The 72,089-nt window shown below is 32.0% G+C and overlaps 3 protein-coding genes across 3 annotated transcripts; 2 read left to right on the top strand and 1 right to left on the bottom strand.

Moving 5' to 3' along the window:
* Positions 1-9,839: 9,839 nt before the first annotated feature.
* Positions 9,840-11,564, top strand: LOC141702918 (uncharacterized). The gene is made up of 4 exons (XM_074506505.1): positions 9,840-10,015; positions 10,076-10,592; positions 10,753-11,041; positions 11,191-11,564. Exons 1-4 carry the CDS (start codon positions 9,840-9,842, stop codon positions 11,562-11,564), a joined length of 1,356 nt encoding a protein of 451 aa, XP_074362606.1.
* Positions 11,565-13,840: 2,276 nt separating this feature from the next.
* LOC141702917 (uncharacterized) lies at positions 13,841-32,392 on the top strand. Its single transcript, XM_074506504.1, has 9 exons — positions 13,841-13,891; positions 15,023-15,132; positions 28,937-29,904; positions 30,083-30,339; positions 30,483-31,288; positions 31,386-31,485; positions 31,594-31,738; positions 31,833-32,091; positions 32,260-32,392. Exons 1-9 carry the CDS (start codon positions 13,841-13,843, stop codon positions 32,390-32,392), a joined length of 2,829 nt encoding a protein of 942 aa, XP_074362605.1.
* Positions 32,393-57,603: 25,211 nt separating this feature from the next.
* LOC141702916 (cytochrome P450 714C2-like) lies at positions 57,604-71,679 on the bottom strand. Its single transcript, XM_074506503.1, has 3 exons — positions 71,655-71,679; positions 57,873-58,048; positions 57,604-57,786 (listed from the first exon to the last, which is right to left on the bottom strand). Exons 1-3 carry the CDS (start codon positions 71,677-71,679, stop codon positions 57,604-57,606), a joined length of 384 nt encoding a protein of 127 aa, XP_074362604.1.
* Between the last annotated feature and the right edge of the window lie 410 nt (positions 71,680-72,089).

The raw sequence follows: 72,089 nt of genomic DNA, 5'->3' as shown, positions 1-72,089 counted from the left end.
TCGGCGGCTGTTCCGGCCAAAAATCCGGCAACTCAATTCTCCTCAGCCTTTCACCGTTTCGATCCTTCCTTCCACGATACCCCATCAACGGAACCTCCTATTTCCCGTCGCTGCAACCGTAACCACGCCCAACTGCTGCTCCATCTTCTCCGGCCAATCGACGGCCCGCCGGTGACGTTTTCCCGGCCAAACGACGATTTACCACAATCTTACACCAAACTTCAATATCAATATACCAAAACGAAGCTCATAACCTGGAAAATCTAACCCCTATCGTCTAATAACCCAACAATCAATCCACGTACCACAACAATTAGCAGAAAATTCGTAAAAACCTTGTTATTCGAATTACACTATACGAGTATCATTCGATGCTAATTCCAGTTGTAATCGACTATAACAATCTTCACGAAACTATATCAAGTATCAAATTCAAGCAACAATCACCCGAATCAAAATACCTAAATTCGGGTATAAACCCTAATTTACAAATCGAAAATCATTGCTATAAAACACAAAATTGATGGTATGAATAGCAAGTAGAGATCAAAAGGATCGTTTTGGTTACTCACATGATCAAATCGGATGACAGAATCACCTTCAAATCAAGGATTTAATTCTGCAGTTGTTCTTCACCAACAAACCTTAATTCTTGATTTTCTGAATTTTTAATAATAATTAACTAATTAATTAATAATAAAACAGCTATTTATAGTACTGAAAATAATACCCCTAAATAAAATTAAGGGGCTAATTACACTCCTAATAAAAATATTTGGCCCTAATTTTTATAATTTTTGGGTATTGATATTGAATTTTTAAATATCCAATAAATACAAAATAAATACTAAAAATTCCCAAAAATTGTGAAAAATACAAAAATACAAAGAAAAATGATATATAATAATTTCATGATCATATAAAAATAAAAATGTGATTTTTGTGGGGTTTTTGGTACCCGAAGGGGTCCGGAAAAGTCATTTTTCGCGAAAAAGGTCAATTTGTAAAACATCTAGGGGTTCAGAATAGCGATACGGTATAGGGCATTTTTGGCAAAATAGGGCCAATGATTTTGTTTGAAATACGGCTTTTAAAACATAGTTTTGAGCTGTACAGGTTTTGATATAGTATATATAACTGACGATAGAACGCTCAATAAATATCCAAAACACGTTTGGATCAAAACAACCAACACATAACACATAGCAGTTAGGGTTCAACGACTTAACACATTTAATCACATAATAATAAATATAATTTATTATTATTATAATATAATACAAGCGTAATTCCTCGGTCGTTACAATAGTTGTGTAATGTTCTTTTATGGTATATACACTTGCTGGGCTATGAAAGCCTTTCAACCATTTCTTTCAGTTGTTAGTGTGTGAATACACAGGTTGCTCAATTTTTAGTATTACAATGGATTTTACTATGAAATAATGATTTTCCATTTCTTTCATATGAAAATATATTACAAGCATCTGTTGTTTTTATCTATTAGCTTTTATGTTCTTCTCGGACAGGTTATATATGAAGTTGTATGATTCTTCTACCAAATTAGACGATGAAGCACTAATGTCTATGACGGTTAAGATGCCTCCCTCTAAAAAGAAGATGCAAGAAAAAACTGCTAATAGAGACTCGAATACTAAAAACTTGGTGGATACAACGGCTAGAAAATGGGATAATTCCCAGGCAAAGGTGGCTGAGTTTTCCATTCCTTAATCTAAGTTATCTTGTACTTAGGCCAACAATTTAACATCCTAGTGATTTTTAATCTAATAGCTTTTGTAGAGTCATATTATCTTATCTTATCTTTTGCTTTTGATATTAAAAATAATATACTTTTTGATAGGTATGGTTTCTTGGCAGATTGGATAGCTTGGTTTTAGAAGAATATGTCTGTACTGCATTGGCATCTCCAATAAGGTCCTTTTCTATTTTACCCCCTTATATTGATACACTATTATTATATGCTTTGTTTCACAAGTTCTATACTAAATAATTGTATTATTTTTCTGCAGCACTCTACGTGAAAAATCGTTAATCAAATTGATTGAGGATTTTCTTGTGCGAAACAAAGGTCGATTTGTTACTTTTTGCATCATATTGCCGCTGCCCTTCTTCTAAATTATTAGAGACTGATGATACTTTCTTTTTGAAGGTTCCACTGTCCATGTGGTTGCAGCAGCAGAAATGTTGTTCAATCTAAAACCACATAGAAAGTCTCCAATTGTGAAGTGTATCAAAGAAATAATGTATGACTTCTACCTACTCTTATGGATCATTTATTCTGCAATAAGCAGTTTTGATGTATGTATAATTGCATTTCCATTTTGAAAGAGACTTAGGTGTGTCTTCGTGTTTTTTTTATTACTGATTCAGCCCAACATATGAAGTTGTATATAACTTCCCTAGATAAAGTTATTGATCACATTTAATATACTAAGGTAAGCTGCTATTTGTGTAGATTGTGCATGGGGATGTGAAATCAGAAAACTTTCTGCTAGTTCCACATGGAACACCAGGACAAAAGATCTCCTCATAATTTGATATTATGCTCAAGACCTACTAAATGAAATAGCTCAAGCACAAACATTCTTGCCGCAATGGGACTTTGTAGATGGGAGGAAATTATTTACAGAAAAATGTATTCTTTTATTTAAGAAAATCACTGTAAACTCTATATAGTTCCGTATATATTTTTATATAAAACATTTCATATATTTGTATGAAATATTTAGTAAAGTATTGTCAAAGAGATGTATATTTTACAAGTGTATAATTATTGTCAAACCATTGTGTGTAAAAAAAAACAATGATTTTAACTTACCAAACCATTGTTTAATGTCAACAAATAAGATATATTAATAGAAGGAAACTGTCTCTTACTTGAATAACTACAAACCTAACAACGGTCTATTTCAAGTAAATCGTTGTATATACCCATATTCCAACAACATTTTCTTATGTGCTCGCCGTTGTTTGTTCTGATTGTAAAAGAACGGTGGTTATCATTTGTATTATTTGTTAACGTGAAGGACAATATATATATCAGAATAAGGATTGTGTGTTATGTTCTATTCTTAAACTGTTAGTGACCATATACACAATGTTTTATTAACACATGTCTAATTATTCTTCTTACAACAGAATGTATGGAAAGATGTTGTTTTTCCTGGTGGTAATACAACGGGGGTTGATGGCTGATCGTTGTCTGAGATGACTCACACAACTATTTTTTCTCGTTGTTTGATCCATGTAAGAGACGGCGGCTCAATAGACAACGAAAATTTAAGGTATCAGATAACGGGTTGAAACACTTGTCTGAGCCAGTTTTCCTTGCAGTGCAATCTTCACCAAAATCAACTGCGAGGAGAGGTGGTATCTTTAGAAAGCAGGACATTGACAGTCTCTTCATGGAAGTGAGCCAGGTGACACTATGGGCATTTGTTTATTTTTTATTATATCTTGGTTTGATTTCACTTTATATTAAGAGATCCAGTTCTTTGTTTTTCTTATAATGCAGGAAGGAAAAGAATATTAACTTAAGAGTGGTTGTCGATTTATTTTGAAGATTGTTTGTTTTCTCCAGATTGGGAAATTGCCTATCACATGCTGTAATGATATTGCAAGGACAACATAGCTCTTGCGGAAGACGTGAAGAGAAGCTGAAAAGGCCAAGTGAGCTCTGAGTAGCCAACATCAAATCCTTGTAGACTCTATATTTTCTTTAATTTGTAGTAGAAATCTTAGACTCATGAAAGGAGTGATATCAATATGCTTTTAGCTTTTGTATAACTATGTTGTTGTGATTTTCGATCACGGATTAACTTTAGAACTTTTGTTTAGATTTGCAAAGTTAATTTGATTTGATTACTTGTTATATTTTGTGTAAGATAACGCTTTTAAGAACCAAGCTTCATTAAAATATCATGTCTTTAATACTAAAACAATGCTTTCGAACACAAAACTTTGGTGCAAAATTAAGTCTCACAACACTAGTAAACCATTGTCTATATAATATTAAGATATTGTATCAAAGGTATTCATGCAATACATTTGGACAAATAAACAGTTATATGTATCTGATCATACCATACATTAAAATCCAAAACTGTTGTGTGTAGAAATTTATTACAAGAGTTCTACGAGCTCAATTTCATTTTTGTTGTCTATCTGAATACACAACAACGTTTATACAACAATGAGTGTTGTAGGATTGGTTTTAATGTTATACCTTACACAACGGTTTTCTGAGTTTGTGAGAACACTTGAGTAATGTCGCTTGTTACGACGAAAATAAGCAAAAAACGTTGTCTTTTCTGGATGTAATACAACGGGCTTAATCCATAATCATTGTCTGTATAATCTCAGACAATGTTTTTTAGCCGTTGTCTGATCCAACTAACAGATGGCGGCTCAATAGTCAACGGAAAAATAGGGTATCAGACAACGGACATAAACCGTTGTTGAAGCTTGTTTTCCTTGTAGTGAGTTCATTAACATGTAGAAAAGTTGGTTTGATCTTCGAGTTTGAATGTTCTTGGTGTTCTTGAAAAAATTAATCGGAAAATTCATGTTTTGGCCGGATTTTTAAACCCGTTAAATCTGGGCATGTTTGCAGACTGTAGAGATGTAGATCGTCTCACCAGCAATCAAACCATGCTAAAATTTTGTCTATTGGATGTCGACTGAAAGTCGTCAGAAAATCTGACATCACCGGCGACGTGAATTCCAGTCGGTTTTCCGGCCGACTCGGGTATCGTTTACGACCTAAGAAACCACGATGATGTTCCTGCTCTACGCTGCTTTTAATCTGCATCTTTTGAGGGAATTCTGGACAGATTTTCGAGCTTGAGGTCGGCCGGCAATGGCTGCCGCCGGCGACCGAGGAAGAAGGTGGCAAATTTTTATAAACCCTGTTTTAAAAACTTATAAAAAATGGATTTTTATTTATAAAAATTATAAAAATGATATTATGTCTATATTTATTTTCAGAAAATTGTTTTTAATAATTTAAAAATTCCAAAAATCATTATTTTAATTACGAAAATTATTTTTAATTCAAAAAAAAAATTTAAATTAATTAAATAATTAATTTTAGTGGATAATTAATTATTTAATTGATCAATTAATTCAAAAATTAATTGATTAATTGATCTATTTAATTAATATTTAATTTTAATTGATTTTTAATTAGATTTATTTATTAATTTTGATTTAAAAATTTTGAAAAATAGTTTTGAGTTTTAAAATATTATTTTAAATTATTTTCAAGGCACGATAACTATTATTAAATTATTTTAAAGTCAGATTCGGGTATTTGAACGCTGTTATTTAATTATAAAATGACTAAGCTACCAATCCACTTTGAACACGTTCATTTAATACAAATAGAAACATCTACACACTACATATGTCCAATTCCCTGCTCACAATTCAAATTATTATACATGTAAATGGCGACATACCATTATTACATATTTGTAAATTCTTAAATGAAATCCATCAATTTCTTATTCTTTTTTATTATTAAATTTCATATCCAAACTCACTAGAAAATGTAGACATAATTCAAAGCAGAAAGGAACATAAGAAAAAACAAAAAGGAATACACAGGATGTTGTTAAACAAAGTGAAGAATCTATAAACATAATATTATACAATTTATGCAGTCGGTCACATATATGTGCTTTTTTGATGTTCCAACACCATAAGTATAAATTGATCTTGGTCGCTTCCATGGATTACACTGAAGGCTAGAGCAAGAGTGAACGTGTGTAGTTTATGTAGACTGCTTCTATATTAGTTCCATCACAACACTTGTAAATCAATCACAGTTTTCCTTTGAGTTACCTCCTCTATTCATTGTATCATTATTTATTTTACTAAGAGAGGACTATCAAAAGAATTGAATTAAACTGAATTTGTAAATTATAAGGGATTATATTTATCCGGTTTACTTAGAGGCATATCACCATCATGAAGTAGAAACTTGAATCCCCTGCAGCTGCTAGTGTTATTTAGTATCAAACACCCGAGTTCATTCTAATATTTTGAAGCTTGGATAATTGATTTGGGAAATTCTCATTTGAAATGTAGTCATAATAAACTAGCATTTTCAAATAGTAGTTTGTAACACTCCTATACCTCATTTGAATGTTGTCAAGCTATATTTTTTAGTATCATAAGTAAAACTCATTGTGAGGTAGTCCACCATTACATGTCAAATGAAAATTTATAAAACTCATTACACACACATTAGCGGATTAGAATGAAATTACGGGTGTGAGATTCCAGATGACATAGAGTCAACAAGGAGATTAGATGATTTTCCAAAGACCTCTTCATCAAATGAAAAATTGATTGTGACCAAAGTACTTAATAGCCACATTAACAAAATTAGCTAATTATTTTTCTCCCATTGATGCATATTGATATTAGAAACTAAAGTATGATAAATTATCAATTAAATATTTAAATTTTGATATACTCATGTATCACCGGTACCCCACTATTATATTCACCTATGAATATAAACATACATGATTAAAATTGATAAACAGAAAATTAAAAATTATGGCAAAAAGACTTTGCAATCCGATCTCCCATATGGTTAAGGATCATATTAGATCAAGTTTCCAAATTATTGAAACAACTCATTGCATTCACAAATCCTGGATAATATAACTAACCAGTAATATAAAAATAATTATATCACTAATTTTCTTCAATTAATATGCATTTCTATTTCTATGAATACAACTGTTAACAAACGAAATCTATATAATCTAAGGATTGTTCATGAAACATCATCATCTTAAAAAATTAATTTCAATATAATGATGTACCATGAACATCCTCAAATTATATGGATTTGATAAACTATAACAAATTTTTGTTTACAAATTTCAATATTTTTACATTATCATTATATGAGAGGTCCTTTTACTATCATTCTATACAGAATGTATAAACAAGGACACTCTTTGATTTGTAATTTGTATATGAGGAACATAGATTATGCAGGTATTTATAGTAGAATACAGGGATATGAAAAAATAAGTCAATAATATTACCAATGATTTCAAAGTATAACGTATGTTTACAGCTGGATGACATCCACCAAATACAAATTTCATAAATACTCATTTAATTTATGATATCTGTATACAGCTGGAAAAGTACAATTTTTTACATATATTTATATATAATATAGTTGGACTTTTTTGTTGGGCTTTAATCTGAGTTTGTGGGCTTCGCTATTTGTTTGTCCTTGTTGGTTGGGTTGATCTGCAAATGTGGAGTCTATGTGTTGGACATAGTCAATGTATTCCTGGAGTCTTTTTAGGTGTTTATCAGGTGTTTATCAGTTACATTTGAATAATGAGTTGTAATAGGAAGTTAGTTGCCATGTTCTTCTAGTTTGTATGTAGCTAAGTCATTTGTTTCTGTTTATGCTTTTCATATATATGTACTTAGCACTCATATAATAAAAGTTAACACTTAGCATACATTGTGTATTTTCCCAGTTATTTCATTAAACTCTAACAAGTTTGATTGAACTGTATTCACTTATTCACAACAATTTTTGTTATGACCATAATATGAAAGACACATTTTTTATTAAAAATATGCAATTTTAATTGATGAGAGGTATTTACATATTTAAAAAAAAATTATTTGAATACAATGCACAATGCACAATATAATTTTTTTAATGTTATGTACAATGTAGCTTAACTACAATATAAACCAAACATTTTTAAATATTATGTAATTTTGGATAGTAAGAGATAGTATATCCAAAAATCAATTATTTTAGGAGTAAGGGGCACATTTTTTTTACAAAAAGGATAAGGACAAATATTAAATAAGTAGTAATATATGAATATGTATATTTATCCATAATATATTTTTAAAGTGAAATAATGATTTTTAGATTATTAACATATATGCATACCCATGATTTGTTGGTGGTTCACCAAAAGGACACATGAGTTATTTTGAAAGTGGACTATACAAGTGTCCCTAATGAAAGGGTAATTGACTAATTGTTAATTGGCACAATAAAATATTATTTTAATCTCTTTAGAAATAAATTGAATAGTCCTTCAAGTTTGCAAAGTTATTTAATTAAAACTTGAATATCTTTTAATTCTCAATAAATTAAGATTTGAATGTTATTTAATCTTATATTTATGAGCGTGAGCCACAAAATTTAACTGCATCAACTCACCAATGCCAAATTTTTTACAGAAGGTGTAGACACATGCCTTGAATAAATGGATGATCTCTAACATTTTGAAGGCCGATCAATTAATGATATTATAAATATTTACTTGTCAAGCTTCTTTAGCTTTTTTACGAGCTATATTAAGGTTTGATCAATCAATGATATTATAACTATTTACTTGTCAAGCTTCTTTGGCTTCTTTACGAGCTAGATTTTAGTAGTCATTGCCAATTTGCTATTATTTACTTTAAAGATTACCCTGATAAAGCCTTTCATTATTTCTTCTATTAGCTTTTTTATAAAACTTAACACATAATTAATATAACATATATTTTACTAATTAGAAAATCAAATAAATATATCTGAGTATTAAAGTGTGGCCATGTTTTTTAATGGTCATATATATAGGGAAATAGTGATAACTTATGTAAGATTTTATGATGGCATTGTTGTTAAATCACATAAACTTTCTTGTGATTGTCCACAGAATACAAAAATCTATAATGATATACGTGTAGTCTTCAAAATATCAGTACAAGAGAATTAGGGTATTTTCAACCAATTAAATTTGATTGCACGTAAATTCTACTATATTCGGTCGAATTTAGTAGGTGCGGCTAAATTCGACCAACATTTGGTCAAATTTAGCGGCAGTCGAAATAACCCGATCGAATTTACGGTTATTTTCGACTAACTTCTCTTTTCGGTCGAATTTAGCACGACTGAATTTGGTCGAATTTAATAAGTGGGATCGGCGGGAAAAATTGCCTCCCTTTAATTTAAAATTTTCAGTGGGCAGGGAATTTCCCTCTAAAAAAAATTTGAATAATTTCTGCTATTTTCGACCAACAACAGTCGAAATAATATAAATTCAACTGACCTTGGTGGAACAGAGATAAATTCGACCGTAGGCGGTTGAATATTATATTTTCGACCTAAGGTAGTTGAATTTATATAAATTCAACTGACCTTGGTAGAACGGAGATAAATTCGACCGTAGGCGGTTGAATATTCCTAAATTCGACTATAGTGGGAAGCATTTATTGACATACTAAATTCAACCGTGTCTGGTGGAATTAAATCTTACTATATTCGACCAGCTGCGGTTGAATGTAAATAAATACAACTATAACTAGTAGCATAAATATAAATTCGACTGCTTTTAGGGCGTTACTAAATTCGACCGCTTCTGGTGGAATTGACCCGTACTAAATTCGACTATTTCTGGTTGAATTAACCAGTGCTCATTTCGGAAACCCTACCCCTTTCTCCATTCCAGTAGCCATTTTCTCCATTGTTTCTCCCTCCATACTTTCTCCCCATTTCACTACTTTTTTTGGTTTTCTACTAAAAATTACTTCTTCATGTGAGCATCTCAAATCTCAAATCATCAAGTAAGTGTAATTCTTTTACAGATTTTTGTTTTAAATAGTTTAATTGTGATAATCTTTATAAATTTGAGTAGATTAAATTTTTTTTCAAGAATAATGTGATTATTATTTGTTTATTTTTTGGTGACTAATATGGTATTTAATAATGAGATAATCTTAGTTTCCATAATTAAATTGGTAATTTATTTTTATTGATCATTTTGTAGATGACATCCGATCGTAGTTGGATTGGTCGTCATCGATTTAACGAGGCAAAATATTTAACGGAAGATTACAAAAATGGTGTGGATAATTTCATTAAATTTACTATTGAAAATCTTGATCCCGAAGACAACGGTCTTATAAGATGTCGGTGCAAAAATTGTGGTAATGAGTACTACAAGTATCCTAGTACCGTGAAAGTTGATTTGTATCGACATTGTATTATGTAATGGTATACTAGATGGGATTGTCATGGGGAAAAAGATGTGTTGCGCAATGATGTTGGAACGAGTTTTGGCAATACTAGCTACAAAGATAATGATATGTATGATGCACATGATGATGATTTTGAGGATTGTGAAGATTTTGATGAAGAACCGAATGCAAAAGCAAAAGAATTTAACGAGATGGTAAATACCGCTTCCGAACCAATATATCCAAATAATGCCAATTTTACAACATTGGAGTTTGTAATGGAGTTGCTTCGTTGGAAAAATAGGCATAATTGTAGTAATAATGGTTTTGATGACTTGCTACACCTCATTGGATTAGTATTCCCTAATGATCATAAGTTGCCTGAGAAGTACTACACTGTACGAAAGATGATTAGAGGATTGAACATGGAGTATGAAAAGATTGATGCTTGTGAGAATGATTGCATGTTATTCTACAAAGAACACAGTGAGAAGAACAAGTGTGATATATGCAAAAGAGACCGTTACAAAGTGCAAAAGGATCCTAAAAACAGAAGATCTCGCGTAAGATCTTGCGTTATTTTCCTATTACCACGAGATTGTAGCGTTTATTCATGGCTGAGAAAACTGCAAAATGTATGAGATGGCATCATGATAGAGTTGTTGTTGAAGGTCAATTAAGTCACCCAACAGATGGAGATGAATGGAAACAATTTGATCGTAGATTTACACGATTTTCAAAGAGATTAGAAATATTAGACTCGGACTATGTACTAATGGATTTGATCCCTTTCACGATGCTCATGCCAAGGAGTATACTGTATGGCCTGTGGTAATTGTTGTGTATAATCTTCCCCCCTCTATGTGTACTAAGGCTCCATACATGTTCATGCCTCTTCTTATTCCCGGACCAATGGATCCTACAAAAGACTTACATGTTTATCTTAGACCGCTAATTGATGAGTTGAAATTATTGTGGCATACCGGGGTGGAAACATATGACATATATTCACGTACAAATTTATGATGAAGGCTGCACTTTTATAGACAATTAGTGACTTTCCTGCACTTACCATGCTGAGTGGGTGGTCCACTAAGGGTACGTGTTTTATTTTATAAACACACATATGTTTATTTATTGAGTTTTTTACATATGTTTTAGGTAAATTGGCATATCCGGTTTGCATGGGAGAGGTAAAAGCTAAACAACTCAAACATGGTGGTAAATCTACTTTTTATGGCACTGCTCGGTATTTTTTGGAAGCAGATGATCCCCTGAGAAGGAGTACAAGGTTTAGAATTATTGAGACCCGAACATTCTGCGCTAAACATTCAGGATCTTTTGCAAAGACCATGTGCGAGCAGATACAATTCCCCCCTCCAGGAATGTCAACAAAGAGAAAACCAAGGGATTATGGTGTGACACATAATTGGACTCACAGTTCTCCATTTTTTGAGCTTCCATATTGGGAGACACTTAGCCTTCGTCACAACATTGACATTATGCACACTAAAAAAATATCTTTGACAACATAATCTACACAATTCTTGATGATGGAAAGAAGTCCAAAGAATACACAAAAGCGAAGAAAGATTGTAAAGAATTAAGTGTGCATCGTGATTTGTGGATTCAAGATGATGGTACGGAACCACATGCGTTATACGCTCTTTCCAAAGAACAAATTCATAAGCTGTTCAAGTGGATTGAAGAATTACAACCTCCAGATGGGTATGCCTCAAATATATCAAGGTGCGTAAATTGGAAAAAAAATTGCATTCGTGGGATGAAAGCACATGACTGTCACGTCTTCATGCAAAAGTTGTTGCCTATCATTTGTCGTGACTTACTTCCGAAATATGTAGCTGATCCTATTATTGAGTTGTGCAACTTCTTTCAAGATTTATGCTCGTCAAATACTCAAATACTCAAATATAGTGAGAATAATGTCAAAACTTGAAACTGTCTTCATTCCAGGGTTTTTTGATCCGATGGAGCACTTGCCACTCCATTTAGCTACCGAGTGTAAGTTGGGGGGTCCGGCTAATGGGCGTTGGATGTATTTTGTGGAGAGATACTTGCATAACCTGAAATTGAAAGTTGAAAACAAAGCTCGAGCAGAAGGTTCCATGGTACAACGCTATATTGAGGAGGAAAGTGTACACTTTTGCTCAGTATTTTTTAATTCAAAAGTTGTGTATGGTCAGTTACGTCGGAATGAGGCACCTCGAAAGTTTCATGATGTCGAATTGTTAGAAGTTTATACATATATGACACATCCTAGTCTACAAAGTAGAGATAGAATCTTGAATGGTGATGAACATGAACTTGTGGCATACTATGTTCTTATTAATTCACCGGAAGTTGGAAAGTACTTGCAGTAAGATTTTTCTAAACCCTCTTTACTTCAAAAATTAAGAATTTAGTTTACAACTTATTTTTTCTTATTTTTGAACAAAAAAATGTAGTGGATTCCAGAAGTTAGTGCAACAACATTACCCCCTTCTCAATGACACCGAAAAAGAACAATACCAAAAAGAAAATTTTAAAGATTGGTTTGAAAGAAGGGTATGTGTTTTGATTTATATATAAACACCTATACACATATTATATATATTTCTCATGCAATCTTTAAATTTATTCTTCTATTTATGTATCATGTCACACATGTTTTAGGTACAAGATGATGAAGAGCTCAAAAAGAAATTTATAGACCTAATAAGAGGTCCGATGTTTAAAGTGGAGTCTTATAAAGCGTGCAAATGCAATGGTTACAAATTTAGTTGCCCAAATGATAAGGAGCTCACTTCAACAAATTCCGGTATAGTTGTCATCGGTGAGACTTTTACTCATAATATTTGAAACATACTTTTTCTTTATCTTTTAATCAAAATTTTAAACAATTATAATTGTAGGGACTTCTTACAATGAAACTTATAGAAACTATTACAGAAGGCTGGAAGAAATTTTAAAACTCTTCTATCATAATGGACATCAAGTGATTGTCTTCAAGTGTCATTGGTTTGATCATACGACACATGTCAAAGTTGATAGACATCGGATGACTACCGTGGATGTCAAATCAAAACTAAATGTCGATGACGTGTTTGTGTTGGCTAGCCAAGCTCATCAAGTGTACTATGCACCAAATATTTAAAATGCAAAATCATCATGGTACACGGTTCTAACAACAAAGAGTCGATAAGTTGATGAAAGTGTGTCAATCAAGGAAGATATCAAAATCATCGATGATGCTTTACAAAATGAAGTGTCAAATGCTTCATCTTCCCATGTCGAAAGTGTTACTATTCGTGATCCTTCAAATTTTTTTGTTGATTTAAGGATGTTTGAAAATGACTACTCGATACATCATGATGATGAAGAAGAAAATAAAAATGATAAGGAAGCCGAAGATGAAGACGAAAAAAATGGAACGGAAAATGATGAATTTAGTGATGATGATGACTTGGTGTAATTCATTATTATTAATAAAATTTGTATCAAAACAATTGCTACTTTATTTATAATTTTTAAATTTGAAATTTAATTAAATTTTTGTAAATTTTTGTAAAGTGGATGATAGTGTTTGTATTTTGGTTGATAACAGGAGGTTTTATACAGAAGCTTAACTGGGAGAACACTCTGATTCATTTTTTTCAACCAAACAAGGTCTTATTGCATGACACGGCTAAATTCAACTATTATTAGCCGACTTAGTTTTTAGGTATATACTTTATTTACCCCCAAAATTTCAATTACATCGTTTCCCCTCTTTCTCTTCTTTCTTTCACGGCGCAGCTAGGGTTTACAAACGATGGCTGAAACCTCAAATCAGAGGCTGAAACTGGCGAGGCTAAGTACACAGGTGTTCTTTCTCTCTCTTTCTCTCTCTCTTACTCTCTCTCTGACTGTTTGTGTGTCTCTCGGACTGTATATATGTGTCACTTTGTTAATGTTCTCTTTGAAAGTGCCCCAAATTAGTATTTGTGTATAGTCAACATATACAGAACATCTGTGTAAAGTCAAAGCTGTGGTGGTTGACTCTATTTTGGCTGCTCAAAAGGCCTTTATTTGTTTTGTTAATTGTTGATTTTGGTTTAGTTGTTGTGGTTTTCGAATCTTTCGTGTGGTTTTAATTGTGAATTCTTTTATGGCCATGTGTGATTTAGTGATTTTGGGTGTTTGTTTAAAGTGATTCTGTTAGCAGATATGTAACTGGTTTAGGGCAGACTAAAAATTTGTCAACAACTTTCGGAGTAACTTGTGATTGTTAGTCTGAATTACTGTTATTAGTCTGAAAGAACAAGTATGGAGTTCCTCACCTGTAGAAAGGACGACCATTGAGTATGGTTGGTGAACCAGAGGCTTGTTTAAGAGCTCTACATTTAAAAACAAGCCTGTGTTTATAGGATAGTTTTCCCCAAACATGATAGTAGAAAACACATGGCATGTGAAATCCCTCGCATAATCATCCCCTTTTATCTCTGCAATTTTCCCACTATCCCCAACCACATTCTCCAAAGATTTGATTAGTTTGCTCCCGGAAACTAACACTATGCTTAGCATGTCCTGCGACCAATTATTACATAAGGTATATAATCTCAACTAGTCAATCAATAGATAATATAGAACTAAAGCTTATGAATAAGGAGTACGTTGACTTTGTCTACAAAAAGATTATGAGCAATGTTTTTTCTCTGGTGATACCAAACTTCCTGATTTGTTGTAATCAGACCTTTGCGTAGTAGAGGCCCCCTATCCTTCTGCAAGTAAGCAGGCTTTCCCAAGTCTAATGTTTTGCTTATATTAATTTCTCTCACCAAGACGGGATCTGCAATATACAGAATTTGTACCTTACCAAGTACAAAGGTGAAAGTTTTGCCTGCATTGTTGATTTACTAATATGAGTCTTTGACAAAGGTGTTAGCTTGTGATTCTTTTTATGCTATAAGACGAGTTAACATGATATCCTTGTTCCATTGTTATTTTTTTATAGGTGACATGGTCGAGCCCGAATTCGAAGAAGGGTAATGGAGATAAGGGTAAGGGAAACAAGAGGGTCAGGACCAATGAATACATCAAGAGATATGCTCATTATTATGAAAGGTTGGTTGTAAATGAAAAGTCAAGACAGAAAGCATTAGTAGATCTAAGCGAGATATAAAATAAGAAACTTCAGAAACTCGAGAAAAAATATTGTCAGCGAGAACACCCAAGCTTCTTTATGGAAGCTTGGGAGCAGATTTTTGAATGAAGGCGAGTGTTAAAATGGACTTATATTTATGGATATTCTATGCCACCAGAAGCATATACGAAAAAAAAACAAATTGATTAACCACAAGGTGAGTCTGAGGTGGCTTTGGAAAGGCTCCATGACTACGAAGAGAATAAGCTGCAAAAATACTTTAGGGATGAGGCTAGCTCAGAAGAATTTAATAAAAAAAATCGTAACGAGCTTATAAATTTAACAAAGGTAACTGGAAGATATTTTTCAAACTTTCTCAAAAGATTAGAAAATGGGCTATCTGAAGTTGATGTTACTCTAGTGAAAGAAAAACATGTCCAATTGACAGATGCCTGGCAATGTCAATATTGTAATATCTTAAATGATTGTGACCATAACATGTGCTAAGGGTGCTTGGTGCGTAAAGGGGGTTAAAACAGAGACACCAATCAAAACCTTTGAGGTAAGAGTTTCTTTAAGGTAGCGAGATAAAAAACAATTCTTATTTTTCAAGTCAGCTTAATTTAAGGGATTTAGTAAGTAGTTGTTATTGCTTTGTTTTCAAGTGAACTGGTTTTGTTTTTACCTTAAATTTTCATATTACTTAGATTTTGCTGTACTTATGTTAGACAATTCCTATATTTTGATGTTTGTTTGATTGGAATATTACTGTAGTAGAATTTCTTTGAAGTAATTTTAATTCTGCTACATCTCATATGAAAGTGGAAAACTACTTATAGGCTTATAACATTATGTGATAAGCTGGGCAGTAAAAAAAATTAAAATAGTCATGAAAATAGGGAATTCTGAGAATTGAACTCGGAATATCTCACTCCCTAAGCGAGAATCATACAACTAGACCAAATGCCATCATGGGTGCAAACCAAAAAATAGTTTAGAACATCTCTATCACCCCCAAAAGCAGAACAAGTAACACAAAAAGATTTGAAGCATCCCATTGTCTGGTATTTATCTTTAATGGAAAGGGTGTATGTCAGAGAGCATTATTTTGTAGCAAACAACATTAATTTGGCAGCAATTATTTTTCTAGCTAGCTTTCCTTTTTAGACGATTATTGGACAAACTATTTTGAAGTATTCATTATGGTTTCTCTTGTAATTAAATAGAACTGTACTTACATCATACCACTTTGTTTCTAACCGTTGGCTGTGGCCCGGGGGTCAAGCGTATTAGGATCTAAAATATTATTGTAAATTACAATTGAATATAGACATTAAGAAATTAATTTTTGACGAGGAGGCGAAGAGCTGCAAACGTCCATCAAATCTCCAACCACAAATGGATTAAGGTACCAATCCACTTCGAACACGTTCATTTATACAAACAGAAACATTGTCACACTACAGATGTCCAATTCCCTTCTCACAAATCAAATTATTATACATGTAAATGATGACATACCATTATTACATATTTGTAAAGTCTTAAATGAAACACATCAATTTCGTATTTATTTTTATTATTAAATTTCATATCCAGACTCGTTAGAAAATGCAGAGATAATTCAAAGCAGGAAGGAACATAGGAAAAACAAAAAGGAATATACGCGAGGGTGTTAAACAAAGTGAAGAATCTATAAACATAATGTTATACAATTTATGCATTTCGTCACATATATGTGCTTCTTTGATGTTTCAACCAATGTTTTAAGAGAATATTGTACACAAACCATAAGTATAAATTGATGTTGGTCGCTTCCACCGATTACACTAAAGGTTAGAGTAAGAGTGAACCCATGTAGTTTATGCAGGCTGCTTCTCCATTAGTTCCATCACAACACTTGAAAATCAATCCCAATTTCCCCTTGAGTTACCTCATGTATTCATCGTATCATTATTCATTTTACTAAGAGAGGACCGTCAAATAAATTTAATTAAACTGAATTTCTAAATTACAAGTCATTATATTTATCGAGTTTACTTACAATATCACCATCATGAAATAGAAATTTCAATCCCCTGCAGCTCCCAGTGTTATTTAGTATTAGACACCCGAGTTCATTCTAATATGTTAGACAAGTGGATGATTGATTTGATAAATTCTCATTTGACATGTAGTCATAATAAACTAGCATTTTCAAATAGTAGTTTGTAACACTCCTATACCACATTTGAATGTTGTAAAGTTATTTTTTAGTATCATAAGTAAAACTCATTACCCGTAGTCCACCCTTACATATCAAATGAAAATTTATAAAACCCCTTACACACACATTAGTGGATTAGAATGGAATTAGGATGTGAGATACCACATACCATATAGGCAACAAGGAGATTAAATGATTTTCCAAAGACCTCTTCATCAAATGAAAAATGGATTGAAATTAAAGTACCTAATAGCTACATTAACAAAATTAGGTAATTATTTTTCTACCATTGATACACATTTATATTAGAAACTAAAGTATGATAAATCATCACTTAAATATTTGAATTTTTGTTGGAAAAACTTAGAGAAAAAAAGACACTTACAGTTTGCAGAGAACTTGTACTGCTATTTTTACTTATTATAAAACTCAAGGTAAACTAGCCATTATATAGGCTTTACAAACATATTAAAACTAACTACTACCAAAACTAACCACTAATAATTAATGGGTAAATTATATTTCCATAATTTACTCCACTACCCCACTACTAAACAATTCTAATATAATATTTTTATCTAATAATTAATCTATTGCTAAATATCTAAAACATCTAATAATTAAATATAATTAACTAGACAATATTTGAAGCATAAATCTAACAGTTTCAATATAGTGATGTATCACGTGTACCCCACTATTATATTCACCAATGAATATACACAATTAAAATTGATAAACAGAAAAAAAAAATTATGGTAAAAAGACTTTGCAATCCCATCTCCCATATGGTTAAGGATCAGATTAGCTCAAGTTTCCAAATTATTAAAACAACTCATTGCATTTACAAATCCTCAATAATATAAATAACCAGTAATATAAAAGAAAATTGTATCACTAATTTTCTTCAATTAATATGCATTTCTATTTCTCTAAAACACAAAATCTATATAATCTAAGTATAGTTCATGAAATATCATCATCTTAAAAAAATTAATTTCAATATAATGATGTACCATGAACATCCTCAAATTATATGGATTTGATAAACTATAACACATTTTTGTTAACAAATTTAAATATTCTTACACTATCATTATATGAGAGGTCTTCTTACTATCATTCTATACAAGATTACATAAAAAAAAGGACACTGTATGATTTGCACGAACATAGATTGTGTACGTATTTATAGTAGAATAGAGGGATATGAAAAAAATAAGTCAATAACATTACCACTGATTTCAAAGTATAACATATGTTTACAACAGGATAACATCGAGGAAATACAAATTTTATAAATGCTCATTTAATTTGTGAAATCTATGTACAGCTCGAAAAATAAAGTACAATTTTTTACATATATTTATATATAATATAGTTGGACTTTTTGTTAAGACAATAATATGAAAGACACATTTTCTATTAAATAATATGCAATTTTAATTGATGAGAGGTATTTATATATTTAAAAATAAATTATTTAAATACAATGCACAATGCACAATATACTTATTTTTTGGATGTTTGGTACAATATAACTTAACAACAATATAAAATAAAAAATTTTAAATATTATGCAATTTTGGATAGTAACCGATAGTATATCAAAAAATAAATGATTTTAGTAGTAAGGGACACATTTTTTTTACAAAAATGATAAGGACAAATATTAAATATGTAGTAATATATGAATATTTATCGATAATACATTTTTAAAATAAAACAATGATTTTTAGGTTATTAAGATATATGCATACTCATGATTTGGTGGTTCACCAAAAGGACATATGGACTTTTTTGAAACTGGACTATACAAGTGTCCCTAATGGAAGGGTAAATGACTAATTGTTAATTGGCTCAATACAATATTATTTTGATCTCTTTAGAAATAAATTGAATAGTCCTCTAAGTTTGCAAAGTTGTTTAATTAAAACTTGAATATCTTTTAATTCTAAATAAATTAAGATTTTAATGTTATTCAATCTTATATTTATGAGCATGAAGGCACAAAATTTAGCTGCATCAAGTCACCAATACCAAATTTTTCACAGAAGTTGTACACATATGCCTTGAATAAATGGATGCTCTATAATATTTAGAAGGCCGATCAATCAATGATATTATAACTATTTACTTGTCAAGCTTCTTTAGCTTCTTTACGAGCTATATTAAGGTTTGATCAATCAATGATATTATAACTATTTACTTGTCAAGCTTCTTTTGCTTCTTTACGAGCTAGATTTTAGTAATCATTGCCAATTTCCTAATATTGACTTTAAAGATTACCGTGATGAAGCCATTCATTATTTCTTCTAATAGCTTTTTTATACAAATTAACACATAATTAATATAATATATATTTTACTAATTAGAAAATCAAATAAATATATCTGGGTATTAAAGTATGGCCATGACTTTTAAAGGTCATATATAGAGGGAAATGGTGATAACTTATATAAGATTTTATCATGGTATTGTTGTTTAATCGTAGAAACTTTCTTGTGATTGTCGAGAGAATACAAAAATCAATAATGATACACGTGTAGTCTTCAAAACATGTTGGATGCATTTATCATCTAAATCATAGAACACAAACTTTCGATGTTTGTACGTACAGTTGGAGCATACTACTGAGTACTTGTAAGCGTCCTTGCAAGCATGAGTTTTGTTGGATATGCCTAAGATCATGGAATGCACATGATCCTAAGGCGTGTAACTGTTATTAGGAGACTGTGAGGAGAGCATAATGTGAAGTTGTTAGACTTAGAGCATCGGCTCACGAATACATCAAGAGATATGCTCAATTTTATGAAAGGTGGGCTATAAATGAAAAGTCAAGAGAGAAAGCATTATCAGATCTAAGCGAGATAAAAAAAGAAACTTCAGAAACTCGAACCTGGAGAAAAAACATTGTTAGTGAGAACACCTAAGCTTTTTTACGGAAGCTTGGTAGCAAATTTTTTAATAAAGACGAGTATTAAAATGGACTTATATTTATGGATATTCTCTGCCACGAGAAGCATATACGAAAACAAAGGTATTTGAGTAACTACAAGGTGAGGCTGAGGTGGCTTTAGAAAGGCTCCATGATTATGCAGAGAATAAGTTGCAAAAATACTTTAGGGATGAGGCTAGTTCAGAAGAATTTATTAAAAAAATTCGTAAGGAGATTATAAATTTAACTAAGGTAACTGGAAGATATTTTTCGAACTTTCTCAAAGGATTAGAAAATGGGCTATCTGAAGTTGATGTTACTCCAGTGAAAGAAAATCATGTCCAATTGACAGATGCCTGGAAGTGTCAATACTGTACTGCCCTAAATGATTGTGACCATAATATGTGCTAAAGGTGCTTGGTGCGTAAAGGGGGCTAAAACAGAGACACCATTCAAGAATTTCGAGGTAAGAGTCTCTTTAAGGCAGCGAGATAAAAAAATTTCATATTTTTCAACTCAGCTTAATTTAAGAGATTTAATAAGTAGTTGCTACCGCTTTGTTTGCAAGTGAACTGGTTTTGTTTTTACCTTAAATTTTCATATTACTTAGATTTTGTTTTCCTTATATTAGACAATTCCTATATTTTAATGTTTGTTTGATTCGAATGTGAGGGAAAATAGGGAATTCTGAGAATTGAAGTATTCATTATGGTTCTCTTGTAATTCACTAGAACTGCACTTACCTCATACCTTTTTGTTTCTAACCATTTGTTGTGGCCTAGGGGTCAAGCGTATTAGGATCTAAAATATTATTGTAAATTACAACTGAATATTGACATTAAGAAATTGATTTTTGATGAGGAGCCGAAGGGATACAAACGTCCATCACATCTCGAACCATAAATCGATTAAGCTACCAATCCACTTCGAACACGTTCATTTAATACAAACAGATACATCCTCAGACTACACATGTCCAATTCCCCGTTCACAATTCAAATTATTATACATGAAATGGCGACATACTATTATTACATATTATTAAAGTGTTAAATGAAATCCATCACTTTCGTATTCTTCTTTATATCTAAATTTCACATCTAGACTCGCTATAAAATGCAGACATAATTCAAAGCAGAAAGGAACATAGGCAAAAACAGAAAGGAATATACCGGAGGTTGTTAAATAAAGTGAAGAATCTATAAACATAATGTTATACAATTTATACATTCAGTCACATATATTTGCTTCTTTGATGTTTCAATCAATTTTTTAAGAGAATATTGTACACGAACCATAAGTATAAATTGGTCGTGGTCTCTTCCATGGATTACACTTAAGACTAGAGCAAGACTGAACCCGAGTAGTTTATGCAGACTACTTCTCCATTGGTTGCATGACAACACTGGCAAATCAATCCCAACATTCCCTATAATTTCGAGTTACCTCCTCTATTGTAATATCCGGGACATAACGTCTAACTATTTCTATCAATAAATAATTATTATGTGATTATTATATGATTATTATGTGATTTTTGGTGAATTATCTCATGATTGGTGTTGTTATATGGATGTTTATATGTGGTAGAGAATAGGCATGTTAATTTGATTATGTCCAGAATAAAATATAGATAATTATGGTATTTTTCTGGTAATTTTTGGATTGTTATACGATTTTATAATGATTTATGATTTTATTAATTATTTTCTGAATAATTACAAAACTATTTTATAAAGCCCGGAATCGTCCAACTTCAACCGTTTTTGCGTTTTTACAACCTGAAACTCTTCAAAAAATTCCTTCCTAACCCAATCTGATAATTCCTGACATTTTCCGTGATTTGACTTTTTTGTTCGGATTACGGTTTGACCTGTACGTGTCCCGGCGCAAAATTTTCGATACTATAACCATTTCGATAACATTATCTTTAGATAAAGTGTTTTATAAGAAGCCCGGTCTTGATAATTATCCAAAAGTTTTAATAGTTATCCAAAATTTTTGATAATTATCCAAAACAGGTTGATAGTTATCGAAAATATTGTCCAATCGGATCGTTTTTGCAGTTACTTAGCGGCAAAGTAACTTATTTTTTTATCCAATATGATCCAACACGTATTAATATTCCATAAATATAAATAGCCTATTTATTATTTCATTTTATTCATATAATCATAATAGATCAGTAAAAATATAGAAAATACAGAGAAAACTCTGTAAAATCGTCACGTTCTTCAGAATCAAACTCAAATTCGAAAGCGTTATCGAACTCGGAATCAAGCGTGCCATATACCAAATCGAAGCTCTCGAAAAGTTCATTCATAATCAATCATCCATTTCAGTGCAGAAATCTAGGTGATTTTCTTATTTAATTGTTTTAATTCGAATTAATTAATGATTAAAATAGGAATTTTTGATGTTGATATTTTTTATATAATTGATGATTGTATCTTGTAGATAATTTTATCTTTTTCATTTTGGTATATTATATGTCAAATTTGGAGTTCATTAACATGTAGAAAAGTTGGTTTGATCTTCGAGTTTGAATGTTCTTTGTGTTCTTGAAAAAATTAATCGGAAAATTCATGTTTTGGCTGGATTTTTAAACCCGTTAAATCTGGGCATGTTTGCAGACTGTAGAGATGTAGATCATCTCACCAGCAATCAAACCATGCTAAAATTTTGTCTATTGGATGTCGACTGAAAGTCATCAGAAAATCTGACATCACCAGCGACGTGAATCTTAGACTCATGAAAGCAGTGATATCAATATGCTTGAACTTTTGTTTAGATTTGCAAAGTTAATTTCATTTGATTACTTGTTATATTTTGTGTAAGACAACGCTTTTAAGAACCAAGCTTCATTAAAATATCATGTCTTTAATACTAAAACAATGCTTTCAAACATAAAACTTTGGTGCAAAATTAACTCTCACAACACTAGTAAACCATTGTCTATATAATATTAAGATATTGTATCAAAGGTATTCATGCAATACATTTGGACAAATAAACAGTTGTATGTATCTGATCATGCCATACATTAAAATCCAAAACTGTTGTGTGCAGAAATTTATTACAAGAGTTCTACGAGCTCAATTTCATTTTTGTTGTCTATCTGAATACACAACAACGTTTATACAACAGTAAGTGTTGTAGGATTGGTTTTAATGTTATACCTTACACAACGGTTTTCTAAGTTTGTGAGAACACTTGAGTAATGTCGCTTGTTACGATGAAAACAAGCAAAAAACGTTGTCTTTTCTGGATGTAATACAACGGGCTTAATCCATAATCATTGTCTGTATAATCTCAGACAATGTTTTTTAGCCGTTGTCTGATCCAACTAACAGATGGCGGCTCAATAGTCAACGGAAAAATAGGGTATCAGACAACGGACATAAACCGTTGTTGAAGCTTGTTTTCCTTGTAGTGAGTTCATTAACATATAGAAAAGTTGGTTTGATCTTCGAGTTTGAATGTTGTTGGTGTTCTTGAAAAAATTAATCGGAAAATTCATGTTTTGGCCGGATTTTTAAACCCGTTAAATCTGGGCATGTTTGCAGACTGTAGAGATGTAGATCGTCTCACCAGCAATCAAACCATGCTAAAATTTTGTCTATTGGATGTCGACTGAAAGTCGTCAGAAAATCTGACATCACCGGCGACGTGAATTCCATTCAGTTTTCCGGCCGACTCGGGTATCGTTTACGACCTAAGAAACCACGATGATGTTCCTGCTCTACGCTCCTTTTAATCTGCATCTTTTGAGGGAATTCTGGACAGATTTTCGAGCTTGAGGTCGGCCGGCAATGGCTGCCGCCGGCGACCGAGGAAGAAGGTGGCAAATTTTTATAAAATTCGGGTATTTGAACGCTGTTATTTAATTATAAAATGACTAAGCTACCAATCCACTTCGAACACGTTTATTTAATACAAATAGAAACATCTACACACTACAGATGTCCAATTCCCTGCTCACAATTCAAATTATTATACATGTAAATGGCGACATACCATTATTACATATTTGTAAATTCTTAAATGAAACCCATCAATTTCTTATTCTTTTTTATTATTAAATTTCATATCCAAACTCACTAGAAAATGTAGACATAATTCAAAGCAGAAAGGAACATAAGAAAAAACAAAAAGGAATACACAGGATGTTGTTAAACAAAGTGAAGAATCTATAAACATAATATTATACAATTTATGCAGTCGGTCACATATATGTGCTTTTTTGATGTTCCAACCATTTTTTAGAGAATATTGTACACTGACCATAAGTATAAATTGATCTTGGTCGCTTCCATGGATTACACTAAAGGCTAGAGCAAGAGTGAACGCGTGTAGTTTATGTAGACAGCTTCTACATTAGTTCCATCACAACACTTGCAAATGAATCCCAGTTTTCCTTTGAGTTACCTCCTCTATTCATTGTATCATTATTTATTTTACTAAGAGAGGACTATCAAAAGAATTGAATTAAACTGAATTTTTAAATTATAAGGGATTATATTTATGGGGTTTACTTAGAGGCATATCACCATCATGAAGTAGAAACTTGAATCCCCTGTACTGCTAGTGTTATTTAGTATCAAACACCCGAGTTCATTCTAATATGTTGAAGCTTGGATAATTGATTTGGGAAATTCTCATTTGAAATGTAGTCATAATAAACTAGCATTTTCAAATAGTAGTTTGTAACACTCCTATAGGTCATTTGAATGTTGTCAAGGTATATTTTTTAGTATCATAAGTAAAACTCATTGTGAGGTAGTCCACCATTACATGTCAAATGAAAATTTATAAAACTCATTACACACACATTAGCCGATTAGAATGGAATTACGGGTGTGAGATACCAGATGACATAGAGTCAACAAGGAGATTAGATGATTTTCCAAAGACCTCTTTATCAAATGAAAAATTGATTGTGACCAAAGTACTTAATAGCCACATTAATAAAATTAGCTAATTATTTTTCTCCCATTGATGCATATTGATATTAGAAACTAAAGTATGATAAATTATCAATTAAATATTTGAATTTTGATATACTCATGTATCACCGGTACCCCACTATTATATTCACCTATGAATATAAACATACATGATTAAAATTGATAAACAGAAAATTAAAAATTATGGCAACAAGACTTTGCAATCCGATCTCCCCTATGGTTAAGGATCATATTAGCTCAAGTTTCCAAATTATTGAAACAACTTATTGCATTCACAAATCCTCCATAATATAACTAACCAGTAATATAAAAAAAATTATATCACTAATTTTCTTCAATTAATATGCATTTCTATTTCTATGAATACAACTGTTAACAAACGAAATCTATATAATCTAAGGATTGTTCATGAAACATCATCATCTTAAAAAATTAATTTCAATATAATGATGTACCATGAATATCCTCAAATTATATGGATTTGATAAACTATAACAAATTTTTGTTTACAAATTTGAATATTTTTACATTATCATTATATGAGAGGTCCTTTTACTATCATTCTATACAAGAATGTATAAACAAGGACACTCTTTGATTTGTAATTTGTATATGAGGAACATAGATTATGCAGGTATTTATAGTAGAATACAGGGATATGAAAAAATAAGTCAATAATATTACCAATGATTTCAAAGTATAACGTATGTTTACAGCTGGATAACATCCACCAAATACAAATTTCATAAATACTCATTTAATTTATGATATCTGTATACAGCTGGAAAAGTACAATTTTTTACATATATTTATATATAATATAGTTGGACTTTTTTGTTGGGCTTTAATCTGAGTTTGTGGGCTTCGCTATTTGTTTGTCCTTGTTGGTTGGGTTGATCTGCAAATGTGGAGTCTATATGTTGGACATAGTCAATGTATTCCTGGAGTCTTTTTAGGTGTTTATGAGGTGTTTATCAGTTACATTTGAATAATGAGTTGTAATAGGAAGTTAGTTGCCATGTTCTTCTAGTTTGTATGTAGCTAAGTCATTTGTTTCTGTTTATGCTTTTCATATATATGTACTGAGCACTCATATAATAAAAGTTAACACTTAGCATACATTGTGTATTTTCCGAGTTATTTCATTAAACTCTAACAAGTTTGATTGAACTGTATTCACTTATTCACAACAATTTTTGTTATGACCATAATATGAAAGACACATTTTTTATTAAAAATATGCAATTTTAATTGATGACAGGTATTTACATATTTAAAAAAAATTATTTGAATACAATGCACAATGCACAATATAATTTTTTTAATGTTATGTACAATGTAGCTTAACTACAATATAAACCAAACATTTTTAAATATTATGTAATTTTGGATAGTAAGAGATAGTATATCCAAAAATCAATTATTTTAGGAGTAAGGGGCACATTTTTTTTACAAAAAGGATAAGGACAAATATTAAATAAGTAGTAATATATGAATATGTATATTTATCCATAATATATTTTTAAAGTGAAATAATGATTTTTAGATTATTAACATATATGCATACCCATGATTTGTTGGTGGTTCACCAAAAGGACACATGAGTTATTTTGAAACTGGACTATACAAGTGTCCCTAATGAAAGGGTAATTGACTAATTGTTAATTGGCACAATAAAATATTATTTTAATCTCTTTAGAAATAAATTGAATAGTCCTTCAAGTTTGCAAAGTTGTTTAATTAAAACTTGAATATCTTTTAATTCTCAATAAATTAAGATTTGAATGTTATTTAATCTTATATTTATGAGCCTGAAGCCACAAAATTTAACTGCATCAACTCACCAATGCCAAATTTTTTACATAAGGTGTAGACACATGCCTTGAATAAATGGATGATCTCTAACATTTTGAAGGCCGATCAATTAATGATATTATAAATATTTACTTGTCAAGCTTCTTTAGCTTTTTTACGAGCTATATTAAGGTTTGATCAATCAATGATATTATAACTATTTACTTGTCAAGCTTCTTTGGCTTCTTTACGAGCTAGATTTTAGTAGTCATTGCCAATTTGCTATTATTTACTTTAAAGATTACCCTGATAAAGCCTTTCATTATTTCTTCTATTAGCTTTTTTATAAAACTTAACACATAATTAATATAACATATATTTTACTAATTAGAAAATCAAATAAATATATCTGAGTATTAAAGTGTGGCCATGTTTTTTAATGGTCATATATATAGGGAAATAGTGATAACTTATGTAAGATTTTATGATGGCATTGTTGTTAAATCACATAAACTTTCTTGTGATTGTCCACAGAATACAAAAATCTATAATGATATACGTGTAGTCTTCAAAATATCACTACAAGAGAATTAGTGTATTTTCAACCAATTAAATTTGACTGCACGTAAAGTCTACTATATTCGGTCGAATTTAGTAGGTGCGGCTAAATTCGACCAACATTTGGTCGAATTTAGCGGCAGTCGAAATAACCCGGTCGAATTTACGGTTATTTTCGACTAACTTCTCTTTTCGGTCGAATTTAGCACGACTGAATTTGGTCGAATTTAATAAGTGGGATCGGCGGGAAAAATTGCCGCCCTTTAATTTAAAATTTTCAGTGGGCAGGGAATTTCCCTCTAAAAAAAAATTTGAATAATTTCTGCTATTTTCGACCAACAACAGTCGAAATAATATAAATTCAACTGACCTTGGTGGAACGGAGATAAATTCGACCGTAGGCGGTTGAATATTATATTTTCGACCTAAGGTAGTTGAATTTATATAAATTCAACTGACCTTGGTAGAACAGAGATAAATTCGACCGTAGGCGGTTGAATATTCCTAAATTCGACTACAGTGGGAAGCATTTATTGACATACTAAATTGAACCGTGTCTGGTGGAATTAAATCTTACTATATTCGACCAGCTGCGGTTGAATGTAAATAAATACAACTATAACTAGTAGCATAAATATAAATTCGACTGATTTTAGGGCGTTACTAAATTCGACCGCTTCTGGTGGAATTGACCCGTACTAAATTCGACTATTTCTGGTTGAATTAACCCGTGCTCATTTCGGAAACCCTACCCCTTTCTCCATTCCAGTAGCCGTTTTCTCCATTGTTTCTCCCTTCATACTTTCTCCCCATTTCACTACTTTTTTTGGTTTTCTACTAAAAATTACTTCTTCATGTGAGCATCTCAAATCTCAAATCATCAAGTAAGTGTAATTCTTTTACAGATTTTTGTTTTAAATAGTTTAATTGTGATAATCTTTATAAATTTGAGTAGATTAAATTTTTTTTCAAGAATAATGTGATTATTATTTGTTTATTTTTTGGTGACTAATATGGTATTTAATAATGAGATAATCTTAGTTTCCATAATTAAATTGGTAATTTATTTTTATTGATCATTTTATAGATGACATCCGATCGTAGTTGGATTGGTCGTCATCGATTTAACGAGGCAAAATATTTAACGGAAGATTACAAAAATGGTGTGGATAATTTCATTAAATTTACTATTGAAAATCTTGATCCGAAGACAACGGTCTTATAAGATGTCGGTGCAAAAATTGTGGTAATGAGTACTACAAGTATCCTAGTACCGTGAAAGTTGATTTGTATCGACATTGTATTATGTAATGGTATACTAGATGGGATTGTCATGGGGAAAAAGATGTGTTGCGCAATGATGTTGGAACGAGTTTTGGCAATACTAGCTACAGAGATGATGATATGTATGATACACATGATGATGATTTTGAGGATTGTGAAGATTTTGATGAAGAACCGAATGCAAAAGCAAAAGAATTTAACGAGATGGTAAATACCGCTTCCGAACCAATATATCCAAATAATGCCAATTTTACAATATTGGAGTTTATAATGGAGTTGCTTCATTGGAAAAATAGGCATAATTGTAGTAATAATGGTTTTGATGACTTGCTACACCTCATTGGATTAGTATTCCCTAATGATCATAAGTTGCCTGAGAAGTACTACACTGTACGAAAGATGATTAGAGGATTGAACATGGAGTATGAAAAGATTGATGCTTGTGAGAATGATTGCATGTTATTCTACAAGGAACACAGTGAGAAGACCAAGTGTGATATATGCAAAAGAGACCGTTACAAAGTGCAAAAGGATCCTAAAAAACAGAAGATCTCGCGTAAGATCTTGCGTTATTTTCCTATTACCACGAGATTGCAGCGTTTATTCATGGCTGAGAAAACTGCAAAATGTATGAGATGGCATCATGATAGAGTTGTTGTTGAAGGTCAATTAAGTCACCCAGCAGATGGAGATGAATGGAAACAATTTGATCGTAGATTTACACGATTTTCAAAGAGATTAGAAATGTTAGACTCGGACTATGTACTAATAGGATTTGATCCCTTTCACGATGCTCATGCCAAGGAGTATACTGTATGGCCTGTGGTGATTGTTGTGTATAATCTTCCCCCCTCTATGTGTACTAAGGCTCCATACATGTTCATGCCTCTTCTTATTCCTGGACCAATAGATCCTACAAAAGACTTACATGTTTATCTTAGACCGCTAATTGATGAGTTGAAATTCTTGTGGCATACCGGGGTGGAAACATATGACATATATTCACGTACAAATTTATGATGAAGGCTGCACTTTTATAGACAATTAGTGACTTTCCTGCACTTGCCATGCTGAGTGGGTGGTCCACTAAGGGTACGTGTTTTATTTTATAAACACACATATGTGCACATATTTTATATAATTTCACATATGTTTATTTATTGAGTTTTTTACATATGTTTTAGGTAAGTTAGCATGTCCGGTTTGCATGGGAGAGGTAAAAGCTAAACAACTCAAACATGGTGGTAAATCTACTTTTTATGGCACTGCTCGGTATTTTTTGGAAGCAGATGATCCCCTGAGAAGGAGTACAAGGGTTGGAATTATTGAGACCCGAACATTCTGCGCTAAACATTCAGGATCTTTTGCAAAGACCATGTGCGAGCAGATACAATTCCCCCCTTCAGGAAAGTCAACAAAGAGAAAACCAAGGGATTATGGTGTGACACATAATTGGACTCACAGTTCTCCATTTTTTGAGCTTCCATATTGGGAGAAACTTAGCCTTCATCACAACATTGACATTATGCACACTGAAAAAATATCTTTGACAACATAATCTACACAATTCTTGATGATGGAAAGAAGTCCAAAGAATACACAAAAGCGAGGAAAGATTGTAAAGAATTAAGTGTGCATCGTGATTTGTGGATTCAAGATGATTGTACGGAACCACATGCGCTATACGCTCTTTCCAAAGAACAAATTCATAAGCTGTTCAAGTGGATTGAAGAATTACAACCTCCAGATGGGTATGCCTCGAATATATCAAGGTGCGTAAATTGGAAAAAAAATTGCATTCGTGGGATGAAAGCACATGACTGTCACGTCTTCATGCAAAAGTTGTTGCCTATCATTTGTCGTGACTTACTTCCGAAACATGTAGCTGATCCTATTATTGAGTTGTGCAACTTCTTTCAAGATTATGCTCGTCAAATACTCAAATACTCAAATATAGTGAGAATAATGTCAAAACTTGAAACTGTCTTCATTCCAGGGTTTTTTGATCCGATGGAGCACTTGCCACTCCATTTAGCTACCGAGTGTAAGTTGGGGGGTCCGGCTAATGGGCGTTGGATGTATTTTGTGGAGAGATACTTGCATAACCTGAAATTGAAAGTTGGAAACAAAGCTCGAGCAGAAGGTTCCATGGCACAACGCTATATTGAGGAGGAAAGTGTACACTTTTGCTCAGTATTTTTTAATTCAAAAGTTGTGTATGGTCAGTTACGTCGGAATGAGGCACCTCGAAAGTTTCATGATGTCGAATTGTTAGAAGTTTATACATATATGACACATCCTAGTCTACAAAGTAGAGATAGAATCTTGAATGGTGATGAACATGAACTTGTGGCATACTATGTTCTTATTAATTCATCGGAAGTTGGAAAGTACTTGCAATAAGATTTTTCTAAACCCTCTTTACTTCAAAAATTAAGAATTTAGTTTACAACTTATTTTTTCTTATTTTTGAACAAAAAAATGTAGTGGATTCCAGAAGTTAGTGCAACAACATTACCCCCTTCTCAATGACACCGAAAAAGAACAATACCAAAAAGAAAATTTTAAAGATTGGTTTGAAAGAAGGGTATGTGTTTTGATTTATATATAAACACCTATACACATATTATATATATTTCTCATGCAATCTTTAAATTTATTCTTATATTTATGTATCATGTCACACATGTTTTAGGTACAAGATGATGAAGAGCTCAAAAAGAAATTTCTAGACCTAATAAGAGGTCCGATGTTTAAAGTGGAGTCTTATAAAGCGTGCAAATGCAATGGTTACAAATTTAGTTGCCCAAATGATAAGGAGCTCACTTCAACAAATTCCGGTATAGTTGTCATCGGTGAGACTTTTACTCATAATATTTGAAACATACTTTTTCTTTATCTTTTAATCAAAATTTTAAACAATTATAATTGTAGGGACTTCTTACAATGAAACTTATAGAAACTATTACGGAAGGGTGGAAGAAATTTTAAAACTCTTCTATCATAATGGACATCAAGTGATTGTCTTCAAGTGTCATTGGTTTGATCATACGACACATGTCAAAGTTGATAGACATCGGATGACTACCGTGGATGTCAAATCAAAACTAAATGTTGATGACGTGTTTGTGTTGGCTAGCCAAGCTCATCAAGTGTACTATGCACCAAATATTTTAAATGCAAAATCATCATGGTACACGGTTCTAACAACAAAGAGTCGATAAGTTGATGAAAGTGTGTCAACCAAGGAAGATATCAAAATCATCGATGATGCTTTACAAAATGAAGTGTCAAATGCTTCATCTTCCCATGTCGAAAGTGTTACTATTCGTGATCCTTCAAATTTTTTTGTTGATTTAAGGATGTTTGAAAATGACTACTCGATACATCATGATGATGAAGAAGAAAGTAAAAATGATAAGGAAGTCGAAGATGAAGACGAAGAAAATGGAACGGAAAATGATGAATTTAGTGATGATGATGACTTGGTGTAATTCATTATTATTAATAAAATTTGTATCAAAACAATTGCTACTTTATTTATAATTTTTAAATTTGAAATTTAATTAAATGTTTGTAAATTTTTGTAAAGTGGATGATAATGTTTGTATTTTGGTTGATAACAGGAGGTTTTATACAGAAGCTTAACTGGGATAACACTCTGATTCATTTTTTTCAACCAAACAAGGTCTTATTGCACGACATGGCTAAATTCAACTATTATTAGCCGACTTAGTTTTTAGGTATATACTTTATTTACCCCCAAAATTTCAATTACATCGTTTCCCCTCTTTCTCTTCTTTCTTTCACGGCGCAGCTAGGGTTTACAAATGATGGCTGAAACCTCAAATCAGAGGCTGAAACTGGCGAGGCTAAGTACACAGGTGTTCTTTCTCTCTCTTTCTCTCTCTCTTACTCTCTCTCTCTGACTGTTTGTGTGTCTCTCGGACTGTATATATGTGTCACTTTGTTAATGTTCTCTTTGAAAGTGCCCCAAATTAGTATTTGTGTATAGTCAACATATACAGAACATCTGTGTAAAGTCAAAGCTGTGGTGGTTGACTCTGTTTTGGCTGCTCAAAAGGCCTTTATTTGTTTTGTTAATTGTTGATTTTGGTTTAGTTGTTGTGGTTTTCGAATCTTTCGTGTGGTTTTAATTGTGAATTCTTTTATGGCCATGTGTGATTTAGTGATTTTGGGTGTTTGTTTAAAGTGATTCTGTTAGCAGATATGTAACTGGTTTAGGGCAGACTAAAAATTTGTCAACAACTTTTGGAGTAACTTGTGATTGTTAGTCTGAATTACTGTTATTAGTCTGAAAGAACAAGTATGGAGTTCCTCACCTGTACAAAGGACGACCATTGAGTATGGTTGGCGAACCAGAGGCTTGTTTAAGAGCTCTACATTTAAAAACAAGCCTGTGTTTATAGGATAGTTTTCCCCAAACATGATAGTAGATAACACATGGCATGTGAAATCCCTCGCATAATCATCCCCTTTTATCTCTGCAATTTTCCCACTATCCCCAACCACATTCTCCAAAGATTTGATTAGTTTGCTCCCGGAAACTAACACTATGCTTAGCATGTCCTGCGACCAATTATTACATAAGGTATATAATCTCAACTAGTCAATCAATAGATAATATAGAACTAAAGCTTATGAATAAGGAGTACGTTGACTTTGTCTACAAAAAGATTATGAGCAATGTTTTTTCTCTGGTGAGACCAAACTTCCTGATTTGTTGTAATCAAACCTTTGCATAGTAGAGGCCCCCTACCCTTCTGCAAGTAAGCAGGCTTTCCCAAGTCTAATGTTTTGCTTATATTAATTTCTCTCACCAAGACGGGATCTGCAATATACAGAATTTGTACCTTACCAAGTACAAAGGTGAAAGTTTTGCCTGCATTGTTGATTTACTAATATGAGTCTTTGACAAAGGTGTTAGCTTGTGATTGTTGATTTTCTGAATACTTCCCAATTTGCTTTTGAGTTTCTTGTGTTTAAGAAAGGAACGAGCCCTGAAAACTGACACTAGTATCTATTAGTCTGAATGTTCATATATTCTTTTTATGCTATAAGACGAGTTAACATGATATCCTTATTCCATTGTTATTTTTTTATAGGTGACATGGTTGAGCCCGAATTCGAAGAAGGGTAATGGAGACAAGGGTAAGGGAAACAAGAGGGTCAGGACCAATGAATACATCAAGAGATATGCTCATTATTATGAAAGGTTGGTTGTAAATGAAAAGTCAAGACAGAAAGCATTAGTAGATCTAAGCGAGATATAAAATAAGAAACTTCAGAAACTCGAGAAAAAATATTGTCAGCGAGAACACCCAAGCTTCTTTATGGAAGCTTGGGAGCAGATTTTTGAATGAAGGCGAGTGTTAAAATGGACTTATATTTATGGATAATCTATGCCACCAGAAGCATATACGAAAAAAAAACAAATTGATTAACCACAAGGTGAGTCTGAGGTGGCTTTGGAAAGGCTCCATGACTACGAAGAGAATAAGCTGCAAAAATACTTTAGGGATGAGGCTAGCTCAGAAGAATTTAATAAAAAAAATCGTAATGAGCTTATAAATTTAACAAAGGTAACTGGAAGATATTTTTCAAACTTTCTTAAAAGATTAGAAAATGGGCTATCTGAAGTTGATGTTACTCTAGTGAAAGAAAAAACATGTCCAATTGACAGATGCCTGGCAATGTTAATATTGTAATATCCTAAATGATTGTGACCATAACATGTGCTAAGGGTGCTTGGTGCGTAAAGGGGGTTAAAACAGAGACACCAATCAAAACCTTTGAGGTAAGAGTTTCTTTAAGGTAGCGAGATAAAAAACAATTCTTATTTTTCAAGTCAGCTTAATTTAAGGGATTTAGTAAGTAGTTGCTATTGCTTTGTTTTCAAGTGAACTGGTTTTGTTTTTACCTTAAATTTTCATATTACTTAGATTTTGCTGTACTTATGTTAGACAATTCCTATATTTTGATGTTTGTTTGATTGGAATATTACTGTAGTAGAATTTCTTCGAAGTAATTTTAATTCTGCTACATCTCATATGAAAGTGGAAAACTACTTATAGGCTTATAACATTATGTGATAAGCTGGGCAGTAAAAAAAATTAAAATAGTCATGAAAATGGGGAATTCTGAGAATTGAACTCGGAATATCTCACTCCCTAAGCGAGAATCATACAACTAGACCAAATGCCATCATGGGTGCAAACCAAAAAATAGTTTAGAACATCTCTATCACCCCCAAAAGCAGAACAAGTAACACAAAAAGATTTGAAGCATCCCATTGTCTGGTATTTATCTTTAATGGAAAGGGTGTATGTCAGAGAGCATTATTTTGTAGCAAACAACATTAATTTGGCAGCAATTATTTTTCTAGCTGGCTTTCCTTTTTAGACGATTATTGGACAAACTATTTTGAAGTATTCATTATGGTTTCTCTTGTAATTAAATAGAACTGTACTTACATCATACCACTTTGTTTCTAACCGTTGGCTGTGGCCCGGGGGTCAAGCGTATTAGGATCTAAAATATTATTGTAAATTACAATTGAATATAGACATTAAGAAATTAATTTTTGACGAGGAGGCGAAGAGCTGCAAACGTCCATCAAATCTCCAACCACAAATGGATTAAGGTACCAATCCACTTCGAACACGTTCATTTATACAAACAGAAACATTGTCACACTACAGATGTCCAATTCCCTTCTCACAAATCAAATTATTATACATGTAAATGATGACATACCATTATTACATATTTGTAAAGTCTTAAATGAAACACATCAATTTCGTATTTATTTTTATTATTAAATTTCATATCCAGACTCGTTAGAAAATGCAGAGATAATTCAAAGCAAGAAGGAACATAGGAAAAACAAAAAGGAATATACGCGAGGCTGTTAAACAAAGTGAAGAATCTATAAACATTATGTTATACAATTTATGCATTTCGTCACATATATGTGCTTCTTTGATGTTTCAACCAATTTTTTAAGAGAATATTGTACACAAACCATAAGCATAAATTGATGTTGGTCGCTTCCACGGATTACACTAAAGGTTAGAGTAAGAGTGAACCCATGTAGTTTATGCAGACTGCTTCTCCATTAGTTCCATCACAACACTTGAAAATCAATCCCAATTTCCCCTTGAGTTACCTCATATATTCATCGTATCATTATTCATTTTACTAAGAGAGGACCATCAAATAAATTTAATTAAACTGAATTTCTAAATTACAAGTCATTATATTTATCGAGTTTACTTACAATATCACCATCATGAAATAGAAATTTCAATCCCCTGCAGCTCCCAGTGTTATTTAGTATTAGACACCCGAGTTCATTCTAATATGTTAGACAAGTGGATGATTGATTTGATAAATTCTCATTTGACATGTAGTCATAATAAACTAGCATTTTCAAATAGTAGTTTGTAACACTTCTATACCACATTTGAATGTTGTAAAGTTATTTTTTTAGTATCATAAGTAAAACTCATTACCCGTAGTCCACCCTTACATATCAAATGAAAATTTATAAAACCCCTTACACACATTAGTGGATTAGAATGGAATTAGGATGTGAGATACCACATACCATATAGGCAACAAGGAGATTAAATAATTTTCCAAAGACCTCTTCATCAAATGAAAAATGGATTGAAATAAAAGTACCTAATAGCTACATTAACAAAATTAGGTAATTATTTTTCTACCATTGATACACATTTATATTAGAAACTAAAGTATGATAAATCATCACTTAAATATTTGAATTTTTGTTGGAAAAACTTAGAGAAAAAAAGAAACTTATAGTTTGCAGAGAACTTGTACTGCTATTTTTACTTATTATAAAACTCAAGGTAAACTAGCCATTATATAGGCTTTACAAACATATTAAAACTAACTACTACCAAAACTAACCACTAATAATTAATGGGTAAATTACATTTCCATAATTTACTCCACTACCCCACTACTAAACAATTCTAATATAATATTTTTATCTAATAATTAATCTATTGCTAAATATCTAAAACATCTAATAATTAAATATAATTAACTAGACAATATTTGAAGCATAAATCTAACAGTTTCAATATAGTGATGTATCACATGTACCCCACTATTATATTCACCAATGAATATACACAATTAAAATTGGTAAACAGAAAAATAAAAATTATGGTAAAAAGACTTTGCAATCCCATCTCCCATATGGTTAAGGATCAGATTAGCTCAAGTTTCCAAATTATTGAAACAACTCATTGCATTCACAAATCCTCAATAATATAAATAACCAGTAATATAAAAGAAAATTGTATCACTAATTTTCTTCAATTAATATGCATTTCTATTTCTCTAAAACACAAAATCTATATAATCTAAGGATAGTTCATGAAATATCATCATCTTAAAAAAATTAATTTCAATATAATGATGTACCATGTGTTGGAATTAATCTAAACTAAGTTTATATTTATTATGTTTAGTTTATTTAAATAACTAGTTTACTTTGGTTACATGCATGTATTGACCAAGTCTGGTCGTGAGAGTAGTTTTAGGAGCCTGCATTTGAATAAGTTAGTAGTGCAGAGTTTTAGTAGGAGTCAGTTTCTAGTACCTGGTTTGTAGGGAACGTGGTTAACGTTTGAGTCTTGTTTTGTATTATTTAAGTAGAGCATTGCAGTCAATAAAAGTTAGTTCAGTTTCTGCATATCTGTTTCCTCAGGTTTAACGCAATACATATACAGTTATATATATATATATATCTCAAGTTGCAGGTTGTTCTTCACGTGGTATCAGAGCCAGACCTCTGGCGGATGACAAAATATATGCCCAGGGGAACAACGATGGAAGCAGGGAATGGGAAAGTAAGAGAGGGTGGAGTTGGTCTGAACTATCCGATGCTGATGCGAGAAAACTACACCGCATGGGCTATTAAGATGAAGGTGTTCATGCAAGCACATGGGGTATGGCAAGCTATAGAACCCAAAGATCCTAAGGGGAATGTGGACGAGACCGTCGATAAACTCGCTTTAGCAGCAATCTTTCAAGGAATACCTGAGGATTTCCTCTTGTCACTTGCTGAGAAAACCACTGCTAAAGAAGCATGGGAGGCGCTTAAAACTATGTGTCTCGGTGCGGAGCGTGTTAAAAGGGCAAAGGTACAAACATTGAAAGCAGATTTTGAGTCCTTGAAGATGAAAAACGGGGAGCTGCTGGACGACTTTTGCTTTAAATTAAATGGGTTAGTTGCAAACATCCGAGCCTTGGGTGAAAGTGTGGAAGAAAGCTACGTTGTGAAAAAATTATTAAGGGCAGTACCAACAAAATTTCTGCAGATAGCTTCCACAATTGAACAGTTTGGTGATCTCGAGAAAATGTCGGTAGAGGAAGCAGTCGGGTCTTTAAAGGCCCATGAAGAACGACTCAAGGGTCAGGAAGAACCTGTGGGTGGACAATTATTACTCACAGAGGATGAGTGGGTTAAGAGAGAAAAACAAGAGAGTGGTCAATTGTTGTTAACCAGAGATGAGTGGCTCAAAAGGTCTAACTCAAAGGGACGTCAAAATGGAGGTGACTATCGTGGAAAGGAAGGTGTTCGTACGGGGCGAGATAGGAGCAAAATTAGATGTTTCAACTGTCTCGCCTATGGTCACTATGCGGCCGAGTGTCGAAAGCCCAAACGAGAGAAGGACCAACATGCGGAGGTCAACATGTTACAGACCACTGATGATGAACCAGCGCTGTTAATGGCAGAATGCGGACAACGAAAATTGTTTCTGAATGAAAGGAATGTAATCCCAGGTTTGATTGTAGACGGTGAAAATGGCAAAAGAGTGTCAAACATTTGGTACCTGGATAACGGCGCAAGTAATCACATGACCGGGCAAAGATTCAAATTTAGTGAGTTGGATGAGAAAGTGACAGGGGAGGTTCGTTTCGGAGACGGGTCTACGGTTGACATAAAGGGTAAAGGCACAGTGGCATTTAAATACAAGAACGGAGAAGAAAAGATTTTTCGTGAGGTATATTACATCCCGAATCTCCGTAATAATATTATAAGTCTTGGACAACTTGCTGAGGATGGAAATAAAGTAGTGCTTAATGGGGATTGGCTCTGGATTCATGATGAACGGGGAAGACTTCTTATGAGGGTCAAGAGATCAGGAAATAGATTGTATAAAATTGAACTTGAAAATCATGAATCTACTTGTTTGTTAACCAAGGCAGAGGAGACTTCTTGGCTGTGGCACAAGCGTCTGGGGCATGTTAATTTTCAGGCTTTGAGCTTCATGTCTAAGAATGAGATGGTGGAGGGTCTACCGGTTATAACTGCTCTAAAAGAACATTGTTCGGGTTGTTTGATGGCTAAACAGGTCAGGAAACCATTCCCCGCACAGTCACAATACAGAGCAAACAAAATTCTCGAGCTGATCCATGGCGATCTTTGTGGTCCAATGACACCCGAAACACCAAGTGGAAACAGGTACTTTCTTCTCCTCGTTGATGATTATACTAGATATATGTGGGTCTATATGCTCAGGGAAAAGGGTGAAGCTTTTGACGTTTTCAAAAGATTTCGAGCTCTGGTAGAGAATGGGTCAGACAAGATAAAGGCATTGCGCACAGACCGCGGTGGCAAATTTTGTTCTCGGAGTTTCAACTCGTACTGTGAAGAAAACGGTATCCACAGACAATATACTACCCCGTATACGCCTCAACAGAATGGCGTAGTCGAAAGGCGCAACCGTACGGTGGTAGCAATGACACGAAGTTTTCTGAAATCTATGGATTTATCGGCTTCCTTATGGGGAGAGGCAGTCAGGCACTCCGTATACATTCTGAATCGATTATCCACACGAGCACTCTCTACACAGACTCCTCATGAGGTGTTGACAGGTGAGAAGCCAAACTTTGGGCACGTAAAAATCTTTGGGTGTATTGCATATATGAAAGTTCCTTCTGTCCATACAAGAAAATTGGATGATCGAAGTCGGACTGTAATTAATCTTGGTAGAGAGGCTGGCACAAAAGGATATAGATTATATGATCCTTTGACCAAGCAAATTTTAATAAGCTGAGATGTCGTATTCGATGAGAAGGCGAGATGGTCATGGAACCAGATAGAAAATTATACAACAGCTCATCATGGGAATTATACTCTATTTGACAAAGCACTTGGCGAGACGGGCGGTACAGAATTCGGTGCAGAGTATAACACTCCAATGCAGTCACGGTACACTGGAGGTGGGAGTATAAATTCAATAGAGGCAACAAGTTCAGATCACAACACTAGTTCTGATCAAAACACTCCGCAGTCTATAACATCCTCAATGGGTAGTGAAAATCAGAGTTCAGAAAGCAGCCAACCACGAAAACTACGATTATTGAGTGAACTGTACGATGAAACAGAGGAAGTGGAGCTGTCAGATGAATTATTACTGATGGGTGTGGATGAACCTATCAACTACAGCCAAGCAACAAAGAAAAGGGAATGGAGAGAAGCAATGGAAAGAGAGATAGAAGCTATTGAAAGAAATCAGACCTGGACCCTCACTAAGCTGCCTGATGGACAAAAGACGATTGACCTAAAATGGATATTCAAGGCTAAGCGAGACACTGGTGGGAACATAGTGAAGTATAAAGCTCGAGTCGTCGCAAAAGGTTATGTGCAAGAGCGGGGCGTTGACTTTGATGAGATTTTTGCCCCGGTGACACGACTTGAAACGGTCAGGCTCCTTCTCGCACTGGCTGCTAAAAATGGATGGGAAATCCACCATTTAGACGTAAAGTCGGCTTTTCTAAACGGTGAACTAAGTGAAGCAGTGTATGTCTCACAGCCAGAAGGATTTATAAAGAAAGGTCAGGAACACTTAGTTTATAAATTGAGCAAAGCCTTGTATGGTCTTCGACAGGCCCCAAGGGCTTGGTATTCAAAACTGAATAAGTGCCTTGAAGGGATGGGTCTGACTAGATGCCCTTACGAGCATGCCGTGTATACGAGGCGGGAAGAAAATGAAAGCCTGGTTGTTGCTGTTTACGTTGATGATCTTCTAATAACAGGAACGAGCACAGCAGGCATAAAGAAATTCAAGCAACAAATGGAGCAACATTTCGAGATGAGTGATCTTGGTTTGTTGTCTTACTATCTGGGAATTCAGGTGACACAGGGGGAAGGCTTCGTGGAGCTCAAACAATCTGCATATGCGAATAAGATTCTTGAGAAGGCTGGTATGACAGGATGTAACCCAACAAAGTATCCGATGGACCCAAAATTGGTGCTTAGAAAAGATCCTCATGGAAAGGTTGTTGACTCAACAGAGTATAAGAGTTTGGTGGGCGGCCTTCGATACTTAGTTCATACCAGGCCGGATATAGCTTTTCCGGTTGGTATAGTGAGTCGTTATATGGAACGACCCACGGTTCTGCATCTCAACGCTGTTAAATGAGTATTACGTTATATAAAGGGTACAACTAATTATGGCTTGATGTACAGCAAGAACAGCGGCAACAATGAACTCACAGGGTACTCGGACAGTGATTTGGCAGGACACATTGACGACAGAAGAAGCACAGGGGGGGTTGTTTTCTATCTAAATGAAAGTGTCATTACATGGGTCTCTCAGAAGTAGAAATGCGTGGCTCTATCCTCCTGTGAAGCAGAGTTCATGGCAGCCACAGTGGCTGCCTGTCAGGGTATATGGATGAAGTACTTGTTGGCAGCAGTTGCAGGTAAAGACCCAGGTCCAGTGCTATTATATGTCGACAATAAATCAGCTATAAACCTAGCCAAAAATCCAGTGTTTCACGGTCGATCGAAACACATTGACATACGTTATCATTTCATCAGAGATTGTGTGGAACGAGGAGACATTAAACTGGAGTATGTGAAAACGCAGGAACAACGAGCTGATACGCTCACTAAAGCATTGCCTATCGTTAAGTTTGAGAAGATGCGGAGTCTCCTGGGTGTCAAAAATTTGTCTGAAATAAACTAGTTTAGATTAAGGGGGAGTTTGTTGGAATTAATCTAAACTAAGTTTATATTTATTATGTTTAGTTTATTTAAATAACTAGTTTACTTTGGTTACATGCATGTATTGACCAAGTCTGGTCGTGAGAGTAGTTTTAGGAGCCTGCATTTGAATAAGTTAGTAGTGCAGAGTTTTAGTAGGAGTCAGTTTCTAGTACCTGGTTTGTAGGGAACGTGGTTAACGTTTGAGTCTTGTTTTGTATTATTTAAGTAGAGCATTGCAGTCAATAAAAGTTAGTTCAGTTTCTGCATATATGTTTCCTCAGGTTTAACACAATACACATACAGTTATATATATATATATATATATATATATATATATATATATCTCAAGTTGCAGGTTGTTCTTCACCATGAACATCCTCAAATTATATGGATTTGATAAACTATAACACATTTTTGTTATCAAATTTAAATATTCTTACACTATCATTATATGAGAGGTCTTCTTACTATCATTCTATACAAGATTACATAAAAAAAAGGATACTGTATGATTTGCACGAACATAGATTGTGTACGTATTTATAGTAGAATAGAGGGATATGAAAAAAATAAGTCAATAACATTACCACTGATTTCAAAGTATAACGTATGTTTACAACAGGATAACATCCAGGAAATACAAATTTTATAAATGCTCATTTAATTTGTGAAATCTATATACAGCTGGAAAAATAAAGTACAATTTTTTACATATATTTATATATAATATAGTTGGACTTTTTGTTAAGACAATAATATGAAAGACACATTTTCTATTAAATAATATGCAATTTTAATTGATGAGAGGTATTTATATATTTAAAAATAAATTATTTGAATACAATGCACAATGCACAATATACTTATTTTTTGGATGTTTGGTACAATGTAACTTAACAACAATATAAAATAAAAAATTTTAAATATTATGCAATTTTGGATAGTAACCGATAGTATATCAAAAAATAAATTATTTTAGTAGTAAGGGACACATTTTTTTTACAAAAATGATAAGGACAAATATTAAATATGTAGTAATATATGAATATTTATCGATAATACATTTTTAAAATGAAACAATGATTTTTAGGTTATTAAGATATATGCATACTCATGATTTGGTGGTTCACCAAAAGGACATATGGGCTTTTTTGAAACTGGACTATACAAGTGTCCTTAATGGAAGGGTAAATGACTAATTGTTAATTGGCTCAATACAATATTATTTTGATCTCTTTAGAAATAAATTGAATAGTCCTCTAAGTTTGCAAAGTTGTTTAATTAAAACTTGAATATCTTTTAATTCTAAATAAATTAAGATTTTAATGTTATTCAATCTTATATTTATGAGCATGAAGCCACAAAATTTAGTTGCATCGAATAAATGGATGCTCTATAATATTTAGAAGGCCGATCAATCAATGATATTATAACTATTTACTTGTCAAGCTTCTTTAGCTTCTTTACGAGCTATATTAAGGTTTGATCAATCAATGATATTATAACTATTTACTTGTCAAGCTTCTTTTGCTTCTTTACGAGCTAGATTTTAGTAATCATTGCCAATTTGCTAATATTGACTTTAAAGATTACCGTGATGAAGCCATTCATTATTTCTTCTAATAGCTTTTTTATACAAATTAACACATAATTAATATAATATATATTTTACTAATTAGAAAATCAAATAAATATATCTGGGTATTAAAGTATGGCCATGACTTTTAAAGGTCATATATAGAGGGAAATGGTGATAACTTATGTAAGATTTTATCATGGTATTGTTGTTTAATCGTAGAAACTTTCTTGTGATTGTCCAGAGAATACAAAAATCAATAATGATACACGTGTAGTCTTCAAAACATGTTGGATGCATTTATCATCTAAATCATAGAACACAAAATTTCGATGTTTGTACGTACAGTTGGAGCATACTACTGAGTACTTGTAAGCGTCCTTGCAAGCATGAGTTTTGTTGGATATGCCTAAGATCATGGAATGCACATGATCCTAAGGCGTGTAACTGTTATTAGGAGACTGTGAGGAGAGCATAATGTGAAGTTGTTAGACTTAGAGCATCGGCTCACGAATACATCAAGAGATATGCTCAATTTTATGAAAGGTGGGCTATAAATGAAAAGTCAAGAGAGAAAGCATTATCAGATCTAAGCGAGATAAAAAAAAAGAAACTTCAGAAACTCGAACCTGGAGAAAAAACATTGTTAGTGAGAACACCTAAGCTTTTTTACGGAAGCTTGGTAGCAGATTTTTTAATAAAGACGAGTATTAAAATGGACTTATATTTATGGATATTCTCTGCCACGAGAAGCATATACGAAGACAAAGGTATTTGAGTAACTACAAGGTGAGGCTGAGGTGGCTTTAGAAAGGCTCCATGATTATGCAGAGAATAAGCTGTAAAAATACTTTAGGGATGAGGCTAGTTCAGAAGAATTTATTAAAAAAATTCGTAAGGAGATTATAAATTTAACTAAGGTAACTGGAAGATATTTTTCGAACTTTCTCAAAGGATTAGAAAATGGGCTATCTGAAGTTGATGTTACTCCAGTGAAAGAAAAGCATGTCCAATTGACAGATGCCTGGAAGTGTCAATACTGTACTGCCCTAAATGATTGTGACCATAATATGTGCTAAAGGTGCTTGGTGCGTAAAGGGGGCTAAAACAGAGACACCATTCAAGAATTTCGAGGTAAGAGTCTCTTTAAGGCAGCGAGATAAAAAAATTTCATATTTTTCAACTCAGCTTAATTTAAGAGATTTAATAAGTAGTTGCTACCGCTTTGTTTGCAAGTGAACTGGTTTTGTTTTTACCTTAAATTTTCATATTACTTAGATTTTGTTTTCCTTATATTAGACAATTCCTATATTTTAATGTTTGTTTGATTCGAATGTGAGGGAAAATAGGGAATTCTGAGAATTGAAGTATTCATTATGGTTCTCTTGTAATTCACTAGAACTGCACTTACCTCATACCTTTTTATTTCTAACCATTTGTTGTGGCCTAGGGGTCAAGCGTATTAGGATCTAAAATATTATTGTAAATTACAACTGAATATTGACATTAAGAAATTGATTTTTGATGAGGAGCCGAAGGGATACAAACGTCCATCACATCTCGAACCATAAATCGATTAAGCTACCAATCCACTTCGAACACGTTCATGTAATACAAACAGATACATCCTCAGACTACACATGTCCAATTCCCTGTTCATAATTCAAATTATTATACATGAAATGGTGACATACTATTATTACATATTATTAAAGTGTTAAATGAAATCCATCACTTTCGTATTCTTCTTTATATCTAAATTTCACATCTAGACTCGCTATAAAATGCAGACATAATTCAAAGCAGAAAGGAACATAGGCAAAAACAGAAAGGAATATACCGGAGGTTGTTAAATAAAGTGAAGAATCTATAAACATAATGTTATACAATTTATACATTCAGTCACATATATTTGCTTCTTTGATGTTTCAATCAATTTTTTAAGAGAATATTGTACACGAACCATAAGTATAAATTGGTCGTGGTCTCTTCCATGGATTACACTTAAGACTAGAGCAAGACTGAACCCGTGTAGTTTATGCAGACTACTTCTCCATTGGTTGCATGACAACACTGGCAAATCAATCCCAACATTCCCTATAATTTCGAGTTACCTCCTCTATTGTAATATGCGGGACATAACGTGTAACTGTTTCTATCAATAAAAAATTATTATATGATTATTATATGATTATTATGTGAATTTTGGTGAATTATCTGATGATTGGTGTTGTTATATGGATGTTTATATGTGGTAGAGAATAGACATGTTAATTTGATTATGTCCAGAATAAAATATAGATAATTATGGTATTTTTCTGGTAATTTTTGGATTTTTATACGATTTTATAATGATTTATGATTTTATTAATTATTTTCTCAATAATTACAAAACTATTTTATAAAGCCCGGAATCGTCCAACTTCAACCGTTTTTGCGTTTTTACAACCCGAAACTCTTCAAAAAATTCCTTCCTAACCCAATCTGATAATTCCTGACATTTTCCGTGATTTGACTTTTTTGTTCGGATTACGGTTTGACCTGTACGTGTCCCGGCGCAAAATTTTCGATACTATAACCATTTCGATAACATTATCTTTAGATAAAGTATTTTATAAGAAGCCCGGTCTTGATAATTATCCAAAAGGTTTAATAGTTATCCAAAAGTTTTGATAATTATCCAAAACAGGTTGATAGTTATCCAAAATATTGTCCAATCGGATCGTTTTTGCAGTTACTTAGCGGCAAAGTAACTTATTTTTTTATCCAATATGATCCAACACGTATTAATATTCCATAAATATAAATAGCCTATTTATTATTTCATTTTATTCATATAATCATAATAGATCAGTAAAAATATAGAAAATACAGAGAAAGCTCTGTAAAATCGTCACGTTCTTCAGAATCAAATTCAAATTCGAAAGCGTTATCGAACTCGGAATCAAACGTGCCATATACCAAATCGAAGCTCTCGAAAAGTTCTTTCATAATCAATCATCCATTTGAGTGCAGAAATCTAGGTGATTTTCTTATTTAATTGTTTTAATTCGAATTAATTAATGATTAAAATAGGAATTTTTGATGTTGATGTTTTTTATATAATTGATGATTGTATCTTGTAGATAATTTTATCTTTTTCATTTTGGTATATTATATGTCAAATTTGGAGTTCATTAACATGTAGAAAAGTTGGTTTGATCTTCGAGTTTGAATGTTCTTGGTGTTCTTGAAAAAATTAATCGGAAAATTCATGTTTTGGCTGGATTTTTAAACCCGTTAAATCTGGGCATGTTTGCAGACTGTAGAGATGTAGATCGTCTCACCAGCAATCAAACCATGCTAAAATTTTGTCTATTGGATGTCGACTGAAAGTCATCAGAAAATCTGACATCACCAGCGACGTGAATCTTAGACTCATGAAAGCAGTGATATCAATATGCTTTTAGCTTTTGTATAACTATGTTGTTGTGATTTTCGATCACGGATTAACTTTAGAACTTTTGTTTAGATTTGCAAAGTTAATTTCATTTGATTACTTGTTATATTTTGTGTAAGACAACGCTTTTAAGAACCAAGCTTCATTAAAATATCATGTCTTTAATACTAAAATAATGCTTTCGAACACAAAACTTTGGTGCAAAATTAACTCTCACAACACTAGTAAACCATTGTCTATATAATATTAAGATATTGTATCAAAGGTATTCATGCAATACATTTGGACAAATAAACAGTTGTATGTATCTGATTATGCCATACATTAAAATCCAAAACTGTTGTGTGTAGAAATTTATTACAAGAGTTCTACGAGCTCAATTTCATTTTTGTTGTCTATCTGAATACACAACAACGTTTATACAACAATAAGTGTTGTAGGATTGGTTTTAATGTTATACCTTACACAACGGTTTTCTGAGTTTGTGAGAACACTTGAGTAATGTCGCTTGTTACGATGAAAATAAGCAAAAAACGTTGTCTTTTCTGGATGTAATACAACGGGCTTAATCCATAATCATTGTCTGTATAATCTCAGAAAATGTTTTTTAGCCGTTGTCTGATCCAACTAACAGACGGCGGCTCAATAGTCAACGGAAAAATAGGGTATCAGACAACGGACATAAACCGTTGTTGAAGCTTGTTTTCCTTGTAGTGAGTTCATTAACATGTAGAAACGTTGGTTTGATCTTCGAGTTTGAATGTTCTTGGTGTTCTTGAAAAAATTAATCGGAAAATTCATGTTTTGGCCGGATTTTTAAACCCGTTAAATCTGGGCATGTTTGCAGACTGTAGAGATGTAGATCGTCTCACCAGCAATCAAACCATGCTAAAATTTTGTCTATTGGATGTCGACTGAAAGTCGTCAGAAAATCTGACATCACCGGCGACGTGAATTCCAGTCGGTTTTCCGGCCGACTCGGGTATCGTTTACGACCTAAGAAACCACGATGATGTTCCTGCTCTACGCTCCTTTTAATCTGCATCTTTTAAGGGAATTCTGGACAGATTTTCGATCTTGAGGTCGGCCGGCAATGGCTGCCGCCGGCGACCGAGGAAGAAGGTGGCAAATTTTTATAAACCCTGTTTTAAAAACTTATAAAAAATGGATTTCTATTTATAAAAATTATAAAAATGATATTATGTCTATATTTATTTTCAGAAAATTGTTTTTAATAATTTAAAAATTCCAAAAATCATTATTTTAATTACGAAAATTATTTTTAATTCAAAAAAAAAATGAATTAATTAAATAATTAATTTTAGTGGATAATTAATTATTTAATTGATCAATTAATTCAAAAATTAATTGATTAATTGATCTATTTAATTAATAATTAATTTTAATTAATTTTTAATTAGATTTATTTATTAATTTTGATTTAAAAATTTTGAAAAATAGTTTTGAGTTTTAAAATATTATTTTAAATTATTTTCAAGGCACGATAACTATTATTAAATTATTTTAAAAGTCAGATTCGGGTATTTGAACGCTGTTATTTAATTATTAAATGACTAAGCTACCAATCCACTTCGAACACGTTCATTTAATACAAATAGAAACATCTACACACTACAGATGTCCAGTTCCCTGCTCACAATTCAAATTATTATACATGTAAATGGCGACATACCATTATTACATATTTGTAAATTCTTAAATGAAACCCATCAATTTCTTATTCTTTTTTATTATTAAATTTCATATCCAAACTCACTAGAAAATGTAGACATAATTCAAAGCAGAAAGGAACATAAGAAAAAACAAAAAGGAATACACAGGATGTTGTTAAATAAAGTGAAGAATCTATAAACATAATATTATACAATTTATGCAGTCCGTCACATATATGTGCTTTTTTGATGTTCCAACCATTTTTTAGAGAATATTGTACACTGACCATAAGTATAAATTGATCTTGGTCTCTTCCATGGATTACACTAAAGGCTAGAGCAAGAGTGAACGCCTGTAGTTTATGTTGACAGCTTCTACATTAATTCCATCACAACACTTGCAAATCAATCCTAGTTTTCCTTTGAGTTACCTCCTCTATTCATTGTATCATTATTTATTTTACTAAGAGAGGACTATCAAAAGAATTGAATTAAACTGAATTTCTAAATTATAAGGGATTATATTTATGGGGTTTACTTAGAGGCATATCACCATCATGAAGTAGAAACTTGAATCCCCTGCAGCTGCTAGTGTTATTTAGTATCAAACACCCGAGTTCATTCTAATATGTTGAAGCTTGGATAATTGATTTGGGAAATTCTCATTTGAAATGTAGTCATAATAAACTAGCATTTTCATCAAGTTATATTTTTTAGTATCATAAGTAAAACACATTGTGAGGTAGTCCACCATTACACGTCAAATGAAAATTTATAAAACTCATTACACACACATTAGCGGATTAGAATGGAATTACGGGTGTGAGATACCAGATGACATACAGTCAACAAGGAGATTAGATGATTTTCCAAAGACCTCTTCATCAAATGAAAAATTGATTGTGACCAAAGTACTTAATAGCCACATTAACAAAATTAGCTAATTATTTTTCACCCATTGATGCATATTGATATTAGAAACTAAAGTATGATAAATTATCAATTAAATATTTGAATTTTGATATACTCATGTATCACCGGTACCCCACTATTATATTCACCTATGAATATAAACATACATGATTAAAATTGATAAACAGAAAATTAAAAATTATGGCAAAAAGACTTTGCAATCCGATCTCCCATATGGTTAAGGATCATATTAGCTCAAGTTTCCAAATTATTGAAACAACTCATTGCATTCACAAATCCTCAATAATATAACTAACCAGTAATATAAAAAAAATTATATCACTAATTTTCTTCAATTAATATGCATTTCTATTTCTATGAATACAACTGTTAACAAACGAAATCTATATAATCTAAGGATTGTTCATGAAACATCATCATCTTAAAAAATTAATTTCAATATAATGATGTACCATGAACATCCTCAAATTATATGGATTTGATAAACTATAACAAATTTTTGTTTACAAATTTGAATATTTTTACATTATCATTATATGAGAGGTCCTTTTACTATCATTCTATACAAGAATGTATAAACAAGGACACTCTTTGATTTGTAATTTGTATATGAGGAACATAGATTATGCAGGTATTTATAGTAGAATACAGGGATATGAAAAAATAAGTCAATAATATTACCAATGATTTCAAAGTATAACGTATGTTTAGAGCTGGATAACATCCACCAAATACAAATTTCATAAATACTCATTTAATTTATGATATCTGTATACAGCTGGAAAAGTACAATTTTTTACATATATTTATATATAATATAGTTGGACTTTTTTGTTGGGCTTTAATCTGAGTTTGTGGGCTTCGCTATTTGTTTGTCCTTGTTGGTTGGGTTGATCTGCAAATCTGGAGCCTATGTGTTGGACATAGTCAATGTATTCCTGGAGTCTTTTTAGGTGTTTATCAGTTACGTTTGAATAATGAGTTGTAATAGGAAGTTAGTTGCCATGTTCTTCTAGTTTGTATGTAGCTAAGTCATTTGTTTCTGTTTATGCTTTTCATATATATGTACTGAGCACTCATATAATAAAAGTTAACACTTAGCATACATTGTGTATTTTCCCAGTTATTTCATTAAACTCTAACAAGTTTAATTGAACTGTATTCACTTATTCACAACAATTTTTGTTATGACCATAATATGAAAGACACATTTTTTATTAAAAATATGCAATTTTAATTGATGAGAGGTATTTACATATTTAAAAAAAAATTATTTGAATATAATGCACAATGCACAATATAATTTTTTTAATGTTATGTACAATGTAGCTTAACTACAATATAAACCAAACATTTTTAAATATTATGTAATTTTGGATAGTAAGAGATAGTATATCCAAAAATCAATTATTTTAGGAGTAAGGGGCACATTTTTTTACAAAAAGGATAAGGACAAATATTAAATAAGTAGTAATATATGAATATGTATATTTATCCATAATATATTTTTAAAGTGAAATAATGATTTTTAGATTATTAACATATATGCATACCCATGATTTGTTGGTGGTTCACCAAAAGGACACATGAGTTATTTTGAAACTGGACTATACAAGTGTCCCTAATGAAAGGGTAATTGACTAATTGTTAATTGGCACAATAAAATATTATTTTAATCTCTTTAGAAATAAATTGAATAGTCCTTCAAGTTTGCAAAGTTGTTTAATTAAAACTTGAATATCTTTTAATTCTCAATAAATTAAGATTTGAATGTTATTTAATCTTATATTTATGAGCCTGAAGCCACAAAATTTAACTGCATCAACTCACCAATGCCAAATTTTTTACAGAAGGTGTAGACACATGCCTTGAATAAATGGATGATCTCTAACATTTTGAAGGCCGATCAATTAATGATATTATAAATATTTACTTGTCAAGCTTCTTTAGCTTTTTTACGAGCTATATTAAGGTTTGATCAATCAATGATATTATAACTATTTACTTGTCAAGCTTTTTTGGCTTCTTTACGAGCTAGATTTTAGTAGTCATTGCCAATTTGCTATTATTTACTTTAAAGATTACCCTGATAAAGCCTTTCATTATTTCTTCTATTAGCTTTTTTATAAAACTTAACACATAATTAATATAACATATATTTTACTAATTAGAAAATCAAATAAATATATCTGAGTATTAAAGTGTGGCCATGTTTTTTAATGGTCATATATATAGGGAAATAGTGATAACTTATGTAAGATTTTATGATGGCATTGTTGTTAAATCACATAAACTTTCTTGTGATTGTCCACAGAATACAAAAATCTATAATGATATACGTGTAGTCTTCAAAATATCACTACAAGAGAATTAGGGTATTTTCAATTAATTAAATTTGACTACACGTAAATTCTACTATATTCGGTCGAATTTAGTAGGTGCGGCTAAATTCGACCAACATTTGGTCGAATTTAGCGGCAGTCGAAATAACCCGGTCGAATTTACGGTTATTTTCGACTAACTTCTCTTTTCGGTTGAATTTAGCAGAACTGAATTTGGTCGAATTTAATTAGTGGGATCGGCGGGAAAAATTGCCGCCCTTTAATTTAAAATTTTCAGTGGGCAGGGAATTTCCCTCTAAAAAAAAATTTGAATAATTTCTGCTATTTTCGACCAACAACAGTCGAAATAATATAAATTCAACTGACCTTGGTGGAATGGAGATAAATTCGACCGTAGGCGGTTGAATATTATATTTTCGACCTAAGGTAGTTGAATTTATATAAATTCAACTGACCTTGGTAGAACGGAGATAAATTCGACCGTAGGCGGTTGAATATTCCTAAATTCGACTACAGTGGGAAGCATTTATTGACATACTAAATTCAACCGTGTCTGGTGGAATTAAATCTTACTATATTCGACCAGCTGCGGTTGAATGTAAATAAATACAACTATAACTAGTAGCATAAATATAAATTCGACTGATTTTAGGGCGTTACTAAATTCGACCGCTTCTGGTGGAATTGACCCGTACTAAATTCGACTATTTCTGGTTGAATTAACCCGTGCTCATTTCGGAAACCCTACCCCTTTCTCCATTCCAGTAGCCGTTTTCTCCATTGTTTCTCCCTCCATACTTTCTCCCCATTTCACTACTTTTTTTGGTTTTCTACTAAAAATTACTTCTTCATGTGAGCATCTCAAATCTCAAATCATCAAGTAAGTGTAATTCTTTTACAGATTTTTGTTTTAAATAGTTTAATTGTGATAATCTTTATAAATTTGAGTAGATTAATTTTTTTTTCAAGAATAATGTGATTATTATTTGTTTATTTTTTGGTGACTAATATGGTATTTAATAATGAGATAATCTTAGTTTCCATAATTAAATTGGTAATTTATTTTTATTGATCATTTTGTAGATGACATCCGATCGTAGTTGGATTGGTCGTCATTGATTTAACGAGGCAAAATATTTAACGGAAGATTACAAAAATGGTGTGGATAATTTCATTAAATTTACTATTGAAAATCTTGATCCGAAGACAACGGTCTTATAAGATGTCGGTGCAAAAATTGTGGTAATGAGTACTACAAGTATCCTAGTACCGTGAAAGTTGATTTGTATCGACATTGTATTATGTAATGGTATACTAGATGGGATTGTCATGGGGAAAAAGATGTGTTGCGCAATGATGTTGGAACGAGTTTTGGCAATACTAGCTACAGAGATGATGATATGTATGATGCACATGATGATGATTTTGAGGATTGTGAAGATTTTGATGAAGAACCGAATGCAAAAGCAAAAGAATTTAACGAGATGGTAAATACCGCTTCCGAACCAATATATCCAAATAATGCCAATTTTACAACATTGGAGTTTGTAATGGAGTTGCTTCACTGGAAAAATATGCATAATTGTAGTAATAATGGTTTTGATGACTTGCTACACCTCATTGGATTAGTATTCCCTAATGATCATAAGTTGCCTGAGAAGTACTACACTGTACGAAAGATGATTAGAGGATTGAACATGGAGTATGAAAAGATTGATGCTTGTGAGAATGATCGCATGTTATTCTACAAGGAACACAGTGAGAAGACCAAGTGTGATATATGCAAAAGAGACCGTTACAAAGTGCAAAAGGATCCTAAAAAACAGAAGATCTCGCATAAGATCTTGCGTTATTTTCCTATTACCACGAGATTGCAGCGTTTATTCATGGCTGAGAAAACTGCAAAATGTATGAGATGGCATCATGATAGAGTTGTTGTTGAAGGTCAATTAAGTCACCCAGCAGATGGAGATGAATGGAAACAATTTGATCGTAGATTTACATGATTTTCAAAGAGATTAGAAATGTTAGACTCGGACTATGTACTAATGGATTTGATCCCTTTCACGATGCTCATGCCAAGGAGTATACTGTATGGCCTGTGGTGATTGTTGTGTATAATCTTCCCCCCTCTATGTGTACTAAGGCTCCATACATGTTCATGCCTCTTCTTATTCCCGGACCAATGGATCCTACAAAAGACTTACATGTTTATCTTAGACCGCTAATTGATGAGTTGAAATTATTGTGGCATACCGGGGTGGAAACATATGACATATATTCACGTACAAATTTATGATGAAGGCTGCACTTTTATAGACAATTAGTGACTTTCCTGCACTTGCCATGCTGAGTGGGTGGTCCACTAAGGGTACGTGTTTTATTTTATAAACACACATATGTGCACATATTTTATATAATTTCACATATGTTTATTTATTGAGTTTTTTACATATGTTTTAGGTAAGTTGGCATGTTCGGTTTGCATGGGAGAGGTAAAAGCTAAATAACTCAAACATGGTGGTAAATCTACTTTTTATGGCACTGCTCGATATTTTTTGGAAGCAGATGAACCCCTGAGAAGGAGTACAAGGTTTGGAATTATTAAGACCCGAACATTTTGCGCTAAACATTCAGGATCTTTTGCAAAGACCATGTGCGAGCAGATACAATTCCCCCCTCCAGGAAAGTCAACAAAGAGAAAACCAAGGGATTATGGTGTGACACATAATTGGACTCACAGTTCTCCATTTTTTGAGCTTCCATATTGGGAGACACTTAGCCTTCGTCACAACATTGACATTATGCACACTGAAAAAATATCTTTGACAACATAATCTACACAATTCTTGATGATGGAAAGAAGTCCAAAGAATACACAAAAGCGAGGAAAGATTGTAAAGAATTAAGTGTGCATCATGATTTGTGGATTCAAGATGATGGTACGGAACCACATGCGCTATACGCTCTTTCCAAAGAACAAATTCATAAGTTGTTCAAGTGGATTGAAGAATTACAACCTCCAGATGGGTATGCCTCAAATATATCAAGGTGCGTAAATTGGAAAAAAAATTGCATTCGTGGGATGAAAACACATGACTGTCACGTCTTCATGCAAAAGTTGTTGCCTATCATTTGTCGTGACTTACTTCCGAAACATGTAGCTGATCCTATTATTGAGTTGTGCAACTTCTTTCAAGATTTATGCTCGTCAAATACTCAAATACTCAAATATAGTGAGAATAATGTCAAAACTTGAAACTGTCTTCATTCCAGGGTTTTTTGATCTGATGGAGCACTTGCCACTCCATTTAGCTACCGAGTGTAAGTTAGGGGGTCCGGCTAATGGGCGTTGGATGTATTTTGTGGAGAGATACTTGCATAACCTGAAATTGAAAGTTGGAAACAAAGCTCGAGCAGAAGGTTCCATGGCACAACGCTATATTGAGGAGGAAAGTGTACACTTTTGCTCAGTATTTTTTGATTCAAAAGTTGTGTATGGTCAGTTACGTCGGAATGAGGCACCTCGAAAGTTTCATGATGTCGAATTGTTAGAAGTTTATACATATATGACACATCCTAGTCTACAAAGTAGAGATAGAATCTTGAATGGTGATGAACATGAACTTGTGGCATACTATGTTCTTATTAATTCACCGGAAGTTGGAAAGTACTTGCAGTAAGATTTTTCTAAACCCTCTTTACTTCAAAAATTAAGAATTTAGTTTACAACTTATTTTTTCTTATTTTTGAACAAAAAAATGTAGTGGATTCCAGAAGTTAGTGCAACAACATTACCCCCTTCTCAATGACACCGAAAAAGAACAATACCAAAAAGAAAATTTTAAAGATTGGTTTGAAAGAAGGGTATGTGTTTTGATTTATATATAAACACCTATACACATATTATATATATTTCTCATGCAATCTTTAAATTTATTCTTATATTTATGTATCATGTCACACATGTTTTAGGTACAAGATGATGAAGAGCTCAAAAAGAAATTTCTAGACCTAATAAGAGGTCCGATGTTTAAAGTGGAGTCTTATAAAGCGTGCAAATGCAATGGTTACAAATTTAGTTTCCCAAATGATAAGGAGCCCACTTCAACAAATTCCGGTGTAGTTGTCATCGGTGAGACTTTTACTCATAATATTTGAAACATACTTTTTCTTTATCTTTTAATCAAAATTTTAAACAATTATAATTGTAGGGACTTCTTACAATGAAACTTATAGAAACTATTACGGAAGGGTGAAAGAAATTTTAAAACTCTTCTATCATAATGGACATCAAGTGATTGTCTTCAACTGTCATTGGTTTGATCATACGACACATGTCAAAGTTGATAGACATCGGATGACTACCGTGGATGTCAAATCAAAACTAAATGTCGATGACGTGTTTGTATTGGCTAGCCAAGCTCATCAAGTGTACTATGCACCAAATATTTTAAATGCAAAATCATCATGGTACACGGTTCTAACAACAAAGAGTCGATAAGTTGATGAAAGTGTGTCAACCAAGGAAGATATCAAAATCATCGATGATGCTTTACAAAATGAAGTGTCAAATGCTTCATCTTCTCATGTCGAAAGTGTTACTATTCGTGATCCTTCAAATTTTTTTGTTGATTTAAGGATGTTTGAAAATGACTACTCGATACATCATGATGATGAAAAAGAAAGTAAAAATGATAAGGAAGCCGAAGATGAAGATGAAGAAAATGGAACGGAAAATGATGAATTTAGTGATGATGATGACTTGGTGTAATTCATTATTATTAATAAAATTTGTATCAAAACAATTGCTACTTTATTTATAATTTTTAAATTTGAAATTTAATTAAATGTTTGTAAATTTTTGTAAAGTGGACGATAGTGTTTGTATTTTGGTTGATAACAGGAGGTTTTATACAGAAGCTTAACTGGGAGAACACTCTGATTCATTTTTTTCAACCGAACAAGGTCTTATTGCACGACACGGCTAAATTCAACTATTATTAGCCGACTTAGTTTTTAGGTATATACTTTATTTACCCCCAAAATTTCAATTACATCGTTTCCTCTCTTTCTCTTCTTTCTTTCACGGCGCAGCTAGGGTTTACAAACGATGGCTGAAACCTCAAATCAGAGGTTAAAACTGGCGAGGCTAAGTACACAGGTGTTCTTTCTCTCTCTTTCTCTCTCTCTTACTCTCTCTCTGACTGTTTGTGTGTCTCTCGGACTGTATATATGTGTCACTTTGTTAATGTTCTCTTTGAAAGTGCCCCAAATTAGTATTTGTGTATAGTCAACATATACAGAACATCTTTGTAAAGTCAAAGCTGTGGTGGTTGACTCTGTTTTGGCTGCTCAAAAGGCCTTTATTTGTTTTGTTAATTATTGATTTTGGTTTAGTTGTTATGGTTTTCGAATCTTTCGTGTGGTTTTAATTGTGAATTCTTTTATGGCCATGTGTGATTTAGTGATTTTGGGTGTTTGTTTAAAGTGATTCTGTTAGCAGATATGTAACTGGATTAGGGCAGACTAAAAATTTGTCAACAACTTTCGGAGTAACTTGTGATTGTTAGTCTGAATTACTGTTATTAGTCTGAAAGAACAAGTATGGAGTTCCTCACCTGTAGAAAGGACGACCATTGAGTATGGTTGGCGAACCAGAGGCTTGTTTAAGAGCTCTACATTTCAAAACAAGCCTGTGTTTATAGGATAGTTTTCCCCAAACATGATAGTAGAAAACACATGGCATGTGAAATCCCTCGCATAATCATCCCCTTTTATCTCTGCAATTTTCCCACTATCCCCAACCACATTCTCCAAAGATTTGATTAGTTTGCTCCCGGAAACTACACCTATGCTTAGCATTTCCTGCGACCAATTATTACATAAGGTATATAATCTCAACTAGTCAATCAATAGATAATATAGAACTAAAGCTTATGAATAAGGAGTACCTTGACTTTGTCTACAAAAAGATTATGAGTAATGTTTTTTCTCTGGTGAGACCAAACTTCCTGATTTGTTGTAATCAGACCTTTGCGTAGTAGAGGCCCCCTATCCTTCTGCAAGTAAGCAGGCTTTCCCAAGTCTAATGTTTTGCTTATATTAATTTCTCTCACCAAGACGGGATCTGCAATATACAGAATTTGTACCTTACCAAGTACAAAGGTGAAAGTTTTGCCTGCATTGTTGATTTACTAATATGAGTCTTTGACAAAGGTGTTAGCTTGTGATTGTTGATTTTCTGAATACTTCCCAATTTGCTTTTGAGTTTCTTGTGTTTAAGAAAGGAACGAGCCCTGAAAACTGACACTAGTATCTATTAGTCTGAATGTTCATATATTCTTTTTATGCTATAAGACGAGTTAACATGATATCCTTGTTCCATTGTTATTTTTTTATAGGTGACATGGTCGAGCCCGAATTCGAAGAAGGGTAATGGAGACAAGGGTAAGGGAAACAAGAGGGTCAGGACCAATGAATACATCAAGAGATATGCTCATTATTATGAAAGGTTGGTTGTAAATGAAAAGTCAAGACAGAAAGCATTAGTAGATCTAAGCGAGATATAAAATAAGAAACTTCAGAAACTCGAGAAAAAATATTGTCAGCGAGAACACCCAAGCTTCTTTATGGAAGCTTGGGAGCAGATTTTTGAATGAAGGCGAGTGTTAAAATGGACTTATATTTATGGATATTCTATGCCACCAGAAGCATATATGAAAAAAAACAAATTGATTAACCACGAGGTGAGTCTGAGGTGGCTTTGGAAAGGCTCCATGACTACGAAGAGAATAAGCTGCAAAAATACTTTAGGGATGAGGCTAGCTCAGAAGAATTTAATAAAAAAAATCGTAACGAGCTTATAAATTTAACAAAGGTAACTGGAAGATATTTTTCAAACTTTCTCAAAAGATTAGAAAATGGGCTATCTGAAGTTGATGTTACTCTAGTGAAAGAAAAACATGTCCAATTGACAGATGCCCGGCAATGTCAATATTGCAATATCCTAAATGATTGTGACCATAACATGTGCTAAGGGTGCTTGGTGCGTAAAGGGGGTTAAAACAGAGACACCAATCAAAACCTTTGAGGTAAGAGTTTCTTTAAGGTAGCGAGATAAAAAACAATTCTTATTTTTCAAGTCAGCTTAATTTAAGGGATTTAGTAAGTAGTTGCTATTGCTTTGTTTTCAAGTGAACTGGTTTTGTTTTTACCTTAATTTTCATATTACTTAGATTTTGCTTTACTTATGTTAGACAATTCCTATATTTTGATGTTTGTTTGATTGGAATATTAATGTAGTAGAATTTCTATGAAGTAATTTTAATTCTCCTACATCTCATATGAAAGTGGAAAACTACTTATAGGCTTATAATATTATGTGATAAGCTGGGCAGTAAAAAAAATTAAAATAGTCATGAAAATGGGGAATTCTGAGAATTGAACTCGGAATATCTCACTCCCTAAGCGAGAATCATACAACTAGACCAAATGCCATCATGGGTGCAAACTAAAAAATAGTTTAGAACATCTCTATCACCCCCAAAAGCAGAACAAGTAACACAAAAAGATTTGAAGCATCCCATTGTTTGGTATTTATCTTTAATGGAAAGGGTGTATGTCAGAGAGCATTATTTTGTAGCAAACAACATTAATTTGGCAGCAATTATTTTTCTAGCTGGCTTTCCTTTTTAGACGATTATTGGACAAACTATTTTGAAGTATTCATTATGATTTCTCTTGTAATTAAATAGAACTGTACTTACATCATACCACTTTGTTTCTAACCGTTGGCTGTGGCCCGGGGGTCAAGCGTATTAGGATATAAAATATTATTGTAAATTACAATTGAATATAGACATTAAGAAATTAATTTTTGACGAGGAGGCGAAGAGCTGCAAACGTCCATCAAATCTCCAACCACAAATGGATTAAGGTACCAATCCACTTCGAACACGTTCATTTATACAAACAGAAACATTGTCACACTACAGATGTCCAATTCCCTGCTCACAAATCAAATTATTATACATGTAAATGATGACATACCATTATTACATATTTGTAAAGTCTTAAATGAAACACATCAATTTCGTATTTATTTTTATTATTAAATTTCATATCCAGACTCGTTAAAAAATGCAGAGATAATTCAAAGCAGGAAGGAACATAGGAAAAACAAAAAGGAATATACGCGAGGCTGTTAAACAAAGTGAAGAATCTATAAACATAATGTTATACAATTTATGCATTTCGTCACATATATGTGCTTCTTTGATGTTTCAACCAATTTTTTAAGAGAATATTGTATACAAACCATAAGTATAAATTGATGTTGGTCGCTTCCACGGATTACACTAAAGGTTAGAGTAAGAGTGAACCCATGTAGTTTATGCAGACTGCTTCTCCATTAGTTCCATCACAACACTTGAAAATCAATCCCAATTTCCCCTTGAGTTACCTCATGTATTCATCGTATCATTATTCATTTTACTAAGAGAGGACCATCAAATAAATTTAATTAAACTGAATTTCTAAATTACAAGTCATTATATTTATCGAGTTTACTTACAATATCACCATCATGAAGTAGAAATTTCAATCCCCTGCAGCTCCCAGTGTTATTTAGTATTAGACACCCGAGTTCATTCTAATATGTTAGACAAGTGGATGATTGATTTGATAAATTCTCATTTGACATGTAGTCATAATAAACTAGCATTTTCAAATAGTAGTTTGTAACACTCCTATACCACATTTGAATGTTGTAAAGTTATTTTTTTAGTATCATAAGTAAAACTCATTACCCGTACTCCACCCTTACATATCAAATGAAAATTTATAAAACCCCTTACACACACATTAGTGGATTAGAATGGAATTAGGATGTGAGTTACCACATACCATATAGGCAACAAGGAGATTAAATGATTTTCCAAAGACCTCTTCATCAAATGAAAAATGGATTGAAACAAAAGTACCTAATAGCTACATTAACAAAATTAGGTAATTATTTTTCTACCATTGATACACATTTATATTAGAAACTAAAGTATGATAAATCATCACTTAAATATTTGAATTTTTGTTGGAAAAACTTAGAGAAAAAAAGACACTTACAGTTTGCAGAGAACTTGTACTGCTATTTTTACTTATTATAAAACTCAAGGTAAACTAGCCATTATATAGGCTTTACAAACATATTAAAACTAACTACTACCAAAACTAACCACTAATAATTAATGGGTAAATTACATTTCCATAATTTACTCCACTACCCCACTACTAAACAATTCTAATATAATATTTTTATCTAATAATTAATCTATTGCTAAATATCTAAAACATCTAATAATTAAATATAATTAACTAGACAATATTTGAAGCATAAATCTAACAGTTTCAATATAGTGATGTATCACCTGTACCCCACTATTATATTCACCAATGAATATACACAATTAAAATTGATAAACAGAAAAATAAAAATTATGGTAAAAAGACTTTGCAATCCCATCTCCCATATGGTTAAGGATCAGATTAGCTCAAGTTTCCAAATTATTGAAACAACTCATTGCATTCACAAATCCTCAATAATATAAATAACCAGTAATATAAAAGAAAATTGTATCACTAATTTTCTTCAATTAATATGCATTTCTATTTCTCTAAAACACAAAATCTATATAATCTAAGGATAGTTCATGAAATATCATCATCTTAAAAAAATTAATTTCAATATAATGATGTACCATGAACATCCTCAAATTATATGGATTTGATAAACTATAACACATTTTTGTTAACAAATTTAAATATTCTTACACTATCATTATATGAGAGGTCTTCTTACTATCATATAATCTAAGGACACTGTATGATTTGCACGAACATAGATTGTGTACTTATTTATAGTAGAATAGAGGGATATGAAAAAAATAAGTCAATAACATTACCACTAATTTCAAAGTATAACGTATGTTTACAACAGGATAACATCCAGGAAATACAAATTTTATAAATGCTCATTTAATTTGTGAAATCTATATACAGCTGGAAAAATAAAGTACAATTTTTTACATATATTTATATATAATATAATTGGACTTTTTGTTAAGACAATAATATGAAAGACACATTTTCTATTAAATAATATGCAATTTTAATTGATGAGAGGTATTTATATATTTAAAAACAAATTATTTGAATACAATGCACAATGCACAATATACTTATTTTTTGGATGTTTGGTACAATGTAACTTAACAACAATATAAAATAAAAAATTTTAAATATTATGCAATTTTGGATAGTAACCGATAGTATATCAAAAAATAAATTATTTTAGTAGTAAGGGACACATTTTTTTTACAAAAATGATAAGGACAAATATTAAATATGTAGTAATATATGAATATTTATCGATAATACATTTTTAAAATGAAACAATGATTTTTAGGTTATTAAGATATATGCATACTCATGATTTGGTGGTTCACCAAAAGGACATATGGGCTTTTTTGAAACTGGACTATACAAGTGTCCCTAATGGAAGGGTAAATGACTAATTGTTAATTGGCTCAATACAATATTATTTTGATCTCTTTAGAAATAAATTGAATAGTCCTCTAAGTTTGCAAAGTTGTTTAATTAAAACTTGAATATCTTTTAATTCTAAATAAATTAAGATTTTAATGTTATTCAATCTTATATTTATGAGCATGAAGCCACAAAATTTAGCTGCATCAAGTCACCAATGCCAAATTTTTCACAGAAGTTGTAGACATATGCCTTGAATAAATGGATGCTCTATAACATTTAGAAGGCCGATCAATCAATGATATTATAACTATTTACTTGTCAAGTTTTTTAGCTTCTTTACGAGCTATATTAAGGTTTGATCAATCAATGATATTATAACTATTTACTTGTCAAGCTTCTTTTGCTTCTTTACGAGCTAGATTTTAGTAATCATTGCCAATTTGCTAATATTGACTTTAAAGATTACCGTGATGAAGCCATTCATTATTTCTTCTAATAGCTTTTTTATACAAATTAACACATAATTAATATAATATATATTTTACTAATTAGAAAATCAAATAAATATATCTGGGTATTAAAGTATGGCCATGACTTTTAAAGGTCATATATAGAGGGAAATGGTGATAACTTATGTAAGATTTTATCATGGTATTGTTGTTTAATCGTAGAAACTTTCTTGTGATTGTCCAGAGAATACAAAAATCAATAATGATACACGTGTAGTCTTCAAAACATGTTGGATGCATTTATCATCTAAATCATAGAACACAAACTTTCGATGTTTGTACGTACAGTTGGAGCATACTACTGAGTACTTGTAAGCGTCCTTGCAAGCACGAGTTTTGTTGGATATACCTAAGATCATGGAATGCACATGATCCTAAGGCATGTAACTGTTATTAGGAGACTGTGAGGAGAGCATAATGTGAAGTTGTTAGACTTAGAGCATCGGCTCACGAATACATTAAGAGATATGCTCAATTTTATGAAAGGTGGGCTATAAATGAAAAGTCAAGAGAGAAAGCATTATCAGATCTAAGCGAGATAAAAAAAAAGAAACTTCAGAAACTCGAACCTGGAGAAAAAACATTGTTAGTGAGAACACCTAAGCTTTTTTACGAAAGCTTGGTAGCAGATTTTTTAATAAAGACGAGTATTAAAATGGACTTATATTTATGGATATTCTCTGCCACGAGAAGCATATACGAAAACAAAGGTATTTGAGTAACTACAAGGTGAGGCTGAGGTGGCTTTAGAAAGGCTCCATGATTATGCAGAGAATAAGCTGCAAAAATAGTTTAGGGATGAGGCTAGTTCAGAAGAATTTATTAAAAAAATTCGTAAGGAGATTATAAATTTAACTAAGGTAACTGGAAGATATTTTTCGAACTTTCTCAAAGGATTAGAAAATGGGCTATCTGAAGTTGATGTTACTCCAGTGAAAGAAAAGCATGTCCAATTGACAGATGCCTGGAAGTGTCAATACTGTACTGCCCTAAATGATTGTGACCATAATATGTGCTAAAGGTGCTTGGTGCGTAAAGGGGGCTAAAACAGAGACACCATTCAAGAATTTCGAGGTAAGAGTCTCTTTAAGGCAGCGAGATAAAAAAATTTCATATTTTTCAACTCAGCTTAATTTAAGAGATTTAATAAGTAGTTGCTACCGCTTTGTTCGCAAGTGAACTAGTTTTGTATTTACCTTAAATTTTCATATTACTTAGATTTTGTTTTCCTTATATTAGACAATTCCTATATTTTAATGTTTGTTTGATTCGAATGTGAGGGAAAATAGGGAATTCTGAGAATTGAAGTATTCATTATGGTTCTCTTGTAATTCACTAGAACTGCACTTACCTCATACCTTTTTGTTTCTAACCATTTGTTGTGGCCTAGGGGTCAAGCGTATTAGGATCTAAAATATTATTGTAAATTACAACTGAATATTGACATTAAGAAATTTATTTTTGATGAGGAGCCGAAGGGATACAAACGTCCATCACATCTCGAACCATAAATCGATTAAGCTACCAATCCACTTCGAACACGTTCATTTAATACAAACAGATACATCCTCAGACTACACATATCCAATTCCCCGTTCACAATTCAAATTATTATACATGAAATGGCGACATACTATTATTACATATTATTAAAGTGTTAAATGAAATCCATCACTTTCGTATTCTTCTTTATATCTAAATTTCACATCTAGACTCGCTATAAAATACAGACATAATTCAAAGCAGAAAGGAACATAGGCAAAAACAGAAAGGAATATACGGGAGGTTGTTAAATAAAGTGAAGAATCTATAAACATAATGTTATACAATTTATGCATTCAGTCACATATATTTGCTTCTTTGATGTTTCAATCAATTTTTTAAGAGAATATTATACACGGACCATAAGTATAAATTGGTCGTGGTCTCTTCCATGGATTACACTTAAGACTAGAGCAAGACTGAACCCGTGTAGTTTATGCAGACTACTTCTCCATTGGTTGCATGACAACACTCGCAAATCAATCCCAACACACCCTATAATTTCGAGTTACCTCCTATATTGTAATATCCGGGACATAACGTGTAACTGTTTCTATCAATAAATAATTATTATGTGATTATTATATGATTATTATGTGATTTTTGGTGAATTATCTGATGATTGGTGTTGTTATATGGATGTTTATATGTGGTAGAGAATAGGCATGTTAATTTGATTATGTCCAGAATAAAATATAGATACTTATGGTATTTTTCTGGTAATTTTTGGATTGTTATACGATTTTATAATGATTTATGATTTTATTAATTATTTTCTGAATAATTACAAAACTATTTTATAAAGCCCGGAATCGTCCAACTTCAACCGTTTTTGCATTTTTACAACCCGAAACTCTTCAAAAAATTCCTTCCTAACCCAATCTGATAATTCCTGACATTTTCTGTGATTTGACTTTTTTGTTCGGATTACGGTTTGACCTGTACGTGTCCCGGCGCAAAATTTTCGATACTATAACCATTTCGATAACATTATCTTCAGATAAAGTGTTTTATAAGAAGCCCTGTCTTGATAATTATCCAATAGTTTTAATAGTTATCCAAAAGTTTTGATAATTATCCAAAACAGGTTGATAGTTATCCAAAATATTGTCCAATCGGATCGTTTTTGCAGTTACTTAGTGGCAAAGTAACTTATTTTTTTATCCAATATGATCCAACACATATTAATATTCCATAAATATAAATAGCCTATTTATTATTTCATTTTATTCATATAATCATAATAGATCAGTAAAAATATAGAAAATACAGAGAAAACTCTGTAAAATCGTCACATTCTTCAGAATCAAACTCAAATTCGAAAGCGTTATCGAACTCGGAATCAAGCGTGCCATATACCAAATCGAAGCTCTCAAAAAGTTCTTTCATAATCAATCATCCATTTCAGTGCAGAAATCTAGGTGATTTTCTTATTTAATTCTTTTAATTCGAATTAATTAATGATTAAAATAGGAATTTTTGATGTTGATGTTTTTTATTTAATTGATGATTGTATCTTGTAGATAATTTTATCTTTTTCATTTTGGTATATTATATGTCAAATTTGGAGTTCATTAACATGTAGAAAAGTTGGTTTGATCTTCGAGTTTGAATGTTCTTGGTGTTCTTGAAAAAATTAATCGGAAAATTCATGTTTTGGCTGGATTTTTAAACCCGTTAAATCTAGGCATGTTTGCAGACTGTAGAGATGTAGATCGTCTCACCAGCAATCAAACCATGCTAAAATTTTGTCTATTGGATGTCGACTGAAAGTCATCAGAAAATCTGACATCACCAGCGACGTGAATTCCAGTCGGTTTTCCGGCCGACTCGGGTATCGTTTACAACCTAAGAAACCACGATGATGTTCCTGCTCTACGCTGCTTTTAATCTGCATCTTTTGAGGGAATTCTGGACAGATTTTCGAGCTTGAGGTCGGCCGGCAATGGCTGCCGCCGGCGACCGAGGAAGAAGGTGGCAAATTTTTATAAACCCTGTTTTAAAAACTTATAAAAAATGGATTTCTATTTATAAAAATTATAAAAATGATATTATGTCTATATTTATTTTCAGAAAATTGTTTTTAATAATTTAAAAATTCCAAAAATCATTTTTTTAATTACGAAAATTATTTTTAATTCAAAAAAAAAATCTGAATTAATTAAATAATTAATTTTAGTGGATAATTAATTATTTAATTGATCAATTAATTCAAAAATTAATTGATTTATTTAATTATTTAATTATTAATTAATTTTAATGGATTTTTAATTAGATTTATTTATTAATTTTGATTTAAAAATTTTGAAAAATAGTTTCGAGTTTTAAAATATTATTTTAAATTATTTTCAAGGCTCGATAACTATTATTAAATCATTTTAAAGTTAGATTCGGGTATTTGAACGCTGTTATTTAATTATAAAATGACTAAGCTACCAATCCACTTCGAACACGTTCATTTAATACAAATAGAAACATCCACACACTACAGATGTCCAATTCCCTGCTCACAATTCAAATTATTATACATGTAAATGGCGACATACCATTATTACATATTTGTAAAGTCTTAAATGAAAGCCATCAATTTCTTATTCTTTTTTATTATTAAATTTCATATCCAAACTCACTAGAAAATGCAGACATAATTCAAAGCAGAAAAGAACATAAGAAAAAACAAAAAGGAATACACACGATGTTGTTAAACAAAGTGAAGAATCTATAAACATAATATTATACAATTTATGCAGTCGGTCACATATCTGTGCTTTTTTGATGTTCCAACCATTTTTTAGAGAATATTGTACACTGACCATAAGTATAAATTGATTTGGTCGCTTCCATGGAATACACTAAAGGCTAGAGCAAGAGTGAACGCGTGTAGTTTATGTAGACTGCTTCTACATTAGTTCCATCACAACACTTGCAAATCAATCCCAGTTTTCTTTGAGTTACCTCCTCTATTCATCGTATCATTGTTTATTTTACTAAGAGAGGACTATCAAAAGAATTGAATTAAACTGAATTTCTAAATTATAAGGGATTATATTTATCGGGTTTACTTAGAGGCATATCACCATCATGAAGTAGAAACTTGAATCCCCTGCAGCTGCTAGTGTTATTTAGTATCCAATACCCGAGTTCATTCTAATATGTTGAAGCTTGGATAATTGATTTGGGAAATTCTCATTTGAAATGTAGTCATAATAAACTAGCATTTTCAAATAGTAGTTTGTAACACTCCTATGTTGTCAAGCTATATTTTTTAGTATCATAAGTAAAACTCATTGTGAGGTAGTCCACCATTACATGTCAAATGAAAATTTATGAAACTCATTACACACACATTAGCGGATTAGAATGGAATTACCGGTGTGAGATACCAGATGACATAGATTCAACAAGGAGATTAGATGATTTTCCAAAGACCTCTTCATCAAATGGAAAATCGATTGTGACCAAAGTACTTAATAGCCACATTAACAAAATTAGTTAATTATTTTTCTCCCATTGATATATATTGATATTAGAAACTAAAGTATGATAAATTATCAAGTAAATATTTGAATTTTGATATACTCATGTATCACCGGTACCCCACTATTATATTCACCTATGAATATAAACATACATGATTAAAATTGATAAACAGAAAATTAAAAATTATGGAAAAAAGACTTTGCAATCCCATCTCCCATATGGTTAATGATCATATTTGCTCAAGTTTCCAAAATATTGAAACAACTCATTGCATTCACAAATCCTCGATAATATAACTAACCAGTAATATAAAAAAAATTATATCACTAATTTTCTTCAATTAATATGCATTTCTATTTCTATGAATACAACTGTTAACAAACGAAATCTATATAATCTAAGGATTGTTCATGAAACATCATCATCTTAAAAAATTAATTTCAATATAATGATGTACCATGAACATCCTCAAATTATATGGATTTGATAAACTATAACACATTTTTGTTTACAAATTTGAATATTTTTACATTATCATTATATGAGAGGTCCTTTTACTATCATTCTATACAAGAATGTATAAACAAGGACACTCTTTGATTTGTAATTTGTATATGAGGAACATAGATTATGCAGGTATTTATAGTAGAATACAGGGATATGAAAAAATAAGTCAATAATATTACCAATGATTTCAAAGTATAACGTATGTTTATAGCTGGATAACATCCACCAAATACAAATTTCATAAATACTCATTTAATTTATGATATCTGTATACAGCTGGAAAACTACAATTTTTTACATATATTTATATATAATATAGTTGGACTTTTTTGTTGGGATTTAATCTGAGTTTGTGGGCTTGGCTATTTGTTTGTCCTTGTTGGTTGGGTCGATCTGCAAATGTGGAGTCTATGTGTTGGACATAGTCAATGTATTCCTGGAGTCTTTTTAGGTGTTTATCAGTTTCGTTTGAATAAAGAGTTGTAATAGGAAGTTAGTTGCCATGTTCTTCTAGTTTGTATGAAGCTAAGTCATTTGTTTCTGTTTATGCTTTTCATATATATGTACTTAGCACTCATATAATAAAAGTTAACACTTAGCATACATTGTGTATTTTCCCAGTTATTTCATTAAACTCTAACAAGTTTGATTGAACTGTATTCACTTATTCACAACAATTTTTGTTATGACCATAATATGAAAGACACATTTTTTATTAAAAATATGCAATTTTAATTGATGAGAGGTATTTACATATTTAAAAAAAATTAATTGAATACAATGCACAATGCACAATATAATTTTTTAAATTTATGTACAATGTAGCTTAACTACAATATAAACTAAACATTTTTAAATATTATGTAATTTTGGATAGTAAGAGATAGTATATCCAAAAATCAATTATTTTAGGAGTAAGGGGCACATTTTATTTACAAAAAGGATAAGGACAAATATTAAATAAGTAGTAATATATGAATATGTATATTTATCCATAATATATTTTTAAAGTGAAACAATGATTTTTAGATTATTAACATATATGCATACCCATGATTTGTTGGTGGTTCACCAAAAGGACACATGAGTTATTTTGAAACTGGACTTTACAAGTATCCCTAATGAAAGGGTAATTGACTAATTGTTAATTGGCACAATAAAATATTATTTTAATCTCTTTAGAAATAAATTGAATAGTCCTTCAAGTTTGCAAATTTGTTTAATTAAAACTTGAATATCTTTTAATTCTCAATAAATTAAGATTTGAATGTTATTTAATCTTATATTTATCAGCGTGAAGCCACAAAATTTAACTGCATCAACTCACCAATGCCAATTTTTTTAGAGAAGGTGTAGACACATGCCTTGAATAAATGGATGCTCTCTAACATTTTGAAGGCCGATCAATTAATGATATTATAAATATTTACTTGTCAAGCTTCTTAGCTTTTTTACGAGCTATATTAAGGTTTGATCAATCAATGATATTATAACTATTTACTTGTCAAGCTTCTTTGGCTTCTTTACGAGCTAGATTTTAGTAATCATTGCCAATTTGCTATTATTTACTTTAAAGATTACCCTGATAAAGCCTTTCATTATTTCTTCTATTAACTTTTTTATAAAACCTAACACATATTAATATAACATATATTTTACTAATTAGAAAATCAAATAAATATATCTGAGTATTAAAGTGTAGCCATGTTTTTTAATGGTCATATATAGGGAAATGGTGATAACTTATGTAAGATTTTATGATGGTATTGTTGTTTAATCACAGAAAATTTCTTGTGATTGTCCAGAGAATACAAAAATCTATAATGATATACGTGTAGTCTTCAAAATATCACTACAAGAAAATTAGGGTATTTTCAACCAATTAAATTTGACTGCATGTAAATTCTACTATATTCGGTCGAATTTAGTAGGTGCGGCTAAATTCGACCAACATTTGGTCGAATTTAGCGGCGGTCGAAATAACCCGGTCGAATATACGGTTATTTTCGACTAACTTCTCTTTTCGGTCAAATTTAGCACGAGGAAAAAAATGCGGGAACAATCCCGCCAAAAAAAAATCCCGCATAAAAAATTCGACCGAATTTGGTCGAATTTAATAAGTGGGATCGGCGGGAAAAATTGCCGCCCTTTAATTTAAAATTTTCAGTGGGCAGGGAATTTCCCTCTAAAAAAAATTTGAATAATTTCTGCTATTTTCGACCAACAACAGTCGAAATAATATAAATTCAACTGACCTTGGTGGAACGGAGATAAATTCGACCGTAGGACGGTTGAATATTATATTTTCGACCTAAGGTAGTTGAATTTATATAAATTCAACTGACCTTGGTAGAACGAAGATAATTCGACCGTATGCGGTTGAATATTCCTAAATTCGACTACAGTGGGAAGCATTTATTGACATACTAAATTCAACCGTGTCTGGTGGAATTAAATCTTACTATATTCGACCAGCTGCGGTTGAATGTAAATAAATACAACTATAACTAGTAGCATAAATATAAATTCGAATGATTTTAGGGCGTTACTAAATTCGACCGCTTCTGGTGGATTTGACCCGTACTAAATTCGACTATTTCTGGTTGAACTTAACCCGTGCTCATTTCGAAAACCCTACCCCTTTCTCCATTCCAGTAGCCGTTTCTCCATTGTTTCTCCCTCCATACTTTCTCCCCATTTCACTACTTTTTTTGCTTTTCAACTAAAATTACTTCTTCATGTGAGCATCTCAAATCTCAAATCATCAAGTAAGTGTAATTCTTTTACAGATTTTTGTTTTAAATAGGTTAATTGTGATAATCTTTATAAATTTGAGTAGATTAAATTTTTTTTCAAGAATAATGTAATTATTTGTTTATTTTTTGGTGACTAATATGGTATTTATAATGAGATAATCTTAGTTTCCATAATTAATTTGGTAATTTATTTTATTGATCATTTTGTAGATGACATCCGATCGTAGGTGGATTGGTCGTCATCGATTTAACGAGGCAAATATTTAATGGAAGATTACAAAAATGGTGTGGATAATTTCATTAAAATTTACTATTGAAAATCTTGATCCCGAGACAACGGTCTTATAAGATGTCGGTGCAAAAAATTGTGGTAATGGTACTACAAGTATCCTAGTACCGTGAAAGTTGATTTTTATCGACATTGTATTATGTAATGGTATTACTAGATGGGATTGTCATGGGGAAAAAGAGTGTTGCCACAACGATGTTGGAACGAGTTTTGGCAATACTAGCTACAGAGATGATGATATGTATGATGCCACATGATGATGATTTTGAGGATTGCGAAGATTTGATGAAGAACCGAATGCAAAAGCAAAAGAATTTAACGAGATGGTAAATACCGCTTCCGAACCAATATATCCAAATAATGCCAATTTTACAACATTGGAGTTTGTAATGGAGTTGCTTCGTTGGAAAAATAGGCATAATTGTAGTAATAATGGTTTTGATGACTTGTACACCTCATGGATTAGTATTCCCTCATGATCATAAGTTGCCTGAGAAGTACTACACTGTACGAAAGATGATTAGAGGATTGAACATGGAGTAT

This window comes from Apium graveolens, unplaced genomic scaffold (genome assembly GCF_009905375.1).
Source record: "Apium graveolens cultivar Ventura unplaced genomic scaffold, ASM990537v1 ctg5890, whole genome shotgun sequence".
Lineage (NCBI taxonomy): Eukaryota > Viridiplantae > Streptophyta > Magnoliopsida > Apiales > Apiaceae > Apium > Apium graveolens.
Note: the sequence above shows the minus strand (reverse complement) of the source record. Positions and strands in the feature narration are given on the sequence as shown.

Bases quoted from the DNA above. Each gene is read 5' to 3' on its own strand.
- LOC141702918 (XM_074506505.1), top strand. From the start codon at position 9,840: ATGACATCCGATCGTAGTTGGATTGGTCGTCATCGATTTAACGAGGCA. The intron at 10,593-10,752 runs GTAAGATCTTGC...ATTTGATCGTAG, and splicing joins CTAAAAACAGAAGATCTCGC to ATTTACACGATTTTCAAAGA. The intron at 11,042-11,190 runs GTACAAATTTAT...CATATGTTTTAG, and splicing joins AACATATGACATATATTCAC to GTAAATTGGCATATCCGGTT.
- LOC141702917 (XM_074506504.1), top strand. From the start codon at position 13,841: ATGGCTGAAACCTCAAATCAGAGGCTGAAACTGGCGAGGCTAAGTACA. The intron at 31,486-31,593 runs GTATGTGTTTTG...CACATGTTTTAG, and splicing joins AAGATTGGTTTGAAAGAAGG to GTACAAGATGATGAAGAGCT. The intron at 31,739-31,832 runs GTATAGTTGTCA...TTATAATTGTAG, and splicing joins GCTCACTTCAACAAATTCCG to GGACTTCTTACAATGAAACT.
- LOC141702916 (XM_074506503.1), bottom strand. From the start codon at position 71,679: ATGTCGATAAAAATCAACTTTCACG. The intron at 58,049-71,654 runs GTACTAGGATAC...TGTATATTGCAG, and splicing joins GATAAAAATCAACTTTCACG to ATCCCGTCTTGGTGAGAGAA. The intron at 57,787-57,872 runs GTACTCCTTATT...AATTGGTCGCAG, and splicing joins TTTTTGTAGACAAAGTCAAG to GAAATGCTAAGCATAGGTGT.